At 44.0% G+C, this 72,089-nt stretch overlaps 1 protein-coding gene and 1 long non-coding RNA gene across 2 annotated transcripts; both read left to right on the forward strand.

Moving 5' to 3' along the window:
- The first annotated feature begins 10,877 nt into the window (after positions 1 to 10,877).
- Positions 10,878 to 30,605, forward strand: LOC309838890. Its single transcript, XR_014298410.1, has 3 exons — positions 10,878 to 10,998; positions 18,197 to 18,375; positions 30,357 to 30,605. It is a non-coding gene; the product is annotated as an uncharacterized lncRNA (long non-coding RNA).
- Positions 18,508 to 20,531, forward strand: LOC309838853 (small ribosomal subunit protein eS7-like; the record flags this gene model as incomplete). Its single annotated transcript, XM_082680244.1, has 2 exons — positions 18,508 to 18,517; positions 19,777 to 20,531. 2 exons carry the CDS (start codon positions 18,508 to 18,510, stop codon positions 20,529 to 20,531), a joined length of 765 nt encoding a protein of 254 aa, XP_082536370.1.
- Positions 30,606 to 72,089: the final 41,484 nt, after the last annotated feature.

Consider the following 72,089-nt stretch of genomic DNA (forward strand, 5'->3'; position numbering starts at 1 on the left):
ACATTCGTATGTTGAAATTCTAACCCCTAAAGCTGATAGTATTAGTAGGTGGGGTTTAGTAGGAGGTGATTAGGTCCTGAGGGTGGAGCCCTCATGAATGGGATTAGTGCCCTTATAAGAGACCCCAGGGAGCTCCCTTGCTCCTTCTGCCATGTGAAGACACAGCAGGAAGTCTGTGACCTGGAAGAGGGCCCTCACCCGACATGCTGGCACCGTGACCTTGGACTTCCAGCCTCCAGAACTGTGAGCAAGAAATTTCTGCCATTTATAGGCCACCCAGTGTGTGGTATTTTGTTATAGCCACCCGAACGGACTAAGACAAAGAGTGCACTTTAATAGGGTCCTTCAGGATGGATGCTGCCCCATTCTTGCCACTGCTGACATGAAGACAAAGTTGAGCTAGGGTAGTCAGGTCTCCTTCTCTGAATTGGCTGAGCTGGAGTCGATTAGCTTAATGACAGACAAGGCAGGAAGGATTCAGGAGGAAGGATGGGAAAGAGAGAAAAGAACAAGGTCTCCAAGACTCATGGGGTGCCACCAACAGTACTTCTCACTCCATTTGCTCCACAGAGATTGGTTTGTCTTGGGGCTTCTCCCAAGGGTCAGATCTCGTTCAAGACTTCCCTGGATAACAGGAACTTGGTGGAGCTCCAGAACCCATAGGCAACCTCCAACATGGCCATGTGAAGTCAGGGGCCATTTTGGTACTGAATGGTGGTTACAAATTCAAACTCAAGACACCTCCATTACTAGCTGTGGGATCTCAGGCAAGTCACATCATCTTTTTGTGCCTCATTTTTCTGGGCACAAATAGTATGTGCTTGCCAGGATTCTGAAGGAAGAGGTTGGTAGAGTGAAGCACTTAGAACAGAGCTTGGTCTGCAGCAAGAACCCAACAAATGTCTGCCACTCTTGTTACTGTGATGTAGCAAAATCAGCGTACCCCAGAACTTACTAGATTTCTGGTTTCTCTTCAATGCAGATCCAATTCACTCTTGGGTCCAATTTAACTTACAGGTTACACATAAGACTTGATTTCCAAATTAAAGGGTTTTAGCCAAAAGACCACATTTATTGGCAGGTGTTGAATGTAGATTAGCTGAAGCTCACACAGAAACACAACACACGAAATCTCATATATATGTATATACCTGTATCATATACCTATTTCGTAGATACAAATAACATCTATGTAGATATGCACACACGTAATCTCTGGGACTGTGGGTCTAATCTGCTCACACTCCCTATGGGTATTTTTCTTGGGCTGTTCCTTGGGCTCTTTCTTGGGTTGTCTGAGCTGAACCGAGGCGTCCCTTCATCACTGATGTTTTCCTGAGCGTCAGCCAGGGCTGGCCCTGGGTACAACTGAGAGGCCAGGTTTGCTTACACAGAGCTGCTCTGCTCTGGCGCCCACCTTCCCAGGCCCACCCAGGATCTATGACCCCAGAACCCCCAGGACACTGGCGGTGGCAGCCTCCCAGCATCAAGTAATCAGCAGGCTCGCAGTGAATCGGGGAGTAAGGGCCAGCCCAGCGGGGAGATCCGTGGCTTGAGGCCATGGTGGGGGGTGGCCAGGGAGAGAGCCAGAGCAGAAGGGGGTGGACCTCAGCGCTAGGATATGTCTCACCAGGTCTTGGGCAATGGAAAAGCGTTTTGTATACAAAGAGGACCACCCAAATGTTAAGGGGCGTTATTATATAACTGTTACAACTTTTCATTCTAAGCCACTTGTTCAGTATCTATGCAGCGGGCAACACAGCAGAGAAAGCCCAAGAGCTCTGGGTGTGCACTGCCTCTGTGGCTGACACGTGTGTGGCCTCAGGCAAGTACCACTGTCCCCTCTTCAGACCTGACTTGCCCCTCTGTGAGGTCCCAGGAGAACAGGGTCTTTGAGAAACAGACAGTGACGACGTAAAATGCCTGGCCTATAGCAGACAGAGTGGGAAGGACTATTCTAGACAAGATCCCCAAGGAATTAACCTCTGAGAATTGACGTTTAAGCAAAGATCTTAAATGTCAATTCGGTCCCCTCTGGTGAAGAGAGAAGGTACTTTTCTCCACATAGCAATGGAACTTCCTAAAACTGGAAAACAAAACTGGCCCCAGGAAGGGCTTCAGTAGTGAATTATTTTCACAGCATCTTTTCTCTCCTTAAAGACCATGCAGAGTGGGACTATCTATTGTGGCGTGGTTCAGACTTCAGCAGGAGTTGCTCACAAAAAGTGGGGTTTGGGGATGTTTTCCATACATGGGGCGCTTTTGTTGACGGTCCTGTCTCCGTGGACTGTGCTTGGCAGGGGGCTTCAGGTGTGTCTTGAAAGGGCAGAAGGAACTTGCCAGCGAAGCCCAGGGCCCCAGGAGCCTCAGCGCCGGGCTTTGTGTGTCAGCTGGAACGCTTCCTGCGGCGATCAGTGACCACAGAAGACAACCCCACCGGCCAGGGAATGCGGAGGGGTGTCCAGGTACCGTGGGAGCACGGCGCTCAAGCCCACTGGGGACACACATGGCTTCTCACGTGTCCCCTTGCCTGGGCTGCTCCTAAGCCTCCAGCGGGGCTTGGTCTGGGAGCTGAGAAGCTCTGTTTGCGAAATCACCTGCACCCTAGAGGCCCGGGCAGGCGTTTGTCGAACGTGGGGATGGGAGTTTGAGGAGATGGCATGGATTTGTTATTCCACGATCCATCTGATTGGCTTCCCTCTACGCCCTGACCTCATTCCCTCCTGCTTCAGTTGCACTAATGACGCCACCTCATGGACAGACCTACTCACTGCAGGTGACGTGGATTTTTTTTTTTTTCCCCCGTCAGTACTGTTCTCTGGGAAAATAAACTCTTCACCTGACATCCACTGCAACCTTCTAGGCCTGTGGGGATGCGAGAGAAGCTGAGGGCTCCACGAGCTTCACCGCCAGAATTTCTGTGTTGGCTGGACACTTCCGGTGGCCATCAGTGACCACAGAAGACAACCCAGGAAAGAGCCCAAGGAACAGCCCAAGAAAAATATCCATAGGGAGTGTGAGCAGATTAGACCCACGCTCCCAGAGATTATGTGTGTGTGTATCTACATAGATGTTATTTATATCTACGAAATATGTATGAGATGAGATACAGGTATATATTTACATGAGCCTTTTTGTGTTGTGTTTATGTGTGTATGAGCTTCAGCTAATCTATATTCAACACATCTATTTTCACTTACTTAAAATGTTTAAATAAAGATTTAAATAAAGATTTATTTCTTTGAGTATATAAGGTAAATATTATATATTGATTTCTGGACCATTGCTAGGTCAACCTGGAGATGCTCTTGTATGCCTTTTCCTGTCTTCTCAGATTTCTTCTCTGGCTCCAATGTATTTTTTTTTTAAGATTTTTTTTTTTTAATGAGGACCATTTTTGAAGTCTTCATTGAATTTGTTACAATATTGCCTCTGTTTTATGTTTTGGTTTTTTGGCCGCGAGGCACGTGAGATCTTAGCTCCCTGACCAGGGATCGAGGCACGTGGGATCTTAGCTCCCCGACCAGGGATGGAACCCGCACCCCCTGCATTGGAAGGCGAAGTCTTAACCACTGGACCGCCAGGGAAGTCCCATGGTGTACCTTTTAAATTGATAAAAATTTCTCAGCTTCTGGGCCTCAGAACACATATCAGTAAAGAAGGCTAGTGGTGGGCATCAATAAGAGGTCTAGGACACCTTGCCCAAGCTGGGCGCCTATAGGTGTTTAATAAACGGCGTGAGTGGAGGTGTGGCTGGTGGGTGGTGAGGCTGTGACTGTTCCTGTGGCGCTGTGGACTCAGAGAGGTCGATGTGCCCAAGGTCAAGGACATTCGGGAAGACTCCACATTCCTGTCGGCAGGAGCAGCCTGGTTAGTATCTCTGCTCTTCGGTGCCGCAGTTAGTTGAATGAGTTAACTAATCAGAGCCTGGGAGCTTGATTTCTGAGCATCTCTACTGCTGATGATTCTTTGGCATCGTGAAAACACACAGAAGATGGAGAGGAGGGCTTCCCTGGTGGCGCAGTGGTTGGGAGTCCGCCTGCCGATGCAGGGGACACGGGTTCGTGCCCCGGTCCGGGAGGATCCCACAGGCCGTGGAGCGGCTGGGCCCGTGAGCCATGGCCGCTGAGCCTGTGTGTCCGGAGCCTGTGCTCCGCAACGGGAGAGGCCGCAACAGTGAGAGGCCCGCGTACCGCAAAAAAAAAAAAGATGGAGAGGAAAGCCACCTCTGATGTCTGGTTATTTCTCAAAGAACTGAGTGAAACTGGAGGTGGTGAGCCTCAGCGTTTCTGGATGTCTCCAGAATTCTCCCCCTTGCACGGGTCCCTTGTACTTGGGATAGTTTGCAGACACCTTAGTATTTTTATTCTGAGAGTGAAGACAGTGATAAGGACTCTCATTTCCTTCTCTCTCCTCTCCCAGTCTGCACCAGTGAGCTCTGGGAAGAGCTTCGAGAGTAGGATAGAGCAAAAGAAATTTCGTTCAGTTTGCAGTCCTCTCGATCTGGTTAGATGGTGAGAAGTTACCAGGCCAAACACCTTGTACAACATCCCAGCCAGCCCAGGGTAGCACGATTCGGTGTCCTGTGTCTAGAACGCGCAGGACCAAAGATGTAGGTGAACTTGCCTAACTAAGGCCATGAGTTGACCGTGACTTGGTGTCCTCATCTGTCAAGTGAAGAGGTTGACCTCAGTGATCCTGACATTCCTTTTCAGGGTCAGCATTCTCTAATCCTCAACTTAAAAACTATAAAGAGTTTGAATTAACTTTGACAGTCCTTGTAGGGTTGTTAAAACAATGACACAGAGAATGCAAAACAGCAGAAAATCAAGCAAATATTTATGTTTCATTCAGAAATTCGGATGGACCACGTGTTATATCAAAATACTGATTGGCAGAGAACTAAGTGAGTCTGGGGAGATGAATAATTAATGTTAATAGTAGTTTGCGTTCTATGACCCCTAATGGTGGTCAGCTGAGAGAGGACGGAGTATGTGCCCCAGAGATACGCAACCATTCACTGGTCTGACAATTGTCTATTGAGGGTCTGCACCCAGCCCTCACCCTGGGAGAGCAGATGCATTCTGCTCATGGGGACATCTTAAAATGCAGATTTTGATTCAGTAGGTCTGGAGTGGAGCCCAAGAGTCTGCATTTCTAAAAGGCTCCCAGGTATGTGTGTGCAGTAAAACAGGTGTTCTATAAGGTTTTCTGCTGGTTGTTGAATGAGGGGTCCAGATTCTACATGCAGTAGAGTTCAAAGGATGGGGACAGTCCAAATGTTAGAAAGGAAGGCATAGCTTTCTTAGAAGAGGAGGGTCCAACAGTCTGAGACTAGAATGCTGCTGTGGTTAAAATGCTTGTGGATAACTGAGAATTAACTGTTTAGGGAAAGGGAGGGAGAGTGAAGTATTTCTACAGGCGGCAGGACCCGAGCGTTATGAGGTCTGCGGTGCTATTAAAATGCAGTGGTGCTTCTGAAACACAGAGGCCCTCATCTTGAGGCTCTGGCCTTTCTGTCCTTCGAATTGAGGTTTGCCTTTGACTTAATGGAACAATTTTCTGCTGGAGCCACAACAGCCATTTCATTCCAAGATGGATTGCAATGCGAACCCATCTTTTTCCATTTCATGTCCCAAACCGCAGCACAATTAGTTTCTAAATAAATGTCAACGGCTGCTGGAGGAGGCTCTGACTGGAAGGCTGGAATAACTGTGGGCAACCACAGAGTGTGCTGGCATTGGCTATTCCCCTGTAAGGGCTGGGAGGTTCCGATGCACCCATCACGCTTAAACACCCTGGGTTTCCTGAGAGGCATCCACCCTGATGAGACCCTATTGAACATTTCTGAGGCAATGTAGTTTTGGAGACAGTAAGATGGAGTTTGGAAAGTCAACATATGTTTTAAGGTAAACACAGATCACGTCAGCCAAAAACAGTTGTGCCTGCTTCCGGGAGCTCATGATCCTTTGTCTTGACAGACTCCAATCGCATGTAGAGACGAATCCCCACCAAGCCGCACGCTTTGATGGGAGTGAGGACAGATGTTATGGGTTGAATCGTGTCCCTACCCTTCCAGATTCATACACTGAAGTCCTAACCCCCAGTATCTCAGAATATGACCTTGTTTAGAAATAGGGTCATTGCAGAAGTAATAAGATGGGATCCTAGTGGAGGAGGGTGGACCCCTAATCTAATATGACTGGTATCCTTAAAAAGGGGGAAATTTGGAGACAGACATGCACACAGGGTGAATGTCACGTGAAGATGAAGGTGGAGACTGGGATGATGCTTCTACAAGCCAAGGAACGCCAAGGATGCCAGGCGAACACCAGAAGCTGGGGTGGAGGCACGAGCAGATGCTCCCTCGCAGCCCTCAGCAGGACACAAGCCTGCCCTCACCTTGGCCTCAGACTTCTAGTCTCTAGAACTGTGAGACAATATGTTTCTGTTGTTTAAGCTGCTCGGTTTGTGGCACCCTGTCACAGCAGCCTTAGGATCCTAATACAACAGACTGCTAATGGCATCCATAAAATTAAATAGTCATGTGTATGGTTTTGGGAAAAAATTGTTTCATCTCTGTAAAATGAGGAAGTTGGAGCAAGTGGCTAATGAAATCCCTTGCGTTCTGTGAAGGTGAAGCATTCTGTGATTCTCTGAGATTCTGCTCTATGGATCAACCTAGGACCATCTTGTGGGTAGCACCTGGAAGTGAGGGTTGAGAAACAACGTTCGCATCCACAGGAGGCTGAGGACAGGTGAAGGAGATGGAGCTCAAACAACCAGATAACCAGGCAGAACCTTAACCCTGTGGCACCTCAGATGCTAAACAGAGACGGGACCCTGCCCGGGAAAGCGGGGCCCTGGGAGCAGAGGGCAATCCCCACAGAAAGCTAGGACGACCCTGGTGGGGCTGGCAGTGGCCCCGGGCCCCGGGTGGTCTGGAAGCAGCAGTTAGGAGTCAGGCTGAGACCGCTGGCCTGAGTTTCTGTCCCCCTGAGTGAACAGTTAGCAAAGGACAGGAAGGACCAATTCACAAACCAAGGTAGGCAACCTCATGACTGTTGGGGAATACTTGTTGAAGGAGACCCTTGGTAAGTTGGCAGGTAGGAACCCAGAGTCATCGTAACTCGGGTATGAAAGGAAATGTGACCTCACGTTGTGGTCACCGGCAGGTGGCGTGTAGGCATTTGGGTGATGTGTCCTGTGAACAGCACAGAGCAGGGGCCGTTCCGTGCTCCTCATTACTGATTTCCCTAGTCAGTGCCCTGCACATTGTAAACCATCAATTTGTTGCATGAAAGAAGGACAATGAAGTAGGAATTTGTTCCAGGAATATGGGAAACAATTAGCCAGCTTAGTAATTAGGACCATGTTACCCTTGTAGACCTGACTTTAATTAGCTGTTTATTTGAATTAAGTAATTAATTGTTACATTGATTGTATTATTTAGTGCCTGTTGGTGAAGGATAATGTGTATGACCACAAAGGTTAGCTTAGCAATTTGAGAATGAGTGGGAGAAGCAGAGTTAAACTTTTCCATGTTATCAGTCCCCAGATATCAGCCAGCTCTCTGAAATGTGCAAAGCGCTGTACTGGGTGCTTGTAATCAAGGTGCAGGGTCACGTATAAAGTGGCCAATGATTATTCCTCAAAATAGAACAGTAAGCAGAATCCCATGTTCACTGCACAGCCTCTCCTTCTCTTGTCTGTTTTTGTACGCGGGCTTTTCCTCTTCCAGAAATGCCGCAGCTTACAAAATCATCCTTCGAGGCTTATCTTTCCAATGACTTTATCCACTGTTGCCTCCAGATCTGCTGAATGGGAATATCCCCTCCTTTGCGTAGCCATCACTCATCACCAGTGTCCTGCAGAGCTCATACTCTACCTTGTGTTCAGTTGACAGCTGTTTGTCTCATTCCTGTCACTAACTTATATGTTCCCTGATGTGAGTTGAATAGTGTCCCCTCCCAAATCCATGTCCATCTGGAACCTCAGAATGTGACCTGATGTGCAGATAAGGTCTTTGCAGATGTAGTTAGTTAAGGATCTTGAGATGAGATCATCCTCGATTTAAGGGAAGGCCCTACATCCAATGACCGGTGTCTTTATAAGAGAAAGGAGAGGGAGGTTTGGACACAGATGCAGAGCAAGTACAGCCATGGGAAGACGGAGGCAGAGATCAGCCACAAGCCAAGGAAAGCCAGGAGCCACCAGAAGCTGAAGTGCTCAGAGGCAAGGAAGGCTCCTCCCCCCTCCCCTTGGGCTTTTGGAGGGAAAATGGCCCTGCTGACACCTTAATTCCAGATTGCTGGCCTCCAGCACTGTGCGAGAATAAATTTCTATTATTTAAGCCACCGAGTTTGTGGTAATTTGTTATGGCAGCCCTAGGGAGTTAATACACCTGAGTATAATGTATGATTTTCCTTTGTATCTTCTCAAACTTGCTCATAAGCATTTGTGAAAATACTACATTTGCAAGTCATTCATCTCAGCTTTTATTGTTTTAAGCCATTGTGACTAAAGAAGCTCTTGTTAAAAAAAAAGAAGAAAAGGAAAGAAAAGAAAATCAAGGACCAAGCAATGTCCAATGACATTAACTAGTTATGTTTCCCTTGATATGCGTCCTGGGAGGTGCCGTGCCTCTGGCGTGCAAGATTGCTTGGATCTGGGTGAGAGCAGAAGGCCTGCTTAGTGCAGATATCTATCTGAATGAGGCCCTGGCTGCTAGAGGGAGCCCCATCCTCGTAGTGAGAGAGGCCTGCAGGAGAATCTAGATCCACTCTCTGTGGTCAGAGTGACGCAGAGAGACTCCAGTTTCTGGATGCCTCGCTGGCTCCTCGAAGGGCATGTGAACAAGGCGGGCTTTCCCCAGTAGCCACAGGAGGTACACTCAGGAATTTGGAGCCAAGGATGACCTTATGTCCAGGCAGAATGGACTTTGTCATCGTTTGAGTGTATGCACTTAAGAGGTTTCCCCAGAGGGCACAGAATCGACTCCCCCACCCAGCTGTTTCTAGTGCATCAGCACTTTTGGTAGATCTGCTCAGAAACACACTAGTTTTCCAACGGCTGTTGATTTATCAAATAGAACTTACAATAGCTAACATATACTGAATGCCCCTCATGCCAAGATTATACTCAGCACCTTACACATATTTGATCATTAGATTCTCATGGCAACACTACAAAGTAGGAATTTAAAGCCCCCTTTTACAGAGGAGGAAACTTGAGCCTAGAGGTAAAATAACTCAAGCAAGGTCACACAAGGAGTCAGCTGTGCCTGCCCTCAAGCCCGGTCGGTCATTCTGCCTCCAAAGCCCAGGCTGTTAGTCCAAGCTACGACTGCTGTTCGAAGGATCTTTCTGCCTCAGGAAGGTAGGGGCACTCATGCGGGCCTGGGTCACAGGAGAGAAAGGGAAGACAAAGCAGAGAGCAGCTGCTGAAACCAGCTTCAAGATTTCTTCCACATCTGGTGCCCCCAGGGACACGCAAGGGCTGCTTAAGCAGGGTCATTTAGAAGTTCCAGAGTAGCTGACTGCGTTAGCTGAGCAAGCCCCCAGGCACATGTAACCTTTCTTCCTGCCCTGAGAACGCTTTACACACCCTCTGAGATTTCTGCCCTGGAACCAGAATGTGACTCCACCTACTTCACTTTGCTGAGCCTTTCCTAGGTGTCTTGGTCAACCAAGAGGATGAGGTTTTGCACCCCGGGGGCTAAATTCTCACTGGAGGGGTACGTGAGAATCCATGTCGGTGAGAACATAGGGAGGCCAGATGCACCCTTCCAGAGCCTCCTGCTTCTGTGTGGTTCCTTCTGATTTAAATGTCCTGTCCTTGTCAGGCTCTTTCCCTCTCGTAACTATTAGTGTGACGGGCATCACATTATTATCCTATTATTAGTCACACACCATGGGCAAATCACTATTTCAATCGGTATTGATTATAAATTATTACGTCAACTGCTCTACAATTCTATAGTAATGTTCATCCTCAGGTACCTCAAAAATAGGAAAAACAAAAGCCCAGCAAGATTTCAGCCCAGAACCTGCCAGCACAGGGCTATTCCTTTGACATCTTGCTTCAGTGTCATTTCCTGGCGTCGCAAGTTATTTAATGCTTACACGGTGATACCTGATCTTTCTTTCTATTGTCCCCCAGTGGCCACCGGAGCGCTCTCATTCAAACACAAGCTCATGTGAAACCAAAGAGAAGGCAGTTACACTGCAGGGCACCACACAGCTGTGCTTTTAATATTTGCCCAAATGACTTCCTAGGGTAACAGCAATCACCAAAGCTCTCTGTTTTGAGTAAGCAAACTCCATTTTAATCACAGATGGCACTGAGCATTGTGGCCCTGTAAGCCATTCTAGAGTGGCATTGAAGCGTCCCTTCTCAGCCTGGGCATCCCAGTATGGGAATGTGCACTCACCCACTTGGATTACTGGTGTTTCATTGGCAAGGCCTAGGCAGTTGTTCCCAGGGTGGGCTGGGAATGCAGCCATGCTGCCATTTACAAAGCAGACCTCAGCTCTCAAGGCAGATAGTAAATGTACTGCTTCCTGCAAAACTGGATTCCATAGCTGGATCTGTGTCTATCGCCTACTGCCACTCTGTCCTCAGTCTGGAGGGTAGCAGTTTGCTCCATCATGGGCATTACCAGGTATTTGGTGGTCCTTATTTAAAAAAGACTGTGCTTTGGGGTTTGAGAGGAGAGCAGGAATAGTCTATCCCTTTAAAAAAAAAAAAAAAAAAAAACCTCAGACACCTGGCTCTGTAGCATGTATCCATATCGATGTGTGGAGTGTGGCTGGTTGCATCTCCACCCATACATCTCCTCTTGACTTCTTACAGTGGAGCAATTCACGAGAAAGGAAGAGACTGACGAACCAGCTCTCCTATACCAAGTTCCTGTGACATCTTGAGTGTCTACTGCCCGAAAGCGAAGACTTGTTAAGGGCGAAAAGGACAAGCATGGGTGAAGGAAGCGGACCCCAGGTGAGTAGGGCAATGATTCTAAAGCCCAGCCCTGTCCATGCTATCTGGGGGGTGGGGGTGGGGATTGGCCCTTGGTTGCAGTAGCGGATGGAAGTCCAAGGGGACTGCCCTACGTGTGGTGCACACTCAAGGGAGCATGTGGCTTGGTGAGTCAGCCAGTGCCTCCAGCTCCTCCAGGGGCCGTATCATAAGTGGCACGCCTCACTGGGTGGTAAGATGCATGCTAACTGATGGAATCACCACCCAGAGTTGTTAAAAGACCAAGATGTCAAGCTGTTAGTGGCCACATTCCCACTGTCCAATCCAATTAAAATTAGCCTTTATTCTCATACATGGAAACTCAAGAGTGTCCACAGGCGTAGTTCTCATCGTATGACTTAGACACGCAGCGGTCTCTGGGTTCTCCAGCTGACCACAGACTGATTCTCGGAGGGCAGTGAGACTGGCTCATCATTCTGCATCTTCAAAAGCTTTCGTACTCTACGATTATCCTCGTGGACATGTACATCTGACTTGACATAGGTCATCTTAAAAACAAAAACAAACAAACGTTCCCTTGACCCACCTTCCGGCCCAACCACGGCCCATCTCTCTGCTTCTCCTTAGAGTAAAGCTCCTCAAACGTCATGGGTTATCACTGTCTCTAATTTTCTCACCCTCCATTCTCTCCCAACCAGCTTCTTCATTCCCAACTCTCTCAGAGGGGAACCGCTGACCTCCACTTACTTAATCCAGAGGCCAGTTCTCTGCTCCTTCTTACAAAACTTCCCACCAGCTATTGTCACAATTGACCCCCTCCCTCCTTCTTAAAACTTTTTCTTCTCCAGGGTCCCAGGATACCATGTTTTCTAGGTTTTCATCCTACCTACCATACTGTTGCTTTTTTCCATTCTCTTCTGCCTGACATCTTAATGTTAGATTCCCCTGGCGTTGAACCTTCAGAGTTTTCTCTTCTCTTCCCTTTGTTCCTCTCCTCTCCACTCTTTCTCCAGGTAATCTCTTTCAGTCTCATACCATCTATATATTCATGACGTTCAACTCTATCTTTCCAGAGTCCTCATCTTTCCCCTAAGGAAGCTGCCTCTATGACATCTCTGCTTGGATGTCTAATAGACACCTCAAATCCAATGTCTTCGCATCCCTCTTTGGAGGGATCTCCCCCAAGATTCTGTTGTGAGGCAAAGGACTCCTTCATCTCCCCAGTTCTCAGATCCAAAAGCTAAGAATCGTTTATCTTTGACTCCATTTTTTCAGTTATATCCCACGTTGAATGCCATAGTCCTATTTGCTCTAACTTCAGAATATGTCCCACAATCTAATTACATCTCACCACATCCAAATCATTATCTCCTCCTAGACCGCCGCAAGAACTCCTCTCTCTGGGTGTCCACACTTCCCCTACTGTACTGCATTCTCTACCTAATGGGCAAAATAACTTCTTAAGAGTGTAAATCTGCATATTGCTCTCTTGCTTAAATCCTGCTAATGGTGTCTAATCATATTACAGAATAAAATTTAAGCCACTTGCCATATATGTAATCTGACCCCTGTCTACATGATCTGACCCCATCCTCCTTGCCTCCATTCTCGGCTTTCTCTCTAAGCTCATTACACTGGCCTTCATTCTAGACCTCAGGCAGCCCTGACTTGCGCCTGTCTCAGGGTCTTTGCACTTGCTGTTCCTTCTGCCTGGAATGCTTTCCCCCCAGACCGTGGCATAATTAACTCTGCGTGGTTCAAGTCTCAGCTTTATCGTCACCTCGTAAGAGAGGATGTCCCCCACCTCGGCTTAAAGCAGCTCCCAAACCTCATCATTCTCTATCTCATTACACTCTTTTCCTGCACGTTGATGAACACTCTCTTCTTGAAATTGTCTTTTTATTTGTTTACACTTATCTTTGTCTCCCCACGCTAGAGCATGTAACAGCCCTCTTGTCTGTCTCGTTCACCGCTATTTCCCTAACTTACACTAAAGCCTAGCCCATATCCTATGCTCAATAAATACTTGTGTGAGGAAATGCTCCCATTATGATAAATTCTCTACTGTGTTTCTGTTGCTGGTATGAAGCACAAGGCTTCTAAATCTGGCAGCACAGAAGAATTACCTAGACATGCTTTTCATAATTCATACTCTTGGGCCCCATCCCAGGATCTATTGACGTGCCGTTGAAAGTGTCCTGATCTTTCCATTCACTCTGACGAAACGTCTTGAATTGGCAAAGACGAAGAGCAGGGGGTTAAGATTCAGGCCAATGGAATTTGGGTTAAGCGGCCCCGCGAGTCCTTTAGCTTGCAGTTGGTTCTGGGGCTGGAGAGAGATGAGAAGCTGGACTCCGTGGCGTGGGCCCGGCTGGCTGTTGAGAGCCACGGTCCGGTTTGGGAGCTGAGTGATTCTGTGAATTCCCAGGGCACCTATTCGCTCAAGGAAAACTCCTTACCTCACTATGTCCTTCAGCACCATGATCTAGAACTCTGCTATTCAATACAGTAGCCATGATTTAAATTTGAATGAATTAAAATTAAGGTATTTGAATCAAATTTACTAAAATTAAAATAGAATAAAATGAAAAATTCCATTCTTCAGTCTCACTGGCCACATTTTAAGAACTCACTCACCATATGGGCGAGAGGCTACAGTATCTGACAGTGCATTTCTGTCAGTGTAGAAAGTTCCGTTGGACAGTGCTGGTCTGGAAAATGGGCTCCTGGGACATTGAGGGCATCCACCTGCTGTTGTGATTGCTTTAAATGCCAGCCCTGTCAGTCCTACATGGAACTAAGCTCTACCCTGGTTAAGCAATGGGTCTCTTGAGGCCTGGGAATTTCAGTTGAGCAGGTGAGAAGCTGATGAAAGCAACTTGTAAAAACATGTGCCAGGGCTTCCCTGGTGGCGCAGTGGTTGGGGGTCCGCCTGCCGATGCAGGGGACGCGGGTTTGTGCCCCAGTCTGGGAGGATCCCACATGCCGCGGAGCCGCTGGGCCCGTGAGCCATGGCCGCTGAGCCTGCATGTCCGGAGCCTGTGCTCCGCAACGGGAGAGGCCACAACAGTGAGAGGCCCGCGTACCGCAAAAAATAAAAAAAAAACAAACATGTGCCAGCAGACTTGCCCACTCACAGAGGAGATGCACATTTTCACAGAAATACACTTTTGTTGCTTCCAAGGACATGGCGACAGCACATCTCTGGGACAGGCAGGGCACTTTCCTTAGCTTGTTCTCCTTGAACTCTGAGTCCAAGGTCACTCATGGGAATATCACTGGGATTTGTTAGATAACTGTTTCTTAGGCTTACATGTTTTATCCCCAGTGAGAGGATCAGTCAGTCTAAGGCAGGGGAAATGAGTTGCGCTCTTATCTTCTCCCTGGCATTTCACATAGAAATGGCAAACACTCGCACTATAATGAGCTCGGCACATGCCTCTTTTTGTTTGCTCATGAGGTTCTCAAGGGCAAGGATTATATCTTATTCCCTTCACTGCAGCAGCTGGTACTATGCATGATGCATAATTGTTCCTATACAAATTGGATGGATAGGTGGATGGATGGACAGGTGAATAGGTGGATGGATGGATGGATGGATAGATGGAGGGACTCAGAGCCACACTGATGGAAGATTCCACATTTCCATGATATTACCATTTCTAGCAACACATCATTTCTCATCTCAGGACTTCGGAGGAATTCAGCATTATTCTCTCTTCTGAAGATGAGGAGACATAATCTTACAAGTCAACAGTGAGTAGATGAGTGAGGAAAAGCTTTTCCAGTGTCATCAGAGCATCCTCATGGGACTTTATGGAAAAAGCCATTTCCTCTCTCTCTCTCTCTCTCTGGTAGAAAGCCCAGCTAGAGAAAGAACAAATTTAGCTCAAAAAGAAACATGGTAATAGGGAACTTTCATAAGAAATTGCATATGTGCCTTGTGAAACATTCAGGTTCCCAGAGCATTTTGGGTTACTCTTTTAAGAACCCAATACTGAGTGCTTATTATAGACTTTTGAATCCTCTATCCCCACATCGTGTCATCGTGTCTCAGAGAAAAAGGAGGACGAGCTTGCGCATTGCGCAGCAGGGAGCTACATGAGATCACAAAACCAGGCATAGGCCAGCTCTGAGCCACCTGGCAAAGGAGGCAAGTTTGTCAGGGGCACATTCCTTATCTCCTTTTTGTTGTTCATGACCGTGAGCCTGTGACACCAGTGAGAAACCCAGTAATGCTTATGTAAGACAACATGAGCAGACTGGTCCCCACTTCTAACATACTTTTTCGTGTTAAATGATCAGTTCTATAAGTATCGCTTGCTTTTCTTTTTGTCATTCTTTTCTGACTATAAAAATAATCCACATTCATTATAGGAATATAGAAAGGTATAAAGAAGACTAAAAATTCTTGCAACCCTGCTATCCTGAGTTTCTGTTGCATATATTTTAGTGTATTTCCTCCTTATCCTTTACCTGTGCATATATGATATAAATATGTTATATCTTTTTTAAAGTAATTAGAATCATGTTCACACTTCATTACTTGATCTTTATATTTGACAATGCATTACTATTATTATTATTATTTTTTTTGTGTGTGGTACGCTGGTCTCTCACTGCTGTGGCCTCTCCCGTTGCGGAGCACAGGCTCCGGACGCGCAGGCTCAGCGGCCATGGCTCACGGGCCCAGCCGCTCCGCGGCATGTGGGATCTCCCCGGCCCGGGGCACGAACCCGTGTCCCCTGCATCGCAGGCGGACCCCGAACCACTGCGCCACCAGGGAAGCCCTCTGAAGCTTTTGGAAAGCTGCGTCCTTGTCTGTTTTTTCAGCTGAATCATGCTTATGGACCTGCTGTCTTTGTGAAGTTTGTGATCTGTGCTGATGAGCTCATATTTTTCGAAAGTTTTATCTATGGCAATTCTTTGAGGCAAATCTGAGAGGACTTGCTTTTCCATGAGCCTAGGACTACTTCCAACCCAGCAGCACTCTATATGAATTCTGTACTTCAGTGTTTTGGGACTACCCAGATAGTGTGGATTGAAGTTGGAAAATTATACAATAGCCTTGTGTTTATGTATAACCAAGGCAGAGAGTTTGTTCCTTTACCCAAGTACTTCCTCAGGTTGGAGGAAGGCAGTTTGCCTTGATGTCTGCGTGGTAGTGGGGAGGGACAGCATATATCCAATTCATGTCAACACCGAAAATATAACCTATTGGGTTTCTTCACTGTGTGAAGATCTTCTGCCAGGTCCTGTGCTTTGTGAGGTCCCAAGCCTTTTTCTTTGTTTTTTTTGGCTGCGCCGCCAAGCGGCTTGTAGGATCTCAGTTTCCAGACCAGGGATCAAATCCGTGCCCCCTGAAGTGGAGGCTCTGAGTTCTAACCGCTGGACCACCAGGGGATTCCTGGAGGCTTTTTCCTCATGTGGCCCGACCACTGGAGTTTGACAGACACCCTCAGGATGAAAGTCAGCTTTAGGGTTCCAAAGATAGTTCTAGAACGAGAGGTCATTTTTAGCCCAGAGCCTCTGTCGGTTCTCCAGAAGGGTTAGGCTGGCCTGTGGTGCGAAACATTCAATGCTGCCGTCACCTCTATTCTGCTACTCTCCTGACCAGCTCAGTGAGTCTTGCCTCTTATGAGAGCTGGGTCCAGAGGAAAGCATCTTCTAGAAGCCAGCTCTAGATGGCCCAGCCTTTTGTGCCAAGTCCTTATCCATGCACGACTGTCCTGTGCTTCAGCTCTGCCCCCCCCACAATCACAGAGTGCCTCAGCCATGGATTCCCACCACCATCTCTCTGGTCACTTCTTCTCCATTTCCCACCCACTCCTTTGAAAAAATAAGTAGAAGAGTCATCTGTCTTGGAAGATAACTTGGTGACACTCTCCTCTTTCAGAAAGGGCTAGGAAGAGAGGCTAAATTCAAAGATTCTACATCCCCCAAAACTGTATGGAGACAGGGCATCTGCCACGTCCCCTCAGGGAGAGCCTGCCAACTCTTATTGCAGGAGGATTTTTTTTTTTTTTAATTTTAAAAGCCTGAGCCAGTGTATGGAGTGGGTATCTGGCTTGAAGCCATTCTGAAGCATCGTAACACAAGGCAGGTGGCTGAAAAGTGCCTACACACTCACCTGGCACTGCCTTTGGTTTCTCCAAGAGCGGCGCTGGACTTGGTCTCCAAGCTCAGGGCATCCAGCACAGGATGAGGGAGGCCAGGAACACAGAGCAGAAGTCTGCCTGAGAGACACTGTACTCCATCTGACAATTTTCCGGTTGTATGTAAAACCTGCAGTGTGATTTATGATTAGCTTCTTTCTTATGAAAAACATATTTTATTCCTTAAGAAGAAAGCATTTTATTAAATAGGTAGTGGGGTAATATCTATAAACTTCTTCCACATCTTAATGCATTTGTTTTTCATCCTTACTGTTGGTCAGACTTCCATAACCACCTTTCACTCAGGGATCAAGAAAGGGCATTGCTATTACACTAGAGGAAATAATTCATGAATTTTTAAGTGTGTATGACTTATTAATTTGTTTCCTAAATACTGAAATACCATTTTTTTAATGATTAGGTTTTGAATCTCTTTCTTTGGGGTTGGTCTTGTCCAGGGGAGCCATAGGAACTGTGTGACCCTAGGACTGAGGGTCCCTCTTACTGGGTATCACTGTGGACCAATTTGTGCAGGTTGAAGAAAAAAAAAGTTCTGACACTGGGCTTATTGACACGCCTTCTGACCTTCCTCATTAGCTGTTGTTGCCAGGCTCTCCCCTACCCCAGCAGACAGCCTCGGGCAGTAACAAGAGAAGCTAAGCACATTTTCAAATTCAAAGTCAGGTCTGCAAAGAGCGGGGAGTTTGGGCTTTCTCCTTGGACAAGGGCGGGACTCAGCCCTCTCACGTTGTTACCAGCCCTGCCTCGTGTTTTCAGCAGGATAAATCAGGCCAATAAACTCTGCTGCTTGATGGAAGGTAAAAGGCATAAAGGTGAATATTATTTAGGAGACGAAAGATCAGTTAGTGCTTGGGAAATGCTTAAGTCAAGAGAATTCTTTTTCTATTCCTGAAGGTGGGTCACTTGGAAATTAAGCTTGACTATGAGTCCCATAGGTCTAAAAAACGTTACAAGTATTGGTCAACGAATTAACTGCTGACATATTTGACAAAAGATGGTGGAATAAAATGCTATCTGTCTCTTTCTCTTCCTGGAACATACAGGAAATAATATCTACTATCCCCAAACCATTCTGAAGAATATTTGGCACTAATTGAACTAGAGTAGCAGGAGCAAGGGGTGCCAGCAACAGCCCAGCGCCTGACACGCGACAAACGTTGACTGAATGGATACTGAAGCATCCCCTCTTTAGATCCAAAGCAGGATGCTAACATCTCTGAAAGTAAGTGAAAGAATACTATAAAACCCAACCTGGGGTGCTATACTTGGAACAATTAAGTTTAAATTCCTGGAGAGGACACAGGAGAAAGAAGGGCCGTTTCTGTAGTGGGATTCTAAAGTTTGTCATTTCAGAATGGCGGGGGGTGTGTGGATGGCATAGGATGGAACCCTAGAACCAGCCCTCTGTGTGTTCTAAGACCCCCACTCCCCCAGCCTTTGTCACTGCAAAGGAGAGGAAAGCCCCAAACTTAAAGTAGGTAGATATTCAGAGCAGAGAGCCCAGCCCACTTAAGCAGAAAACCTAGATAATAATAATTATGAATAAATTTAAAAGCTGTGCTTCATAACCTAAGAATATGATTAAAGCAATGCTCAGAGGAAAATTGTTAGGTTTAAGCACTTAACATTAATAAATAAAAAATAATCAAAATAATGCATTGATTATTCAACTCAAGAAGTCTGAAAAAGAACCCAAGCTAATTACAGAAAGCAAAAGGAAGACATTATGTTGAGAGTTGAAATGAATAAATTTTAGAAAATAGATATTTGGCAGAAAAAAAATGAATCCAAAGTCTAATGGTTTTAAATGAAAGAGATAAACCATTAATATCCCACCCGCCAAAAACTGAGGACAAAATACAAGTCCATAAAATTAGAAAGGAGAATGGGGAAATAACACAAAGATGGATGCATTTTTTTTTTTTTTTTTTTGCGGTACGCGGGCCTCTCACTGTTGTGGCCTCTCCCGTTGCGGAGCACAGGCTCCGGACGCGCAGGCTCAGCGGCCATGGCTCACGGGCCCAGCCGCTCCGCGGCATGTGAGATCTTCGCAGACCAGGGCATGAAACCATGTCCCCTGCATCGGCAGGCGGACTCTCAACCACTGCGCCACCAGGGAAGCCCTGAAATTTTGAAAAAACTTTATGCTCAATTCTAAGCAAACACATGGGAAAACCTAAGGAATTACCATATATGATGTTGGGAAGTTGTCTAGATGGCAGACCCAGATAATTTCACAAATGAATTATTTTAAATCTTTAAGAAATAGGTCGCTCTAACAGTTTAAGAACCTTTCTAGAGTAAGGAAAATAAATGCTTCCAACCTCGTCTTACACAGCCAGCATAACGCTGATGCCAGAATTTGACACTGATGGCATATCATGCACACACAGCACTCACAAGCAGAAGGCCAGGTTTGCTAATAAATCTAACGCAAAAATCTTAAATAAAATATTGATACATTAGTTAGCATTTTCTTTTTTGCAGCTGACACACTTTCTAATAGCTCCTTGACCAGAGAGGAAAATATAGCTCTATTAGAAAAGAAAAGAATTTAAATATTTCAATGCTGCAGAAGGGCACTGTGGGAAAACTGACTTTTGATCATGACCTTTGACTCCAGGGTCGGTGTTAGAACCAACAGAGGAAAGAACATTAAATCAGAATCGAGAGCTGGCCTGCGGGTCGAGGTTGCTCACAAACACAGACTTTCACCCTGCTTTCTCCAGTCAGAAATTTCTTTTGATTTTGCTGTGCTTGAGCGTGGTTGCATGGGCGCTTAGGGTTGCTGATGTTAGCAAGGCCACGTTCAGTTCCAGTGCGAAGATCATGAAGCCCAACAGCGAGAAGCTGGACGAGTATGAGTTGGGCATCTCCCAGGCCCTCCTGCAGTTGGAGATGAACCCGGACCTCAAGGCCCAGCTGTGGGAGCTGAACATCACGGCTGCCAAGGAAATTGCAGTTGGTGGTGGTCGGAGAGCTATCATAATCTTTGTTCCCGTTCCGCAACGGAAATCTTTCCAGAAACTCCAGGTCCAGCTAGTGCGTGAGTTGGAGAAGAAGTTCAGCAGGAAGCATGTTGTCTTTATTGCTCAGAGGAGAATTCTGCCTAAGCCAACTCGAAAAAGCCATACGAAAAATAAGCAAAAGCATCCCAGGAGCCGCATTCTGACTGCCGTGCACGACGCCATCCTGGAGGACTTGGCTTTCCCTAGTGAGACTGTGGGCAAGAGAGTGGATGGCAGCCGACTCATGAAGGTTCATTTGGATAAAGCACAGCAGAACGGTGTGGAACACGAGGTTGAAACATTTTCTGGTGTCTATAAGAAGCTCACCGGCAAGGACGATAATTTTGAATTCCTAGAGTTTCAGTTGTAAACAAAAATGACTAAATAAAATATTATTCACAATAAAAAAAAAAGTTTCTTTTGAAAAAAGTGAATGTTCTGGGCTTCCCTGATGGTGCAGTGGCTAAGAATCCGTCTGCCAATGCAGGGGACACGTGTTCGAGCCCTGGTCCGGGAAGATCCCACGTGCCGCAGGGCAAGTAAGCCCGTGCGCCACAACTACTGAGCCTGTGAGCCACAACTACTGAGCCCACGTGCCACAACTACTGAGCCTGCCCGCCTAGAGCCCATGCTCTGCAACAAGAGAAGCCGGCGCACCGCAACGAAGAGTAGCCCCCGCTCGCCGCAACTAGAGAAAGCCCACGCGCAGCAATGAAAACCCAACCCAACCAAAAATAAATAAATAAAATTAATTAATTAAAAAAAAAGTGAATGTTCTGTTTAGGTAAGTTCTTCAGAAAGGAAGATGTGAGCCTGTGACTACCATTCCTCTTCCTGTTCAGTGAGACGGGCAGCCTGGTGGGTGAGAGAAACAGGGTGAGGAGCGGGAGGGAGATGGGCCATTCTTCAGAAGAATAAAAATGGAGTTTGTAGAGGGGAAGTAAAGGCGACAGCAAAGAGACGGGCTGTGACATCCTTGGAGTGGCGTCGACGAGCGACATCAGCCATAAAGAAAGGCCGTCACGGCTGGTCGTTGCTGACAAGACCCTCAGTAGTAAGAGATTAGGGCCGAAGTCCTTTAGCCGGCTCCGTGGAAGCTTAGCCGACTGCGCTCTGTTTAATCCTCTCAGGCAAACAAGCCCTTCTCACCAGGCCTTGGACGGCAGCTGGTGCCAATTCTGGCCTGAAGAGCCGGCCAGCTTTGGAAATTAGACCATTCTTCTGCGAGCCCTGGGGGGAAGTTCATGAGTCAGTTTCTGAAGTGTGGAAAGCCAGTCTGCTAATGGCACAAGGCTTCAGGATAATGCAGCCAAGCACAGAGTGGTAATAACAATCTCCAAGGTAATATTCACTGTGGAGCCAGGAAAGAAGAAGGCTGCAACCCAGCCTTGCCTCTGACACTCCAGGCTGGCCAGGCCCCTGAGGGGACATGGAGAGAAGTGGTTCTAGCACAGGACCTGTGGGATCGGAGATTGAAACTGGCCTTTTGAAAACTAAAACTAGAGCTACCATATGATCCAGCAATCCCATTCCTGGGCATAAGTCGGGAGAAAACCACAATTCGAAAAGATACATGCACCCCAATGTTCATTGCAGCACCATTTACAAGAGCCAGGACATGGAAGAAACCTAAATGTCCATCAACAGAGGAATGGATAAAGAAGATGTGATACATATATACAATGGAATATTACTCAGCCATAAAAAAGGATGAAATAATGCCCTTTGCAGCACCATGGATGGACCTAGAGATTGTCATACTGAGTGAAGTAAGTCAGACAGAGAAAGACAAATATATGATATCACATGTGGAATCTAAAAAAAGGCGACAAATGAATTTATCTACAAAACAGAAATAGAGTTTCAGATATAGAAAATAAATTTATGGTTACCGTGGGGGGGTGGTAAGAGAGGGGGAATAAATTGGAAGATTGGGATTGACATATACACACTACTGTATAAAAAATAGGTAACTAATAAGGACCTACTCTATAGCACAGGGAACTCTAGTCAATACTCTGTATTGGCCTGTATGGGAAAAGAATCTAAAACAGAGTGGATATATCTATATGTATCACAGTTTCACTTTGCTTTACACCTGAAACTAACACAACATTGTATATCAGCTATACCCCAATAGAAATTAAAAAGGAAAGAAAGAAACTGGCCTTTTGAGGGAACAGCACCAGAAGCTAGAAACCCCCAGAAACACTTGAAACATTTTCCCAGAGGGATGCCCATCCCAGCCCCCCGAGCCACAGCAGGCTGCTGCTGATGGAAGCATTCCAAGAATGGGTAGGAAGTGAGTCTGGCTCTGAGACAGGACTTTCAGTTGATGGAGTCCTATATATGAAGATCTTCTTCTAAAGTCATTTCTTAAAATTTGTCCCTTAAAAAGAGGGGACAAAGGTTAGCTTTTAATCGGGTTAAGGTCTCAAAGTCTGGATCAGTCTATTTTGTGTAGGTATGTGTTTATCATCCAGAGTACTTAAGGGTCTTTGTTTTGGATTTGCCACCAGGAAAGGTATAAAGCAGTGCTCCCCCAAGTAAATATAAGGCCTCAAATGGAGTTCTACAGTTTTGAGTAACCATATTAGGGAGTTAGAGGCTGTGAACGTTGGGTGATAACGGTATGTCATTGTAGGTTCATCAGTTGTAATAAATGTTTTGTCCAGCTGCGGGGTGTTGACAGTGGGGAAGTTCCAGGTGTGGGACAGAGAGGGTAGACGGGAACTCTCTCTACTTTCTGCTCAGCTTTGCTGTGACGCTAAATCTGCTCTAAAAAATAAAGTCTATTTTTTTAAATAAAAGGAAATAGAAGAAATTAATTTTTTTGTGTGTGGTACACGGGCCTCACACTGTTGTGGCCTCTCCCGTTGCGGTGCACAGGCTCCGGACGCACAGGCTCAGCGGCCGTGGCTCACGGGCCCAGCTGCTCCGCGGCATGCGGGATCTTCCCGGACCGGGGCACGAACCCGCGTCCCCTGCATCGGCAGGCGGACTCTCAACCACTGCGCCACCAGGGAAGCCCAAAATTAATTTTAATAATATATTTTATGTAACCAAATTATTATCACTTCAACAGATAATTAAAAGCATAATAATGAGCTCATTTACCTTCTCTTTTCATGTTAAGACTTGGAATTCAGCTCATCTCAATTCAGAGTAGCCACTTTGAAGTGCTCAGTAGTCACATGGGGGCTGGTGGCTGCCGTATTAGACAATGAACGTAAAGCGTTCTATCACATGGTCCCTGGGAGCTTATAAACACGCACCCTTATCCTGTATTCAGTGCAGTGCAGCAGGGGAGGATGGGAGATTTACCTGTTCAGACCCCACTGGAAAGAGATGGGAACTTCGCTAGAGTTTGGCGCCAGCTACTAGTACTGGGTGGGTTTTACAAAGCTCTCGCCTCCTTTCAGGTTCTGGTTAACGAACAACTTGGCTACCCAGCCAGACAGTTCAGAACTAATCCCTGACGGCTGACAAAACAGATCCCACAGGACCAACTGGGCCAACCCAAATTCACATAGCTCCTCTTAGAGCATTTGCAAGGTCTCCATTCAGCCCAGGTTTAGAGGGATGACACGAGGTGGGGGCAGAATGAAACTGACCCTCGGGATGATCCCTGTGGATGTCCTTAGCTTAAGGATTCAGGTGACTGCTTAGCCAGGACCAAGGCCAGTAGCAGGACTGGTTCAGACATACCACTCTTGCCACTCCTGGAGGGAAGTTTGGCCTAAACGTCCACAGTTTAGGGGTGCAGTTCTTAAAGCGCCTCCACCCTTCACACGCAGCTAGCGCCTCACCCCGCCACCCACTTCCCGGAGGCAGCTGCAGCCGGCACACCTCAGCCCGCACTGGCTCGGATGCCTGCTGTGTATATTCATCTAGCTCTGGCCTCCCACTCATCCCCCAGACCTCTGACCCCCAGGCTCTAATCCCTGGCTTAAAATCCACATCTAGATCCCTTCAGAGATTCCTGTCTGGTTCCCTGACCTTTAACTTCTTGCTCAACTCTGCCTTCCTGATCCTGCAGTCTCTTAAGTGTGGGCAGAAGTTCTTCTCTGCCACAGGGACCCTGGGGAGCCCTCACCAGCCAGGCTGGCCCAGGCTTTTCCTGCCTCCCCTCCCCACTCATTGGCATTAGAGAGCCATTTGGGTGCAGTGAAGTCCAAGGCTAACCCCTGCCGCCAAGGTCCCGGGAAGCCCCTGATAGAAGGGCCAAGCGGGGGTCTCACAGCCCGGCCCTCGTCAAGGCCTCTCCGCTCCCACCATCTGCCCCACCTCTGTGTCGGAGCTACTGTGCTCATTTCAGAATGCTCAACTTCTACATCGGCAAAGCCTCAAAATTCAGCGCCTAGAACATGTTGATCTTAACTTCCATTCTTTCTTGCTTTCAGTATTGACACTGCACAAACCCATGCAACACAAGAATTCTTCTCTCTGTGGGAGCTGAATACTACATCAGATCGCTATGTGATGACTTCTTTTGCAACTTTGGGTCTCTTTGGAGGTGAGGGCTTGAGAGAGACTCAATACATGCACAGGCATGAATGGGATTGTTCAGATAAACCTGTACTTTCCATAATTTCTATGAAGATTTCCAGAGCATACACTTCAGGGGAGGGTAAGGAGCTCTACTATCACCTGCATTCCCTAAAAATCCCCTGGTTTTGGTCGCCGTTTTTGCTCAGCCCCAAGTAAAGAAATATTTAAAAATAGAAACCCTGAGACATTTCCGTTGTTCTGAACCAGATGATCACCGACGCTGAAATGTTCCAGCTTTCCACTAGGGGGAGACTCTAACGCAGTCCAGGTGCCCGGAGGAGCTGTCGTGGAAGGTACTGAACTGGTGGCGCAGTGGTTAAGAGTCCGCCTGCCAATTTAGAGGACACAGGTTCGAGCCCTGCTCCGGGAAGATCCCACATGCCTCGGAGCAGCTAAGCCCGTGTGCCACAACTACTGAAGTCCACGTGCCTAGAGCCCGTGGTCTGCAACAAGAGAAGCCACTGCAGTGAGAAGCCCACTCTAGAAGAGTAGCCCCCGCTCACCGCAACTAGAGAAAGCCTGTGTGCAGCAACAAAGACCCCGCGCAGGCAAAAATAATAAATAAATTTATAAGAAAAGAAATGGGATTATTGGGTGTGTGTCTTCTAACTGGAAACACAACTCTTTTCTGTATATTGGCTTTGATATGACTTTGTGGTTAGATTTAATTTGGGTGCTGTCAGAGTGGATGTCCAGCCCCTATTTTTTTTGTAATTTAAAAAGGTTAAACACTTTCTCTGCAGCCCAGGGCTTTTTCCCCCCTCACTCTCTATTACCAAATAATACATATAATTGTCCCTTCTCTCTGGCTGAGCTGGTATACACATAGTCAAACAAGTGGGTGGGCCCGTTCCTCTTAGTGTCGGACAACTCAGTGTCAACCTCACACGAGCCCAGTGTCCTCCAGGCCTCTCTGGAAACTGTGACCTTCTCATTCAGTCTGACCAGCCATGTACTGTGAAGGCTACTCAATGCCAAGTCTACTCAGTACATTTATCACTTTGCCGGTATTAAAAATGCTTAAGAAGAAATGGGGTCATCCTTGCATTTTGAATTTTTTCTTTTCTTTTTACTTACTGTTTGAAAACCAGTGAGTAAAATGTATTTGCTTCTAGGGCAGTGACGTGGAGATGCTCTATTCTGATGGTAGGAGGTGCTGGGGTGGTGGGAAGAGCATCACTCTGGAGCCAGAAGATGTGTTTGAATCCCTGCAAAGCCTTACTTAGTGGTCCAAGGTTCTCGGTCTAACATAACCTCTCAGGCTTCAATTTCCATCAATTAAATAAGGATAATAATGCTCACGTCCTAGGATGTTTAGGAGGATGGAGAAAGATACGCAGGTGAAGAGGCACAGCAGAGCAACCAGCACATAGTAGGTGCTCAGCCCATTACTTCTCCCCTTTGGTCATGAAGTCTCTTTGCTAACTCATCAGTTTTAAAGACTCTCACGCTCTAATGTCATTTTTCCTCATATTATTGAACGGCCTGTTGTCTTTTTTTTTTTTTTTTTTTTGTGGTCCGTGGGCCTCTCACTGTTGTGGCCTCTCCCATTGCGGAGCACAGGCTCCGGACGCGCAGGCTCAGCGGCCATGGCTCACGGGCCCAGCCGCTCCGCGGCATGTGGGATCCTCCCGGACCGGGGCACGAACCCGTGTACCCTGCATCAGCAGGCGGACTCTAGGCCTGTTGTCTTGATCCATGTGAGAGAAGGATGTTCTTGGGCAAATCAGAAAGAGAAAGCCGTTTGTTAGGAACAGAGAACAGGATGTTTTTGTAATCAAAATGGATTAAAACTTCTTCCCAAACCAGGTGGCCAACGGCCCGCTGCCTCTGCCAGAGGCCCAGGTGCATTTCTGCCCGTCTCTTGCTCGCCTAGGTGTGCTCCAGAGCCTAGGGCCACCCCACCAGGAGGCCCTTCATCCTCTCCTGATTTAGGATCTTCAGCTTCACCCCAAAATGACAGACGTCACAGTGCTTTGGTAGATGGTATTAAATTGAGGCTCTGCTTCCACAGAACTGAATTTTAATCTTAAACATTTCTTTGGAAACTCCCGAGATTTGATAACGGACTCAGTGAGCATCTGCATCCAACATTTCTCCACCCTCGGGGGCCTGGTTTACTGGTACCTGGTTGCAAAATCCCAACAACAACATAGCTTTAAGTTCAAGATTTATTTCCCTCTGCCTTCTTGGCTTCCCAGTTGGTACAGGACATGCATTCCAAAGGAAACACAATGCCAAGCGTGGTTAGGCTGCCTATGGCTTGATTGCCTCGGTTCAGCTACGTTTTCGATAAGTAGGCTTTTGCGGGCTGGCCTGGGGACTTTGCCATTATGTATCACTTTCTGGCTGTGGGAGGTGAGGCCCAAATTCTAAATGGCTGGCTTACCAACATACTTTCAGAATTTACATTGGGAGAAGCCAGTTCTTTTGTGAATGGCTGGAACTGGAAGCATGATTCAGATTAAAGAAGGGAATTTCTGAATGACAAGAGGGCCCATAGGAAATCTGTTTGCAAGAGAGGCTGACGTGCCTTAGGAAGGCAAGCGGGGCACACTTAGGTCCTTAGAGCAAGAGTCAAGGTCAGAGAGCCTGGTGACTCTGAGTAGAGAACACTGTCCTTCAGGCCAGCCCATGGACCAATGCCCATGCCTCAGAGCAAAGAGTCAAAAAATAGCCTATAATCGTTTCAAAATCAAAAGTTGTTTTTAAAAAAGGATTTAGAATATCCAAGGAAGGGTTTTCACCATGAGACCCTGTGTTCCTGCGGCATTGGGTAGGATTAGCGTTCTGTAGCACACACGCTGGGAGATGCACGTCAAAGAAACTGGATTCTGGACCAACTATCTTTTTCCCCATTGTCCTGACATCCCAGTCCCAGACCTGACCTGCCCGGCTTTGCCTCCATCTGTGGCCAAGCTTGCCCTGAAGTCGTATCTCACAGAGTTGGTTGTATTTGAGAAGGTTTTCTAGAAAAGTTATGTCTTGGTTTATTTCTAATTTTTGCTTTTCTTAGCCTGTCCTGTCAAACTTCTGTCAGTCTGTGACAAGTGCCACGCCTCATCCACAGCACCTAATGGGATGTGACACAGGCGGCAGGTCAGGATAGTGATAACCAAGAGTCTGGAGGAAACAGATTCATTGTTGTAATAATAACTGAATACTCTCAAAAGGTATCATGACATGAACAGAATAGATGTGGAAGAAAGAAGTAATTGTTTCTGGTGCAGCTGACCTGCAGTGTGTGCACACTTGGGTTGATATTTGTATCTCTACTGACGCACAGCCTAGATCAATGGTTCTTAAATTTCAGTGGCCATAAGAATCACCAGTTACATTAGCATCTAGGAGAAGGGCCTCATCAGGTGATACTGAGGTAGGAGATTCTAGGAGCACACTTTCTACTATGATATCACTTTTTAAAAAATCATGTTAGTTGAGAGTCTTGTTACTTGCAATTCATATTACATGAAATATTTAAAACAGATAACCTCTACCCACTCACACTAGCTCATACATTTATCAAATGATTTTTTAATTCCCTTGCACATCATTCAGAAACAAACCAGTGTAGGGGTATGTGTGTGTGTGTGTATGTATTGAAAAATAAAGGGTAATAATCATTTCCAACTTGTTGGAACCTCAACATAATTTGTGATATTCCTAGGGCTCTGGGAAACCGGTTTTTGTTTTGTTTATTTTGCATAGTCATAGTCAAGGAATCACGAGAGAGAATGTGAATATTACTTTTATGAGCCCTGTAAAAGCCTCTATGAGTGCTTTGAAAAGCTTTTTTTTTTTTAATTGACCAAAAAGAAATCCTAACAAATGAATCTGATAGACCTGGGAGCTTGTTTGCTATTGGATATTCTGGCGGATCTTCAGAAGCCCCAGCTGGAGCCATAACCCAAGGACAAAACAGTTTTAGGAAAATAGAGTAAGACTCAGTGATTCGAGGGTATATAACAGATATAGTCTCAGTAATACACAATCCCGGACGTAACCCAGATGCCTTGCTGTGAGTTTCTTTGACTGGACAGTGGTAATCCACATCACTCTGGTGTCTCCCAAAACTATTGTAAGCAACATGGCAGACTCTAATAAAAAGTATCAAAGGATTTTATAGCCCTTCCAGCCACCCTTCCCCAACAAGGAGGTTTCTACGTTTCTCTGAGTCCTGTGATTTTGTTGTACTGATGTAGTTTAGTGATCTCCAAAGTGGGGTGTCCAGGATTGACCCACTGGGTATAGAAGAAAATGTTGGAGCTTTTCATATCAGTTTTATCTAAAAATAAAGAAGTTTAGCATAACTAACACTAATACGTATGTTGGAGCTTGGTATCCTCACAGGCAGTATGTCCCAAATGCAATCATGGGACCCCTGTAGTATTCCCAGGATCTTAAGAAAAGAGTAGAGACTCTGATCAAGGAGGTTGCTGAGAGCCCCTCATTCAGCAGTCAGCTGTCGGTCATTGGAAGATACTGCAGTGGACACGTTCCTGGCTCTTACGGATCATGTTATTCAGATTTCACTAAACTAATCCTCACAGAATGAACATGTGGCTTAGAACAATTTCTACGAGGAATTGCCTATGCCTTTACTACAGAAAACCCAGAAAATGTCCAAATAACCTAAATAATCAGTTGATGATAAGAATAATTCAAACACAAGAGAATGCCAAGAAAATGAAAAAGCTGATATTTTTTCTACTCCCCAAGTGGACTCTTCATCTGCCCACATCATGGGATATTTTAAACATAGGAGATAACCTATTGGATTTGGAAAGAAGTTGACCAATCTGTGAGAAAGTGCTTTTTGAAGAGTTGCATGCTATGAAAAGAGCAATTTGAAAGTGGATATTTGGAAACATTTCTATGTTTATGTGATTTTTTTTTACATGAAAAAAATCTCTGTGTCACTTATAAAAACTCTCATATCAGTACACTTAAAGAAAGTATCAAAAATCTATTGAAAATTCTTCCAAAATGAGTTTTGGTGAGTTTTGACCCTGTTTATTAACTGTACAAAAGTGAAAATCATTAGTTAGGAAAAATAACTGAGTGATGTCAGGGAAGGTGAAATGTACTAGCAGAATTTAAACAAAAACCTTTGCATAATCAATAGGATGAAATGAAAATGTGCATCTAAAGGGACACTTCTTCCATCTGGTTCTGTGCATCTTTGCAAGGGAGCTTCTTCAGCTGTAATGAGCAATAAACCCAAGCATCAAAGAAAAGGAAGGAAGGGAGGAAGGAAGGATGAAAGGAAGGAAGGGGAGTAAACCCATAACCTGAATTTAGAACCACTGTATCACAAGTATTAAACCAATGCATTCTAATACAACAAAGTGTATTCAATCATACTACTCTCACTAAAAATTATTAATAGCTTTCATAGTGAGAGCAAAGTTTTAACTTAATAAATAACAAATTACTTTAAAATATATATATATATATAGAGAGAGAGAGAGAGGTACAAATATGAACTGTCTCAAACTTTAAAATTTTCCTATATGTACATTTTATAATGAATAAAATATATACATTGATAGTACCTGAATATTTTAAATCTCTCTCTCTCTCTCTCTCTCTCTCTGTGTGTGTGTGTGTGTGTGTCTGTCTCTCCCTCTCATTTTTTTTACAGCTCGGATAAACAGTCAAAAAAGTTTGAAGACCACTGATTTAAATAGGAGTGAAAATGACATCTGGAAACATCCAAGAGAGGTGGAATTAATTTGGTTGATAATGTCGGCCTGAGAGCAGTGGCTAGGAGAGGGATCCACGGGGGTGAGTTGCTGGGAATGGGGAGGAGAGGCAGACTGGACTTGTTCTTTGTCAGTTTGTCTGTGTGTCAGGCTGTGTCAGAGAGATGAAGAAGAGAAGGAAAGCACTGCTGTGGGGAGAACTTTCTACTGTGTTGCTCTGTGACATTCAGTGTATTGTACTTTCCGCTTTGATGCCTTTTCAAGAGCCTTAAACAAAGGTCTGAATGACTTTTCCATGCTTTTAGGATAACTGACTTGTGATCTGTTTGCGACACTGAGCCGAGATCGTCATGATGAGACCTAGCTGTCTATGGACAATAGAGGCATCACCCATGTCTTTACCATAGAAAACTCTGGTCCCCAAATCCCAGATAGTCAAAGAGTATGGCTCACCAGACTGATCACAAGAACAAATCCTTTAGTTCCGACATTGCCAACCTAGTGAATATGTGCACATATAGAAATACAAATTTATCAAAATAAAATGTTTAACTTGCTCCACATAAAAATAATTTGGGAAAGAAATGATACTTCAGAGGTGCATGGGGTCAGACTGTGAGGGTAAAATGCAAGAATCCGAACTGAGAATGCACTTGCCGTTTGAGACTTAGAAATGGGCAAAGGGAAATCCATGGCTCCCTTAAAAGCAAGCGTGATACGCAAACAGAAAAGCATGGGGTGCCTGTTGACCTGTCACCTCACTAGAGTCCCCAGACCCCTTCCGACAACTGGGACCATGCAAGTGATGAGACCACATCCAGCTCCCTACGGAAATCACACGGACCTTTCCACTACAAACCCAAAGACATACAGACTTCTAGAAAGAGCAGAAGTGTGTAAGGAGCTCTTCAAGATAGGCAGAAAGGTGAGCGCATACGGAGGCCAAGGTGAGGCATGTAATAAGGAATCCGGGATGTGATATTTTAAGGTGATAGAACTGAGATGCCAAGATTCTTAAGCCTTTGGAGAAGTTTCCCAAGGCTGAGTATAGGAATCCTAAGGAAATAGAGAAAGACGCTATGAACCATATACAAATCAACACGTGTACATGAGGAGTGGATGTGAGCAATAGCGTAGAAATCATGACATTGAGAAACACTTCTAATCATAAATGCTTTGAAAATAAAATCGCCCCTTTAGGTATTACAGCTTCTACGACTATGCAGAACAATGCAGGGTGCTGGATGCTTTCGATATGACGATTCTATTAGGTCAAGCTGCCACAACGAAGCTCCACCAGCTGGGTGGCTTCAACAACAGCAATTTATGTTCTCGAAGTTCTGGCGGCTAGAAGTTCGATCTTGAGGTGTCCATAGGGTTGGTTCCTTCTGAGGGCTGTGAGGTGTTAAAAAACAAAATCTACTAGTAAATTTTAAAGATCTTATCGGCTTTATTCAACAACTCGTGAATTGGGCAGCACCCAATCTAGCAGATAGAAAGGAGCTCCAAGGAGCTGTGCAACATGATACAAGCGGAAGGGAAAAGGTACAAGGAAGTTGTACTAGGCAAAATGGCAGGCTGGTTATTGCAAGGCTACTTTCCTTTAGGGGACAGTGGGGTCTCCCAGGCAGGTCACCTAACTAGTGCTGATCAAGTGATTCCTCGTTGACTGGTTTAAGATTCCATTTCTGGGACAGCTAAAACCGTTAACTAAGTTAAGTCTTGGTTTGGTGATGTAGGGATTAGCATAAGCGACTCCATATTGGGTGTGTTGTCTTGTTTTCAACACAGGGAAAGAGCTGTTCCATGTTTCTTTCCCAGCTTCTGATGGTTTGTTGGCAATCTTTGCTGTTCCTTGTAACTGGATGACTTCTCCCTGTGTCTTCACATCATTTTCCCTCTCTGTGTCTGTCTCTGTGTCCAAATTTCCTCTCTTTATAAGCACACTAGTCACATTGGATTAGGGGCCCATTCTATTCCAGTATGACCTCATCTTAACTAATTACATTTGTAATGACCTTATTTCCAAATAAAGTCACATTTTGAGATACTGGAGGTTAGGACTTCCACATATGAATTTGGGAGGGACACAGTTCAATCCATACCAACCATGATTATGTAAAAACACTGTGGTTTGGGTCAAGGGCTGGAACTTGCCAAGCTTGCAGTTCTGCATGACTATCACGCATCACATCTGCCCTCAATTGCCCCATTTGCAGCCTCCATCCTGTACCCAGTGTGTGGTACCCCAGAGATAGAAACTACCCCAACCAGAAATATTTTGAGGCAAGGATCAGTTCTATAATTTACATTCCTGTCCCTGTTGCTAGCCATGCCTTCCCACGGCTGTTTGCTCCTTTCCATATGTCATACCCTTTGCTCTTCTAAAGCTGCAGATAAAAGATTTCAGACCAGGCAACATTTCAGGGTGTCTCTACCATCTGTGAAATCTCTTCCCAAATGAACAGTGAAAGGAAACACTTTAAAGGTCTTATTTCAAACAACTTTTCATTCTGAACATACTGAAAGTGGGATTTAAAAAAAAAATCCTTGCCCTTTACTTGCTTTCATTTTCAATATGAATAAAGAATTTGTCCTTACCTCAGGGCAGGATGCTTTCCTTCAGAATACAGCGGCTAGAAATACAACACTTAGATAGTCACAAACCCTTAGTGTAGCTGATAAACAGAAAGTATTCACGACCTGTGAGGATAAAAACCTTCCACAGCCATCAGGTGTTGCTTTTGGTATTTCTGTGGCCATTATTCATGGTGTGAATAATGAGGAGGGCCTTGGAAACAGCCAGCAGGCTCCAGGAGCGAGGGGAGGAGGTGAGGTGGGTGACTCAGCTGCCATAGGTAATTTCCAGCTAGAAATTACAAGTAGAAAATCTGAATTGAACTGAAGTTTCTCAACCGAAAAACATCTTCCTGGAATATTAAAATAACCCAATCTGAACCCAATACAGAAAACTATAAGTCTCTGGATTGGCGGAAGACACTTTATTTATTTATTTGATGTGGACCATTTTTAAAGTCTTCACTGAATTTGTTACAGTATTGCTTCTGTTTTATGTTTTGGTATTTTGGCCCTGAGGCATGTGGGATCTTAGTTCCCCGACCAGGGATCAAACCCGCACCCCCTGCATTGGAAGTCAAGTCTTAACCACTGGACTGCCAGGGAAGTCCCAGAAGATACCTTAAAAATGTGTTTATGTCTGCAATTTTAAGGGGCTCTCTGAGAAGAAAGAATGAGTAATGGTTACAGGGTACGACCTTTGTCAAAGATAGAAGCCACATCTGTGTGTGATCATTTGACAGGGGACCTTTTGAGCCTCTTCCAACCATGGGTAGTAAACAGGGGACCTTTTGAGCCTCTTCCAACCTTGTGATTCTATTAGTCTTTGAACTCTGTGTGGTGAAGACATTCATAAGCCCAAATAGGGCAGAGTGAAGTGAGTTTGGGCCACAAATCCAAAAACCTTTACCTATTCCAGCTCTGAACTAAAGTATTCAGTCCTGGAAGTGAGAGAAAAAGGGGGAGCCGGCAACAGCATTCCAAGAAATGTATTGAGTACCTACACTCAATGATAATCATTATCATTTCCATAGGAAATGAAGGACAGTCTACCCCAGAGACAAACTCTTAGGTCCATCTTTTGGTGGATAAAAGGCATTCAAGCCATTCCAATACTTACGTGTTTAAGTCTCAGGAATTAGGGAAGCTCCATTTGCTCTCAAATGCACCAGAATTAGGTTGAGCACAAGCATCTGCATGGTTCCTACAACAAGAGGCAGCTTTGGGCACTGCTCCCAGGATAAGTCAACGCTACAGCAGGGCCAGAAGGTCACTGAGCCAGCTGATGTTTGTTAATTACCCCCTCCCTGTGATAATCCGTGGATAAGCCCAACCCACTGCCTTAAAATAAAATGTGGTAAAATATACACCATAAAATGTACCCCCCAGATTTTAACTATTTTAAGTGCATAATTCAGTGGCATTAAGTACATTCAACGATACTGTGCGCCCATCACCACTACCCACATCCAAAACTTTGTCATCATCCCAAATAGAAACTCTCCACTTCCTCTTTAATCCGAAAGAAATAAATGTGAAAATTGTCTTCTCTCTCCTCTTCGACTCCAAGCACTGCTTCAGTCTTGCAGTGCCTTCTATGGAGAAACAGCAATGCTGAGAATAGGCCGTGACCACCATAACTGCACAACTGTCCTCGCTAAGATTCCATGACCTGCATGGGACTGGAGACTGGACTGCACCACGCTGATGGAGAGAACACACTCAGACCCTCCACCAGTATTTTTCCAGGAAAACTGCGTCCCCCACATGGTCTGCTCGTTATGTGCTGAGATAAGCACTCAATTAATTTTAAAAATGCCATAAACTCGATAATCAGAAAATGAAGTGGACCAGTCTGCTTTCACTCTTAGGGGTTAATGACAAAGGACACACGATAAACAAATAGTGTTAAGGCTGAACAATGACTGTTTTCTCTTGGTCTTCTGTCTGGACTGGGCTCGTAAAGCTTCAGTAGTTTTGTTTATTTAGGAGGTAGCAGTAAATCTCTGGAATTAGAACGGCCAGAGGGCCAGGGCATAGAGCTGCCCAGCCTTGCTTTCCTCTACTCCTCAAGCTGCTCCACCCCAATCACTGGGAACGGCTAACACCAGTTCTGCCCCTGGGGTGAGGAAAGGCTACGGGCAACAGAGCTGCTTGGAGTCATTCAGGTCTCCTTCTAGAATACAGGATCAGCTTTGATGAGATAGCAGTTCTATCTGTGCCACCACCTCCTGGGATCTTCTCCCCTTCAGGTACTCAAGGCCACCTGATAACACGTGCATATTTTGTCTTTGGTGGCTTCTCTGCTGTGATAATATTCTAAGTCTGTTTCTTTCATCTCTAGGAGATAAATTGAGTGGCTGGGGCTTGTGAGTTACAGCCCTCATTACGAATGGCAAAACTCTAAAAGAACCATTAGCTAAAACCCCAAAACTTACCTGTTGGCCAATTACTAGGTGCTTCCTCTCCCAGAGGAAGAGCATCAGAAGACCAGAACTTGGGGCTGACGATGGTAAGAACCAGCAGAGGCAGTAAGCTGGGAGCTTGAGACCATGGAACCAGACACTGGACTCAATACTCTGAATAATAGAATACCATAAGTGGAAACAACTGTAAGGATTTTTTTAGACCAGTGAGCCTCAAGCAATTCATACTGGTTAAAATATAGATCCCAAGGCTCTTTCCTAACCTATTCATTCAGAGTTTCTTGGAGGTGGCATCCAGAAATCTGTATCTTTTAACAGTGTGCCAGGTTATTCTGGTGTTGTGTCAATTCTAGGAAACAGTGGTCGCATTGATCAAACCTCCCTCAGACGATGCATCTGGAAGACCCATGAGACAATCCCCTCTTTGTTCTGGACTTGCACTCCTGTGAATGCAGCCTGAGATGGCATTGAATCATAGTGGAGAATCATTACTGAGCTTAGGGTCAGCGAATATTCTCAAGTCCTCTACCCCTGAATCACCATCATATTTATTCTTGAATCTCGAAAGGCACAAGGCAAGGATGAGATGTGACAAATTGGAAGCATAATTTAAGCCTAGTTAGTTTACTCTGCCCTTCTTTCCTATGTCCATCTTTCATTGTTAAAATTGATGGTTTCCATCCTGTCATGGGTATCAAATTATAACACAAATAGGAACTAGACCTCATTCTATAGCATGGTTCACATTTCAATTCAATTCCACAGATATTTAATGAGCAAATAACTCAGCAAAGTATTAAAGTGCTAGGCAGTTCATATATAAATCTATACCTCAGATACAAGATAGAATTGATATATGCCCCAAGAGAGATGCAAAATGTTATGCATGTTCAAAAAAGGCAAAGATCACATCTCGTTGAGAATGGGCTGAAGACACAGAGGGCCCTTCTGGGGAGACGTCCTATCTGAGCTGGAGCTTAAAGTACCGTCTGCATAGATGTGCTAAGGAAGGCCTGTCATACATAGAAAACCTTGTGAGTCAGCAATGGATGTAGAAGACGTGTGTGTCGAGGGTGGGAGTGATCATAGAATAGTCAACTTTAAGGCTAAAAGAAAGTGGGTTAGGCTAGTGCATGGAGGGCCTTTGCACTAAAGAATTTGGATTTCATTTTCCAAAAGTGGGGAGTCAAGGAGTGGCCATAGGGGGCAGAGTGAAGCCAGGTCAGATTGGAGTCAAGGGTTCCTGTCAAGAGGTAAGAGGTACTAAAATGTTTACAAGTCCAAAAATTTGGAAACAACCTGTATTAGTCTCCTATGGCTGCTGTAACAAATTACCACAAATTTCATGGCTTAAAAAAACATACATTTATTCTCTTTGAGTTCTGGAGGTTAGACATCCAAAAACCTGTTTCTCTAGGCCAAGATCAGGGCGGCTCTAGAGGAGAACTTGTTTGCTTGCCTCCTCCAGCTTCCAGAGCTGCATTCCTTGCATTTCTTGGCTCTCGGCTTCTTCTGAAACAAGCATGTGACATTTTTGTAATTAAAATAAAGACAGGAGGAGCGAACGAGGGCCAGAAATAGTGCAGTGAAGATGAAAAGGGAAGAACTGATGCAGAGATGAAGTCTCTAAGATTCACCAACCCATCAGATCTCAGAGGCAGTGGAGGAAAGACCGCTCTCAGGCAGTAAGCCTGGGTGACAGAATGGCTAGGCTGCCAGCAGACATCTGTGCAGGAGGAGATAGTTTGGGGAAGAGGAGGCATCTTTCAGATGTGTTTGTCCTTTGGGTCTCATTGTAAATCTACAAAATCAGACTTTTTACTGGAGGGGTCTGGCTACTAGTATTTTCAAAAGTGTTGCATGTGGATCATAGCATCCTAGACCTAGAGCAGTGGCTCTAAAAGTGTGGTGCTGGAACCAGCATCACCTACATCACCTGCGAACTTGTTAGAAATGCGAAGTCTCAGGCTTCCGCCCAGACCTGCAGGATCAGAAACTCTAGGGTTGGGGCCCCGGGATCTGAGACGGAACGAGCCCTCCAGAGGATTCTGATGCATGCTCAGCTGGAAAAACCACTGACCTAGAGAGCTTCCGAGGATCAGATGACACAGATAATTTCAGTCTAAATCTTGCATGGGCAATTTTATTCCGTCTCTCCTGTGGACCCAATAAAAAATAAAACCCTGTGGTCAATCCTGAGACCTTGCTCTCCACTGAGACTGACTGGGTAACTCATGCACACTGTCCCCAAGCCAAAAGTCAGGATGGTAACCCTTTCCACTATTAACTGCAAAAAACCCAGCTTTCCAGAAGAAAACTATCCACTGTCTTCATGGGACCTCCTCATCGTAGAAGCTGCTTGGGCACTCTGTTATTCACTAGACAGGTAAAAGTACTTTCAGACTTATCTGATCTGAGTCTTATAGACTCTTTAAAGCTCATAGACTCATGTTATGGGACAGAGCATCTAGTCTAATCCCATTTTACCAATTAAGAAATGGAGGGGCCCAGAGCTCGTTGGTAACTTTGTATGGTAACAGAGATCATAACACAGTTCGTGACCAACCTGGACTCAGACTTTCAGACACATTTCAGTGACCCACATTGCTTCAGCTTGGAAGGAACAGGTGCCTCATCTTCTAACCCTAAGACGCTGCAAGCCCAGTGTAGCTGCCAGGGCCATCCATCCATGTTCAGGGAATTCAGGGTCTCCAGGAACGGTGTGGATTTGGATTCCTATTGGCACAGAGGAGGCAAATAAAGGGAACAAGGAGAAATGTTTTTTCTAGGCGTGCTACATTAATAACAGCTCTTGCTAAAGAGGTTCCCCCATGTACCAGGTAGATCTTTACCTCAAAACAACTTTGTAAAATGGGCACAACTATCCCAATTTTACCCATGAGGAAATGAGGCACAGAGAGGCTAAGTACATGATCAAGTCCAAACAGTGGACAATGAGTGGAGGTAGGATTAAAACCTCAACTCTGAATCCTGGGCTTTTCCCCATGTAGCCATACTGCTTTCTGGTGAGTTGCTTTTGAACTGGGGGTGTGATTTCTTTCAGTCTCTAAATCAGTGAATCCTAACCCCGACTGCAGGTTAAAATCGTGGGGAACTTTAAAAAGTACTAATAGCTGGGCTTCCCTGGTGGAGCAGTGGTTGAGAGTCCGCCTGCTGATGCAGGGGACGCAGGTTCGTGCCCTGGTCCGGGAAGATCCCACATGCCGTGGAGCGGCTGGGCGCGTGAGCCATGGCCGCTGAGCCTGCGCGTCAGGAGCCTGTGCTCCGCAACGGGAGAGGCCGCAACAGTGAGAGGCCTGCGTACAGCAAAAAAAAAAGTACTAATAGCTGCTGCCCTTCCTCCCACTCCCATTAAAACAGAACCTCTGGGTTCTGATACCAAAATACCAGGATTATTGATATTCTTTTTTAAAGCTCCCCAGATAATGCTAATTGCTGATGGGATGCAAACCACTTTTCTAAATGTTTAATTTGCTTCAAAATAATTTAGCTAACCAGGAATAGACACCCGTTCTTTAGGCAAGTGGTGGATAGTTAATTAATTAATTACTCAAACTGATGATTGAATTATATTTAGAAGTTAGATAAAGAAAGGAAATGGGGGAAAGGAGAGTTGAGTTTTTATTAAATAGTTTATTTGTGGGCAGGGCAGGCATGCAGGACTGTTGCTTGGATGTCAGAAATAACAGCTCATCTCGGGGACCCCCACTGGTACCCCCGGCCCCCAAGATTCCCTGGAACACAGTGTTATCCTGGTGTTTGAAAATGTATATGTGTTTAAAAGTAATTAAAGCAAACTGGAAGTTAATTATTCTGAACACTTTACCAAGAGAAAGTCCTTTTTAAATTTAACAAGTTTTCTATTTAAAGCATTTTGGGTCATGTTCCTAGGTTAAATGTAGAAGACAGTAATCTCATGGTAATTCCTTGGGTCTTATCCAACAGAATTTTTAATTAATAGCATATTCACTAAGGTTAAAAATAGATCTTGAACAGAGGTCTTTCTTTAAGGAAATCTATACCTCCCACTCTTTAATTTAAGCTTTCTGGTAGGAGCCATGCTCCCAGAAATTCTAGTCCTTTTGATTTTTTAAAAGCTTATATCCCCTGAGACTCGGAGTAACCAACCTTCTATTTTTGAGTGTGAATACTCAGGCAATGACGAATCCCGGAAAGCCTCCACCTGTAGCCATCAATGCCTCCCTCACCTCCTTCTTCACATGGACAAGGCATCAACCCGGATGGCAAACCCAACCACTAACTGCATCCCCAGAAAACTTCCATCTGCTTTTAAACTCTTTTAAAACTGAACCCAAAACTGGTTTATAGACTACATATTTACTTTTATTTTCTCGCCTGAAAATTTTCATACCTTATTTACTTATACATTTATTTAATCTTGAAACTTCAGGAATAGAATTTCTTATGATTGGAGTAAATTTTTTATCAATAAAGACCTCTACAAGTTTCTGGAGCATTCCTCCACCTCTCCAGGTCAGATGAAAACATCCAAAATTCTGCAATTTAGAGAGAAAGGTGCTGGGAAAAAATCTTTGCAATAGACTTAAGTTAGTAGGATTTCTTAGCCTGGAGGAAACTGGCTTCAGGGTAACCCATTAATTGTCCAAATGTATACAAAGATGGCTCTGCCATCCTTGCATGGTAGAAGGGGTAACCAGCTATTTCGCACATTCACTGAGAAAAGAACAAAGGAAGCCTAGTCAGGCTGCCAGAGGAGGGATTTCGAGGGATCGTAAGAGGAAGACTTTTGCACTGAAAGAGCAAGGACTCTTTTTAAAGCCTTAAAGAAAAAGCAACATACTCCCTTGTATTGACTGGGGTTTAGCTATTCTTGAAGGGAGGAGAATTCATTGAGAACTTTTCACTGAACTGTAACAGAAATCCAACAACTAGCTCCTTTCTAAAACACGAAATTATCGGTTCACGTAAATACAAGTCCAAGGGGTGGGCTCCAGGCATTGCCGGATTCAGGGGTTTGAACAATAAGGTGGGCACTCTGTCTCTTTCCGTCTCCCACTCTGCTTGGCTTTATGCGCTGAAAGAATTTCTTCTTGTGACAGCCAGATTGCTGCAGGCAGCTTTGAGCTTATTCTGCCCTTAAAGCTCCTTTTCCAATATCTGTGTCAGTAAAGGATTCTGATTAGCCTTGACTCTGTCCCTAGGCCATTCACTGGTTCCAGAATAATTGAATCTGTCAGACTGGGTTGCGTGCCCATCCTCACGGCAGAGGCAGTGAGACCCCTCAGGTGGCAGAACCCACAGATCACATGGAGTGCAGGAAAGAGAGTTCTAGAAGACAAAGAGGCAAGACAGGCACAGAAATAACATGGTTACGGCAGAGATGATTCGGGAAGAATTCTTGTTTTCCTGCAATCACAGGATGACAACTGTGAACTGAGATTTTAACAGACTACCCTGATGTCCCAAACCCCAAAGCTAAACACTAATTTTTTTTTGGCTAAACTTTAAGCTTGGAGTATCTTTCATTGTTTTTGTATCTTGGTTTTGGCTTTTTTGAGGGGGAGGGGGTGGGTGGAGGCAAAATAATAAGCTCCTGATGAACCAGTTAGAATAGGAAGCCCCGTAACTTCCCTTCATCTTTGGATCACTATTAACCAATCTGAATGTGATTTGGTTTGAGTTCATCGGCCATGACCTTCCACTGTCACCATGTCACAGGGGCCAGATAACTGCCCACCAATGGAACCCTGGCCCTCCTTCTCAGAGTCTAGACTGCAGACTTTCCCTAGCTCCAGAGTACAGGGAGTCCAAAGCGATTGATAGTGACCTTGCTCCCAGGGCACAGGGAAGACAATTGCTGACAGTACATTTGCCAAAGTCTGGGCTGTTTGGTCTTTATTAAAACCCTGTGAATCATTCAGGGTCCTGGGAGGATACAGAATTCACCTCAGGTGGCTTGAATGAAGGGATTTGATGAAGAACTCTCTACAGATGGATGAGCAGGATTAAGGAAACAAACCAGAGAACAAAGATATCCAGAGGGCTTCCCTGGTGGCGCAGTGGTTGGGAGTCCGCCTGCCGATGCAGGGGACGCGGGGTTCGTGCCCCGGTCTGGGAAGATCTCACATGCCGTGGAGCGGCTGGGCCCGTGAGCCATGGCCGCTGAGCCCGCGCGTCCTGTGCTCTGCAGTGGGAGAGGCCACAGCGGTGAGAGGCCCGCGTACCGCAAAAAAAAAAAAAAGATATCCAGAGACTAGCAGTGTTGGAAGCCATTATCACCCCTAAGGCAGAGAGACAAGGAGGAAATAGAGGTACCAGGGCTGGGTGAGAGCTAAAGGTAGAGACAGGACCACCTGGTAGGAACACAAGTCATGGAGGGGGTTAGCCATTTGCTGCCTCTCTGACACCCTGGCACTATCCCCCTGGACCAAATCCACTTGCAGCCAGTCAGCAAAGGGCCAGGAATTCAGTCCACAGGGATCGGTGTCCCAGGGCATAGAGTGGGGCAGAGAAGGGAGAGAATGGATTGGAAAAACTAGGTCTGGCTTCCCAACAAGGGAAGTGACACCTAAGAAAACTCAAGGAAGAGGAGGATGCGTTGGTCAAGTCTATCTCCTAAAAATCTAGAGAAAGTATAGCTCTAATCCCATGATGCAACGAGTCTCTCAATGGCCCTAAGGAATTTTGTTCTCAAAGCTTTGAGATTTGTTTCTTCCAAATTTTATCCCAGGTAGGCATGCAGTGACATCCATAATAGACTACTGCAACCATTACACCTGGGCTTCCCTGAGAATTAGTATTCAGGAACAAATTCAAATTAATTATCTGTCTACACAATGGCAGGATTAACCTTTAAAGTGGATGCAAAGACCGTGATTTACATAATCTATTTAATCATTTTTCAATAGAGTTAATATTCAGAATGCAAGTGGGGAGAAATAAATTACATCTTATAGCTTTTTGTGAACACCAGGTTCAGCTCACAAAGAATAAAATTAACATTATCTAAGGTATAGAACATATCAGGTGCCAGAGCAATAAATTAGATTACAGGGATCATTAGCAGCCCTTCCAGAATCTTCTTGTAATATGAATTCATCCAGAAAGTAAATAAACAGTGACACACAAAAGGAGCAGATGTTATTCATCACTTTCCTCTCGGATCCAAACAGAGATAGTCTGATCTGATAGGACCTTATGAGATATTTGACAGGTGTGTGTAATAAACATCGACAACACTTGCTTAAGGATCTATTGGAAATACATCTAAAATAGAAGGAACAGGCTGAAAATGAAGCAAAGAAAATTTAATTTGAATCTGGGTTCACTTCTTATCTGATCATTTTCTTCATTTAAGTTCCATTCTGGGCGGAACATTTGTGTTTTATTCTTTCTAAAGAAACAAAGGCCTGAGAACTGAGCACTGGAATGGTCTGTTCTCTGGTCCTAAGGAACCTGGTGCTTGAGAGCTATTCTTTGAGGAATCCAGAGAGTTCTTGGGGAAGGTGTTTAGGGAGAGATGCCTTATTTAAAGTGAACTTCCTGGGCTTCCCTGGTGGCGCAGTGGTTGAGCGTCCGCCTGCCGATGCAGGGGACACGGGTTCGTGCCCCGGTCCGGGAAGATCCCACATGCCGCGGAGCGGCTGGGCCCGTGAGCCATGGCCGCTGAGCCTGCGCGTCCGGAGCCTGTGCTCAGCAGCGGGAGAGGCCAACAGCGGTGAGAGGCCCGCGTACCGCAAAAAAAAAAAAAGTGAACTTCCTACAGAGAAAGACAAATACTGAATGATATCACTTATATGTGGAATCTAAAAAGTACAACAAACCAGTGAATATAACAAAAAAGAAGCAGACTCACAGACACAGAGAACAAACCAGTGGTTACCAGTTGGGGGGAGGGAGCAAGATGGGGGAGGGGAGTGGGAGGTACAATCTATTGGGTATAAGATAGGCTATAAGGATGTATTACACAATATGGGGAATAGAGCCAATCTTTTGTAATAACTGTAAATGGAAAGTAACCTTTATAAATTGTATTAAAAATTGTTTTAATCTTAAAAACAAAGTGAACTTCCTGAATCTAAAACTTCTAAAAATTTAAATTGCCCCAAGAGAATGAAACTGGAAGAAGAGTCATGGAAAAACAGAAACCGTGTCAATTTAAAAGGGACTTTACATAAAAAATTAATTTTCAATTCAAGTACTCACTGTGAATTTTGAGAGCACAGGAATAAAAGGAGAGTTCCAAATGGATCCAGGAGCTCTCCCTCTTGGTGGAATATGAGAGGTGGAATCAAGTATACACGAGAGGAAGCAGGGGCCTAGGGGCCAAAGAAGCAGGCTCCAGCCCAGCCTGTCACTAACTAGATGTAGAGCAAACTCACATTACTCCTCTGGCGTCCAGGATCCTCATCTGAAATATAAGACCCATGTCACATACTAGTAAGTGTGGGTATAGACTCAGTCCAGCCTGGGTTTGAGTTTAAGCCCTACTAGCTGCATAGCTCTGAGCAAGACATTTACATCTTCAGCCTCAGTTTCCTCATCTGCAAAATAGAGAGATTAGTAGAACCTACCTCATAGGATTATTGGGATGACTAAATAAAATAAACGTACAAAGCACTTAGCACACAGAGTCCGGCACCTAGTAAGAATGCGATAAAAACTGGTTCTTATTACGTATAATATAGCTCTAAAATCTCTCCAGCTGTATTATTCTATAATTCTAGTTTTATAGCACAAAGAGAGAAAACCCGTAGTTGAACAACATTACAAATGATGAGTCCGTAAGCTATGTCAATTCATGAAAACATACATATACCATCATCTTAAGTAGAAGAAGGAAGTTGTGACTAGTTGTCCCCAGTGTAGATTTGCTGGTAAAAAACAAGGGGAATATTGAGAAGCAATGGAAGGAAATCGTCATTGAAACAGATGAAATGTCATATTATCCTTTTTTTTTTTTTTTTTTTTTTGCGGTACGCGGGCCTCTCACTGTTGTGGCCTCTCCCATTGCGGAGCACAGGCTCTGGACGCGCAGGCTCAGCGGCCATGGCTCACGGGCCCAGCCGCTCTGCTGTATGTGGGATCTTCCCAGACCGGGGCACGAACCCGTGTCCCCTGCATCGACAGTCGGACTCTCAACCACTGCGCCACCAGGGAAGCCCCATATTATCCTTTTTTCCTAAAGTTGTTCAGGAATTCAGTACAAAGTTAATGAGGAGCTGAAACTCTATGAAAAGTGGTTTTGCTTGTCTTCTTCTTCTATGAAATTGTCCTAGATACGTAGAGATTACCATTTAGGGTTACAGTCAGTGATCGAGGGCCCTTGGATAACCATCCTGCCAAGGTGATGGATCTAGTTGTTTTGTGGCTCATCTGTAGCTTCTCACAAAAAGCTTTTCAAAAAAGAAAGATGGTCCAGTCTCTCTTAGTGAAGCTGGCTGAACATCTCTCCTCAGAAAACGTTCCTATTAGCTTTTCTCCAACTCAGCCTCCAGTCTAATCCATAAATTATGCAGGCACACTCTTCATCAAACTTGGACTTTTTACCTCTTGAACTGTAGTGGGAAGAGAGGATTTAATTAACTTTGGAGCATGAGAAATCACAAGCGAACTCCTGAATGTCTCTGGGTTACTTGGATAGTTATAAAAATAACAACAGCTCAATTATTGAGTGTTATCTAGATGCCAGATGCCATGCGAAGCACTTCACACATCATTTGATTCTTACAACAGCTCTATGAAGAAAGTAGTAATATCATCCCCAGTTTACAGATGAAGACATGGAGGCTTAGAAAATTTAAGTAACTCGTTCATGGTTACAGCGTTAGTAAACAACAGAGATAGGATTCGAATTGCCTTTGACGTGGTTCCAAAGCTCATGATCTGAACAGTGACTCCATAAGGGCTGTCTGCTAAGTGATTGCTCATCCTTAACAGTCTTTCCCAAATTACTGTGGTGTCTCTTCTTTAAGAATAAGACATCTTGGGCTTCCCTGGTGGCGCAGTGGTTGAGAGTCCGCCTGCCGATGCAGGGGACACGGGTTCATGCCCCGGTCCGAGAAGATCCCACATGCCACGGAGTGGCTGGGCCCGTGAGCCATGGCCGCTGAGCCTGCGAGTCCGGAGCCTGTGGCTCCGCAACGGGAGAGGCCACAACAGTGAGAGGCCAGCGTACCGCAAAAGAAAAAAAAAAAAAAAAAAGAATAAGACATCTTACTGTATGTGGCTTCAAGAGAGTTTTCCCCAGAGTGGGTGCCCAATTAGCCAATAGTTGGTCTGTTTTATGCCCAGCATTGTGCTAAGCTAAAAAAAAAGCCTTTGAACTTCCAGCCTAATCATTTTCTAAAGAAAATGTATTGGAGGAGAATTAATAGACAGATGAGATTGTAAAAAATTAAAAGTCCAGCTTTAAGAGACTCCTTCAAAAGTAAGCTAGAGGGCAAAAAAATTCTAAACCAGAATCTGTGTGTGTGTGTAGTTTTGTGTGTCTTTGTGTGTGTCTGCATAAGGGGAGTTGAAGAGAAATGTTGTCCATTTATTCCACAAAATGCCAACAGAAAAGATGAACAAGATCAAGGCAAGAGAAAACTACAGCTATTTATTCCCCCAAAGAAGAGGATTCAAAGCGATTCATCGGCTGGACATTAGCAATCCTCCCAAACATTTATACATGAATTCTTGAAGACAAGAAAAGGACAGATCAATCAGCAGCCCAGCATTTGAAACTATCACACTATCCACTTCTGTAATAAGACATCGACTGTGGATACGGGGTAACTCACCTCCCCTCCACTTGGCTTCCTCATCTTTCACCTCCAAGTATGAAAATACAGCTGGGAATCAGCCACATCAAGGCAACTGTACTACACATGGGTTCCTTCCATTAATAAGCAGGAAACAAAATGGAAAAAGCCCACTTTTAAATCAACATAGTCATCCGTAAAGAGAGAGCTCCATCTCTTCCTGTATATGGATACAGCACCCCTCAGAGAAAGGCAAGGGCTGATTTCTCTTTCTCTTTTCAAGGGTTAATTCTCCTGTTGTCATTCACAGAATAGAACATAATATCAAATTGGAGGAAAGATCCTTTTGTTTCTCTATGTCAGTAACAGATGTTTCTTTCAGATCAGGGAGCTGCAGGGAGGAAGAAATTTCCTCTCATGCAAACTTAAAATGAGCTGGCCAACTCTGCAGAGTTATGTCTCTGCCAGGTTCTTTGGGAAGATTCCTGACCTTAAGATCAGCTCTGTTGGAGCCAAAAAAAGTATTCCTTTTCTTTATAGGAAGCAACTTATTCACATCGATTTGGAACACACCAGTTCTTGGGCTAAAAGTCCTGTCTCCCACAGCACCATGTGAGGCCATGGAGTTTGGCTCTATGATCCTGAACTCTGAAGATGTGCAGACCTGAATTCAAGCCCTCAATTTCTTCTCAGCATCAAGATATACTGTGATTCGGGGAGAGAGAATAGAGGTGTCAAGTCCAGAACTATTGTTTACAGGATAAATTATAGATCTTTGGGAACTATTGTCAAGGTTTGAGGGAAGAGAAGAGGATGCTCACATCAATCTTTTAAAGCCTTTATTATATATTTGGGAGAGAGAAATTCACCAAGTTTTTCTGAAATTTGGTTTCTTCTTTTGTAAAATGGAAATAACCTCTTCTGCTTACTGTGTAAGAACAATCTACTACCAGAGTTTCTTGTGCACAAGGACAGTGTCCTCTAAAACTTTGCTCTCCAATTTTTGAGCAGTGCCTGGCATAGAGAAAATGCAGAAAAATGTCATCGTTGAGTGAATGAGTAAATGAAAGAATGAGCACATCAATGGATTGACAGTAATAAAATATGAAAATGTATGAAGTCCTCTACACTAGTTGTAAGCACTCTTCTCCAAATGAAATAAACTACTGGCTCTTCCTTTGGCGTAGTTCAAAGTCTCTAAAGCATCTCAACCTTTGATTTGGAGCTCTTTGAATTATCGGTCTTTTAAATTCTGTTTTATCTGTGGCAAGCCAATGTGAATACAAACATGGCTTTTCCTCTAAAGACTGTGTGATTCATCAGATAGCCTTCACCTGAGCTCTGTCTAATCTCCTGACTGGTCTCCAGGTAGCCAGAGGTGTTTTCATTTGTGACAGCTCAGTGGGAGGTTTTAGGAAGTCACTTCCTCCCCTAAGCTGCATTTCTAGAAAGCAATTCCCCTCCAAATATGATTGGGAAATGGTGCTTTTAGTGGAAAATATTAATGAAATTTGAGGTCCTAGTCTCAGGTGTGGTTTCCCCACAAGGCAGGCAGCAGGATCCGCCGGGTTCCTCACATTCAAGACATGCCAGCTGGGTTCATGCTCTTTGTCACATCCCTAGAGGATGTGTTAGCCATCAACCTGTTCTGACAATGGTCCAGGCCCACGCGAGGCTCTGCGGGTAAACCCAGGTATGTTGCATCCACCTTTTCCAGAGAGACAGATCTGAAAGCATAAAAGCTATCCAGTAATCCAAGCCAGCCCATCTTAAGGGCCACCTGAGTGAGCTAGAGTCACCAAAACCAAGAGAGCCTTAGGGCCAGAGTCTTCAGGAAGATTTCATGGAGAAGGTGGGCCTTGAATCAGGAAGACTCCGCAGCTGCACTGACCTGGCACGGAGCCAGCAGGACTCTGCATGGGTCCTGGGAAAAGTCAGCAGGCCGCCGGGACTCTGGCGTTTCCTTTCTTGACAACATTTTCTCCCTCATACGGTCCTTGGAAGGACCAAATTAAATAGTGGATGTGAAAGTTACTTGAAAATTCTAAACTACTACTATCATTGTTATTTAGGAGAAATATGGCCTGAAAAGCACGTCAGGCACAGATCAGGAAGGACATTAAACGTTTGGCTAAGGAGCCGTGTTGGTTAAAATTGAACTTCATAAGCAAGAAAGGGCAACAAAAAACCCTGGGCAGGCCCTTGGGCTCCTCTCTCCCTGCAGCAACCTCCTTCTCTCCCCTCACAGGGTACCACCCACTGCAGCACAAACCTCTGTCACAAACTTAGTGGGAAATGAAAGCTTATCTCTAAGAGTGTTGAGGAAGTGTTAACTCACCCATTTCAGCTCTACCTTCTCCCCTACACAAAGCTAAAAATGAGCAAATCAATTAACGTGGGCTATTTTAGAATTTCGGCAAACTTTGAATGTTCGAGGCAGCGCTGCCTAGCAACAGGAGAGGATGTAGGGATCACCTGGGCTCTGACGCTCTGATTCGGAATGTCCCACGGGCTAGCTGCTTAACTGTGGCTTAACTTTCCTTGTCTGAACCCCATTTTCCTCCTCTGTGAAGTGGGTGGTGTGTGTGTGTGTGGGGGGTCTTCCACGTTCCCTAAGGACTTGTCAAATCTTCTTTGAGATGTTTCTGTACCTGAGGACAGGGGAGGGGAGAAGCTCCAGGGAGGGTGCTAGGGGCTCTAGGCAAAGCAGGTGAACCATGTGGAGGATACACCGTCAACCACATATCCTGTCCAGAGCCACGCTGACATGGTCTGTTCTTCCAACAGACACTGCGAATGTGCCCAGTAGGTCTGTGGATGAGTGACACAGAGCTTCTGACATCACAAAGCTCACAATCTAGTGGCAAAAAAATCAGACAAATAAACACACCATTACTCGGAAGCATGGTAAGTGTCAGGATGCAGCAGTGTTGGGAACTATGGGAGACAGAGGAGGGACCACTGCACCAGACTGATTTTCCAATATTCTTGTCCTGTGCTCCCTGCCATGCTTTCTCGGTCTGTTTCATGAATAGCTTCACCAATCAAGAAGACTTGGATACATTTAATCTATTTTTTAAGAATTACAACGATATTAAGTATATCAAATATGCCCGCCGATCAGGTTTGGATCCTCCCCCATCCTCCATGGTGAATCGTAAATTACCCAAGGGCCTTTTCCTGTGCCATCATCCCATGATTCCCTATCGTGGTCTATGCTGGCTGTTTCTGTATGGCATTTTTTGAACTCACTTCGAGAAGCATGCCCTTCCTTTTCCTTGCTCTGTACCTGCCACTTGGCTGTGTTACGCCTTTCACTGGGTGTTCGAATTTTGTTGGGCAAATTCCCTATATCCTAGGGCAGATACCAGGATACAGACTCAGCACTGACAGAGAAACAAATTATTAACCACCTGCTTGTATTTAATCAGGAGAGTTCATGCCCAAAGCCAATGAGAGTCAATGGGGTCGTGATTAGTGGTATTTAGCAAACATGTACAAGTTTCCACTAGAAAAATTCATGCTTTATTTCTTTTTTCCTAAAATGGCCTTTCTAAACCCTAGAGGGTTTGATATCCAAGAATCTTGTGACCACACACATGATCTCCATCCTTACCCTTCCCCCGTTTCAGAGATCCATCTCCCGCCCTACCACCCGCTTTGCCTCTGCCCCTGTGGACTGAAGATCCCAGTGTCGCCCTTCTGCCCAGTCCTCCAACCCCTTGATCACTTCACTGGCCCCTCCCTGAGCCTTCTCCTGTTCCATTAGAGTTTTCTTGAAGTGCAGAGATGAGAATACGCATAGCATCCCTCAAGTAAAAGCAAGTGTTTGTTATTTGTTTCCAAAACTCTTCCTGGAGCCCCCAGTCTCATGCTGGCCATTGTGGCCACATCAACCCGTGTCAGCAGATAAGCCAAAAGATAACCTCTTGGCTTCCTTTCCTCCTCTATTCTCAGGGACAGACTCTCTCCAAGGCTGTCTGACCCCCACCCCCCCGCCAGACAATAGCAATTTCTCCTTGCTGTATGGCTGCTCTCTGCCCCAGGTAAGAATCGGTAAGAAGCAAAACCCATTTTGCAGCCAGAATTCTAATCCTGGGCTAAGCGTGTTCTCATCCCGCACGCATGCAGGGCACGGATTCTGACAAACAGATGACGCAGCCACAGTTGTGGAAACAGAGCTGTTCAGAATCTGCCAGCTTCCTCCTGGAGCGGTGGGAGAAGCTCTCCATCAATGCCAGTCCCTCTGATTACACCCCTAAAGCACAGCCGCGGTGTGCACTCTCCTTCCAAACAGTGTGAGCCTAAATCCATGTGAAATGAGCTGGACCGTGTTCATCAAAATAGCTTCAGCAGCGATGTGAGCCATTCCGTTTCTTATGTTTGGATACAGGGCTCTTGTCTGTTTTGACTAAAAATTCTAACCTAGGATTTACTTTTGTTCTCCTAGAGACACACACACACACGTGTGTGTGTGTGTGTGCGCGTGTGTGTGTGTGTGTACCCGCCTCCTCTTCCCCTCTCTGGTACTGTTTCCATATTTCTATTTTCTTCTCTTTTTATATATTTAAGTATCTCCTTTATTTCCTCCCTCCATCCTTCTCCTCCTCCTTCTTTCTTTCCTTCTCTCCTCTCTCTCTCCCTTCCTTCCTCTCTCCCTCCTTCTCTCTTTATCTCCCCTCTCCTCATTCCCTTCCTCCCCCTCTTTCTCTTCTCCCATCTTCTCCCCCCACAATTCTGCTAATTCTCCTAATGCCTTAAACTGCACAAGCCAGAGTTCAGCCCGCTCTCCTGAAATTGCAAACTGTTGCGTGGCTTTGTGACGGTAGTGTCATCTACTCCGTCCCTCTCACTATATCCCGGTGTCTAAAGATTTTCTTTAATATGTACTCGATAAGCACCAACATAAAAAATAAAGTAGAAAAAAGCCGTAAAAATCAGACTGTACTGAGCTTAACTTTTCTGCATTCATTAAAACTTGTTGATATCATGGATTCTATTAGGCTAATCCCAGCTACAGCGTGACATGATTTTTATTATGCCAGTGCAGAGCCCTGAAGTGCTTTCTAAAATATAAAAGATAAAATGAACAGGATGGGGGGGGTTGAAGGGGTATTATATTACACCTTGATTTTTAGAAAACTGGTAATTTGTCTATGGTATAATTTATATACTAACTTATAACCAACCAGAACATGTGATGGACCTAAACTCTTTCTTCCCTAATGGTGTCACATGGCAGAGAAGCACCATGGAAATAGCTATACAAATTCTTTGTGTAACATATTGGAAGATAATACAGAAATGTGTGTAAATGTCTCAGAGTATAATGGAGTATGATCCAGAAGTGTGTATAAATGTCAACAGACCTCGAATATCATTCATTCCTATCCTTGGGGTTCCAATGGCAATAGCAGCTGCTTCTGACAAATCCTGATTGTGACTCTGTCCCCGCTGACCCACACCTTTTGATGCCTTTGCTCTGGGAAGGTCACCCGCTCCTGTTGGCTTTATCTCCCTGGCCTCTCAGCCTTAGTGCTGTCAGGTCTCAGCCTCTGAGCTGCATGTGTTTGTCATTTCAGCTTCCCTGAGAGTAGGTGATGCCTAAACAACTCTGTCCTGCAGGCATTTGGAATGAAAACATATTTTGTACTTGTCCCAGCGGTCATGAGTTATAGAATCATAACTCTGAAAGGAACCTCAGAGTTGTCCAATCCAATCTCTCATTTGACTAACGAGTAGGGTGACTGGTTTGTCTGGACAGTTTCAATTTATGCCTCTTGTCCCGACATAGTTATTAATAGCTCCCTCTTTTACTCTCAGATGTATCCTGACGTGGACGATAAATTGTATGGTCTCCCTACTAACGTGAGAAGCAATGTAGCTGAGGCCAGAATCCACACCCAGGTATCCAGAGTTTTTTTTTTTTTTTAATAATTATTACTGTGCTGCCTCTTTCACCTTAGAGATATTCCTTTAGAGCAATGCTTCTTAATCAAAATCACCTGGAGAGCTCTTCCAAAACACAAATGCTTTAGCTCTAATAAACTCTCAGGGTAGGGGTTGGACATACATCTTATGGCAGAATTCCCATGGCAATCCTGATGTACATCTCTGATTCAGAGTCGCAGCTTAGAGAAAAGAGGTGGTTAAGAGAGATTGCTACACGCCCCCCCGAACCATGTGGCAAGATGTACTATTTCAGCACTAACAATTCACCAGACTCTAAGGCTTCATCACTGATCGCTCCAGTTTGTTTTTGTATATGCCGTGTGACTTTGAAATTAGGCTAAACAAGAAGCTAAAAAGCCCGAAGGTGACTTCTCTCTTGGGTCCAACTCTAGGAGACATACAGAAAGACTTCTTTGGTCCATAGAGGTTTCCTTCAGTTTGACTTTCTGCTTCGTATTGACCACGCCATGAAATCAGAGGTCAAAGAGCTAGACGAGGATAGATTTTCTTCACGCCATAACAGATGAACTTTATAGCTTAAGGGTGGCTATAAGCTAAAAAGCAATGCCAACCACCAGCAATGTGGAGCTGATGACCAAAGAAATTTAGTAAAAGACAGGAGTACTTCTCACATTTGGCCACGAAGAAAAGAAACCAGCAGAAATGACTCCATGCCAGCAAGGAGAAGTGAATCACAGCTGGAAACCTAAGTGAAGGAAGAGCAGTGATTAATCAGTGTTTGAAAGCCATCTGCTTTCTTTGGCTCTGGAATTCAGGCCAGCAGCACTGGCTACAGATGCTTGAAAGTGGGCTGGGTGCCAGAGAAGGGACAGTGTTTTCCTGTTCAGTGAAGGTATAAAGGTTCATCTTCTGCAAGACTGGATCTGTGAAAGGGCATGTTCATTTGGGGCAACACGGGTAGGTCCCACCCACCAGCCCATCTGGTTGACTTTTTTTTTTTTTTTTGGTTGACTTTCTTTTATTTCAAGTTTCTGTGTTATGATTTTTGTTTCACAGGTTGGAATCCTCTACCTGGACTTACTGTTATCTTTTTTCCCTTCCAAATCCCCAATTTAAAAAATAGAAAAGAAATTGAAAAAAGGTATTAACCTATGGGCAAAGAGAACGGAAATGGAAAAGGGGAAAACAAAAGCTAAAAGATTTCTATAAATTGGGGGGAAATAGGAAGCAGATGGGGTGCTTTGGACCAAATTGTGTTCCCTTAAAATTCATACGTTGAAGCATAACTCCCAATATATTGGCCATTTGGAAGTAATTAAGGTAAAATGAAGTCATAAGGGAGGGGCCCTGATCTGATAGGATTAGTTTCCTTATAAGAAGAGGGATCTCTTTCTCTCAGTGCATGCACACAAAGAGGTCATGTGAGCATACAGGGAGATGGCAGCTACATACAAGCCAGGAAGATCCTCACCAGAACTTGACCCTACTCGTACCTCCATCAGACCTCCAGGCTCCAGAACTGTGAGAAATAAATTTCTACTACTTAAGCCACTCAGTCTACGGTATTTTGTTATGGCAGCCCAAGCAGAGTAATCCATGAGAGATTGTTTAGCTTAGAAGACGAAAGTAGATCATAAAAAGCTGCTAGTGGAGTTGGTAATGGTGCAGGGTAGAAAACGGGTTAGTTATTTCAGAGGTCCACATTGAGCTGTTGAACCAACAGGAGCCACCCTACCTTGAAGAGCCAGGTAACCATCCCTCTGCTCATTCTCCTATGAGAAAAGGGAGGATTTTGATTTGTTTTCTGGAGCAACTGAACTGGAGATTGGGGACACAAGGCACAGATAAGGGCCAGGGAAGCTTGGTGCTACAAGCAGGGTGATTAAGGGCGTACATGGTGAACTGTGAAGCCCTTAGTCCTCTGCCTTGGTTTGCTCCTCAAATGCAGCAGTTTGGTATATCTCCCTCGCACTCCAGGGAGGAGAGGGGACGATTCTTCTTTGGAGAAATAAGTAGCCCCAGAGGAGTGATATCTACACAATAAATAGTAAGGGTCTAGCAATGGGAAACAATATTATCTGCATGCTCCCTGACACCCTACAAAGGACCTTACAACTGGACAAACTCTACCCACATGCACCGAGTTCATGAGAGGACAGCCAAGGATTAAGTGAGGGTAGAATAAATATACCTTCAAATACACAGAACTCAAAAAATTTATTTCCCATGCAGTGCGTCTCAAACTCCTGGAGCCTGTGCTTTGGCAAAATGAAGGCAAAACTCTACAAAGAGAAAGACTTGGAATTCAGAAAACAAGAATTACAACACAAAATAATGGTGAAGGGAATACCTAGGATGACAAAGAGTGGATCAAGCCTAGAATAGAACTAGATCAGATGGAGCAGAAAGATGGAGGGATATGAAAGGAACATGTCCATAAGGGAAAAAATGTAAATAATTTGATATATTTCAGTGTTTGGAAAAATAATTCCTAGGTGTTTGAAAGACGTTGAAGCATTAGGGGGAAAGGAGGGCTTAATACATATAAAACTGAAAAAGTAAACAAAATCAGGCAATTGTTAATTACAGGAAAAAGTGGTAATAGCTGGCTTTCAAGAGGTGCCCAGAGATCCCCAGTTACTGGTTTTCATGCCCCTTGTATAATCTCCCATGTTTAATAAGAATGATCATGTAACAACCAGGATTTTGTGGAAATGATGATATAAAAGAGATTGGAACTTTCAGCTTGGTCTCTTAAATCAGTTGCTCTGGAGGAAGCCAGCTTCCATGACGTGATGATACTTAAGCAGCCTTAGAACCAAGAGCCAGCCAAGAGCCAACATAACCTGCCAATCATGTGAGTTATCATGGAAGTGGATCCTCCAGCTCCAGTCGAGCCTTCAGATGATGTCAGTCCTCAGTCAGCACCTCCACTGCAAGCTCATGAGACATCCTGAGCCAAAACCACCTGCTTAAACTACTCCTGGATTCATGACCCAAAGGAACCAAGTAAGATAATAAATGTTTATTGTTGCCTTAAGTCACTAAGCTTTGGGATAAATCTGGGGTATGAAGGTCTTGGTACCTGGAAGTGGGTGCAGCTGTAACATAAACCTAAATCGAGGGTGTGGATCTAGACTTGATAGTGGGAAGAAGCTGGAAGGACCTTGAGGAGACAATTAGTGAAAGCCTAGAGGATATTAAAGATATTGTTAGTAGAAGCCTGATAGTTTTTGAGGAGGATGCTGGGGAAGGCCCAATAGAAAGTGAGAGAAATATTATTGGAAATTGGAGGAAAGGCGATACTTGTTATATGGGAGCTTAATGTTTAACGATGCTGTTTTGTGCAGCAACAAGGAAATTTTTATTTACAGAAAGAAAGACTCACACTATATCTCAAAGACTTTGAGTGACATTGCTGAAGGTATGGGCTGCAGTAAGCTATAGGCATGATAAAAGGAGAGGAAAATTCACCTGGAAGCTGAGGTGTAACCAGTTTCCAAAGCCTGGGGAGTGAGCCTGGGGGTCCTAGGGCAGAGGGTGCAGCTCCTGGGCTGCTGGTTGAGGGGAGCACACATATAAAAGGAGCTACCCCATGGTCACAGTCTCTTGCAGTTCCATGTTCTTGCCTGTTCATTATAATCCTAACCACCGTGACAACACACCAGTCAAAAAAGGAGCAAAACATGAAAAGATGCCCAGCATTGCAAAATATTAGAGAAATGCAAATTAAAACTACAATGAGGTACAACCTCACACCAATCAGGATTAGCCATCATTAAAAATCTACAAATAACAAATGCTGGAGAGGGTGTGGAGAAAAGGGAACCCTCCTACACTCTTGGTAAAAATGTAAACTGTCCAGCCACTATGGAGAACAGTGTGGAGGTTCCTCAAAAAACTAAAAATAGAGTTGCCATATGATCCAGCAATCTCACTCCTGGACATATATCCAGACAAAACTATAACTCAAAAAGATATGTGCACCCCTATGTTCATAGCAGCACTATTTACAATAGCCAAGACATGGAAACAACCTAAATGCCCATAGACAGATGAATGGATAAAGAAGATGTGGTACATATATACAATGGAATATTACTCAGCCACAAAAAAGAATGAAATAATGCCATTTACAACAACATGGATAGACCTAGAGATTATCATACTAAGTGAAATAAGTCAGAAAGAGAAAGACAAATACATATGACATCACTTATATGTGGAATCTAAAATATGACACAAATGAGCTTATCTATGAAATAGAAAAGACTCAGAGACATAGAGAACAGATTTGTAGTTGTCAAGGGGGAAAGAGAGTGGGGGAGGGATGGATTGGAAGTTTGGGATTAGCAGATGCAAACTATTATATATGGAATGGATAAACACAAGGTCCTACTGTATAGCACAGGGAACTATATTCAGTATCCTGTAATAAACCATAATGGAAAAGAATATGAAAAAGAATATATATATGTATAATTGAATCACTTTGCTATACAGCAGAAATTAACACAACATTGTAAATCAACTATATTTCAATAAAATAAATTTTAAAAAATAAAAAAATAAAAGGAGCAAAGGAAATGTGTTGGAAGACACTGCTTTTGGAGAACACGCTTAGTAAGATCACAGAGTTGTGAAACCTGGGTTCAAGCCCCCTCTGTCACTCATGAGCCCCGAGGCCCCGGTAGAGTCATTCAGTATCACTGTTCTTCTCTTTCATCGTCCGTAAAATAGGGACACTTCACACAGTGCCTTTTAAGCTATTAAGTGCTGTGCAACCAGGGGTCGCCCCCCACCAGCAACTTTGGCAACTGTACTTGCACCTCCTCCCAGCATGTTGACTAGAGAAAGATAGTGCAGCTTTCCTGACTATGAAGAAAAACAGTCCATTACTACCACGACCTAGAAAACCTTCTTAATAGTCAGAATTACCAGGAAAAATTATGGAGAACTGGGACACAAGCCCCTTTCCACAGTCAAGTGAGGCAAACATAACAGAGGGCTGAGTGAACTGACAAAGGAAGGCATTAGAGCCCAGACTGTCTTCATGTAACAAATTAAGTGCCTCGCCTCCCCTTCACTCACCTTCATCCCTTTTACAAATAGCATTGGGTGACACAGCCTTTAGCTTTACTTGCCTTAGATTCTTTCTGCTACACTTCCAGAGTGGAAGGCGTGGTTGCCTCCCCCGGCCCCTCCTTTTTTTGTGCAACATAAAATGATTAGAGGTTAAGCTTCTCATCTTTGGAAGCCCTTCACATTAAAGGACGAGGTGTCCTGAGATGCCCACATTGACTGGTGCACTTGTGAGCAGCCTGCCAGCACAGACATCTTTGTAGGCAGGTAGGGTAGGAAGATGCCAGCAGACATGGGACTCTGAAATGTCTGGTGTTTCCTGCGAGGTAGGGTGGCTCTAAGACTTTCTTTTTTTTGTTTGTTTTTTTTTTGCAGTACGCAGGCCTCTCACTGTCGTGGCCTCTCCCGTTGCGGAGCACAGGCTCCGGACGCGCAGGCTCAGCGGCCATGGCTCACGGGCCCAGCCACTCCGTGGCATGTGGGATCTTCCCGGACCGGGGCACGAACCCGTGTCCCCTGCATCGGCAGGCGGACTCTCAACCACTGCGCCACCAGGGAAGCCCAAGACTTTCTTGAATTTGTTTAGGGTTGAGATGCTTTCTCCATTCCTATAGCTAATGTTGGCATAGCTACCTCATAGCAGATGTCTAATGTTGCCTGCAATCATACTTTGGGGCAAAACTTGGTGGGAATCATTAAAGGTGCTTTAGCCATCTCATTGCCAAAACAAGGAGAGGACCATGCCAAGAGAACCCACAAATTAGCCTATTTGCATATGGGCACAAGATGCTAGCCTTCTAGTGCTTCTCAAATTTACCCTTGAAATCTTCCTACAGAGCATTTCTAAGCATGAAAGAACTGCAATGTGGTCCTTAGAGCTAGAAGGCCACCAGCAATTCTGCACCTGCTACTGTACACGGCCTGCATGTTTTACAGAACGGATGCCTTGTGATTTGTAGGGGGGGAAATCCCTCTCACTATGCCACAGAACACAGAGCCACATGTTAGAACTGTCAGCTGCTTTCAGGAAAGGTGGAAATCTGCATATTCTCACCCCACCTGTGCAATGATCCTGATTGTTTTAGAAGTTCTCTAGAAGACAAATCTAAGATCACAGCTCTGAACGGTATACTCATCTATACTACTCAATGAGGCAAGGAAGAAAATTAACTAAAACAAATACAATTTCTCAGGGATTGAAAACAACAACTACTACAGACTTAAGAGGTCATTGAATCACATCAGGTGAGCATTCTTTTTTGCAGCTTTCCTGTTGTTTCACAAAAGTATGACTTACAAATTCATCTATACATTACAGAAATACATTCGGTAATTACAAATTACAGAAGTATTTATACGGCAGAGAGTGGTCTTGGGTCTAAAAAGAGAGGGAATGATGGTGTTGTGGATAAAAACTATGTTTTCCTTAGTGATTCATCCATTTAAGCAATCAATATTTTAAGAGCCTGCTAGGTTCTGGGATGCAGAGATGGTTAAAGCCACATAAAATGGTACGGTCTCTGCTCTCTGGCTTACAGGAGAGAAAGGAGAAGAGGGAGATAGAAAGGCACGGAATAACAGAGAGACAGAAAGTGGAGGCAAACAGAAGATCAGAGACAGAGTAGATAGACATCTTTTGGCACCAAGCATAGACATGGGAGAGAGATATAAGCCACTGACTGCTTGCTGTGGGACACTGGTCAACTCATTCAATCTTTTTAGACTTATGTTTTCTCATTTGTTAAAAGCTATGTTTTTTAATGGACCAGAAGAATTATATGATTATATTAATTCTTTCAAGACACATGAAGAATTGATATGCACATAAGGGGAGTTTGTTTACTCAACAAATAAGAGCAGCTGCTGAGGCTGTATGCCATATATATCATGTACAATTGTAAGAAAAAAATCCCTACCATCTCTGATCTTACAGGGCTCACAATATCATGACAATCCTCAAACATGGGCCAGGATCACCTGTGGGACTTTTTGTAAGAAAACTTCAAATGCATAGTAGCATATAGTAATGCAATGTTCAGGTTCAAAGGGGACCCTGGAGTCTGACCTAAATCCTAATTCCAGCTCCACCACTTAACAGCCTTAAGACTTTGGGGCACTTACTTCTCAAAACCTTAGTTTCCTTATCTGTAAGCCTAGAGCTAATAATACTGATTTAGTAGGGCTGTTTGAGAATGAAATGAGATAACTCATGAGGAGGGCTTTCCACAGCTACTGGGACGTAGTAACCACTCAATAAATGAGAGCTCTTGCAATCAGCTTTTAAATTCCTCCCAATCCTGAAATTTCTTGATCTAGTCTATTTTAGTCTCCAAGGTCTAGGTAGGAACACCTTACAAAGAGAAGAGACAATAGCGCAGAGCCACCTGAGCTTCTGAGGAGGGCATGTTTGCCACATGTGTCTGGTGTGGACTTGAAGATTATTATTGTTCACTCCATTCAAACCCTGTACAGGAACTATGAGATACATAAATGCTTAAAATTCACATTTCTACATGTTGGTAGCTTATTTTCTTCTTAGTTGATTAGAGCAAGGGTATGCGTCAACAAGTAATGAGATTTGTTGTAATTGCTTTTATTCTATCCCTATCTGAGAAAATGTATACTTGGATCCCATTTCCTATTCTATGAACTCTAACAAGCCAACATTTAATTGACTTATCCTTCAAAAAGAACAGTTTTCTTTTTTTTTCCAGTTTTCTTTTCTGATATAGTATTTTACTTGAAAACTAAATCTGAATGACTCACTGTAACTAATAACATATTTTGGCTGAAATAAGAACTTCTAACCTAGAAAACACATGGGCAGGATATATCAAAGAGAAACAGTTTTTGGTGTGACTTTACCTAAAACAATAAATCCTAAACTGCTATTACAAATGTATACTATTTTCCTTTAAATTGTGAAATTAAAACAAATTTTCCCATGGATTTACTCAAAAAGATTTTCTTAAGCATAATCTGCTCAGACTAAAGGGATTTGTTTTTAAAGATTAACTTTTAAGGTGCTCTTGAGATTTGCATAAATCTTCTTTAATCATAAATTCCTGTTCAGCTATTCTGCTCCCCTCTATAATATTTGGAGCCATTCCCCTCTTTAATACCTTTTGTCTTTTCAGTCATTTTTTTAAAATTAATTAATTTTTTATTTTTGGCTGTGTTGGGTCTTCATTTCTGTGAGAGGGCTTTCTCTAGTTGCGGCAAGCGGGGGCCACTCTTCATCGCGGTGCGCGGGTCTCTCACTATCACGGCCTCTCTTGTTGCGGAGCACAGGCTCCAGACGCGCAGGCTCAGTAGTTGTGGCTCATGGGCCTAGTTGCTCCGCGGCATGTGAGATCTTCCCAGACCGGGGCTTGAACCCGTGTCCCCTGCATTGGCAGGCAGATTCTCAACCACTGTGCCACCAGGGAAGCCCTTTTCAGTCATTTTTACAGAGGATTAAGTAATAAAACCACAAAGAACTTATTCCATTGAAATTTCCCTGAAATATTTGCCATTCTCATAACAGATTGTTTTATGAGTATATTATATCCACTTGCATGAAACAGCAAGACAGATTTTCCTTCAAAAAGAAAATAGGTTGCATGCATCTTTAACTTTTGCAATTCAATTAGAACAAGCAATAACATGCTTTCAAAATACCAGATGGATAGCCCAGTGTGCCGCTTATTTCATATTGATTATGTAATTGTGCCTAATATATGGACTTATATTGATGTGTCTATCCATTCAATATGCATTGATACCTACCTGTGCCAAGCTCGGTGCTCGTCCTAAAGAGCTCAGACAAGGTTAGGAGGACACTGTCTCTGCCCCAAAGAGCTCACAGTTGGTCAAGGAGATAGAAGAGGCTTCAGAAGAGGGGACGCCACTTGAGCTGAGCCTTAAAGGAAAAGTAGAAGGTTGCCAGGTAGAGGAGTGATGAAATGCTATTCCAAGCAGTGGAACAGTCTTTTCAAAGATTCTAAGGTGCAAAATTGCATGAGAGTTTCAGGAAATGATGAAGTCAGTACATATAACAAGAGGGCAGTTGTCTGTCTTTGAACAAAGGTGTGATTTTACTTGCAAATTGGTAAAAGCATTGATTGCAGATGCACGTTTCCTAATCCTATATTGTGGGCCACTTGATCCCCGATCTCCCGGACCTTCAGCACCGGGTGGCTTGCTCCGATCACCATCCACTAGACTCCCTGGGGTCACCTTCTTCCCAAAGTTTCCCATACACATAAATATCGTGCCCACTCTAGGCAGTGAGAGCAGGGTAACTCAATGATGAACGGCACGTACTCTGAAGTCAGTTCTGCCACTTCCTGTGTGACCTCTAGCAATTGACAACCTCTTTTGCCTCAATTTCCTCACTTGTAAAACAAAGATGAAAAGGCACCAACCTCATAAAGTCACTGCAAGGATTAAATGTGGTAAGGTATATCATGATTTACATAAGTGCTTGGCACATAGCAAATTTTAGCTCTTGTTTATTAATAATACTTCCCCCAAATTCCTCACTGTCTGTAAAAAATAAGATTCTATAATAACTGTTCCCTTTTCGGCTTCATCTACGCTTAAGGAAGGTCAAAGTCTTGTGGTATCTGCTGCTTTCAGCCTAATGAGGAACCTCCGTGTCCGGGGAGGTCAAGTTCCCCGTTCCTCTACCCACCCCCATTATTATCTGTATTATGATCTGACATTTGCTGAAATTGACACAATAACGTTTTTCATCTAATCATGCGACATAAAGAAAACTCAAATAACAATATCATCTTGAGTCTCTCTTCTTTGATCTCTTCCCACAGGTTCTGTGCAGGCTTCCCTGGGTTTGTGGCTCCCCCAGCAGGTGAACTTTGCTCCATACACAGGGCCACATCCCCTTCTCATACACTGGTTTCCTTTGAAAAAGGCATATTTATCCCATCCCCATACTAAAATTCTGAGTTCCATCACATAGGTCGAGGCAATCAGCTCCTGAGATTATATTTTTATGTTCTAGCCACTTAATTCCAAGGCTCTGCATGGTGGCACAAAGATTTCAAAAGCTCTGAGTACTGTTTCTGCCTCTCCCCAGCCCCCCACTTCAGTATTTCTCCCTGTGAATTTCCTGACCAAGTCCCTTATTCCTCTGTAGCTGGGAACTTTATCTCCTCCTGCTGTATATTCAATTCAAACTCTTCTTTAACTGGCAATTCTCCAGGCAAATAGGCTCTCCCCATTCCTCATGAGGTACAACGCATGTCTACCCAAAGGATCACTAACATAGATCGAACTATGCTTTATAAATCACACTTTGATTTTGCACAACCTTTGTAGAGCTGACCACCTTCTCACCTCTAAAATCCCAATAGGAAAATATTACCTGTATTTCCAAGTCCTTTCCTGTTTTATCACTATAACAATAATAATGGTAACAGGTAACATATATTGGCCCCCGCTTTATGTCAACAACTAAAATAAGCATTTAATGAACATCAGTTCACATGATATTAATGAGTCCTGTGAGATAGGCAAAATTATTGGTCTCATTTTACAAATATAGGAAACAATGCTTGCAGGTTAAGTAATTTACCTGAGATCACACAGGTGGGAAGTGTTAGAACAAGGATTCAAGCCCCAAACTTTCTTAACACAAGACCTATGCTATTAACCATTAGATTCTACTGTCTTTCCTAAAGATAGCTCAAAATATAAAGTTTTCTTATATATTCTGCATCTTATGTGTAGTAGATTAAATGATTATCCCCATTTCCACCTCTCCCAATATCTACACTCTTGCCATGGCCTCACAATGGTTCAGCATGTTCCTGCTGCCCCTTGATTTGGGGTTTAGCCCAGGAAATGTGGGCAGAAGTGAGAAGCTTGGGCCTTGTATTCCCGGGGCTGCCGTAACAAATTACTACAAACGTGGTGGCTCAAAATTTAAAGAATAGAAATGTATTCCCTCACAGTCCTGGAGGCCCGAAGTCCAAAATCAAGGTGTGGGCAGGGCTGGTTCCTTCTTGGCAGCTCAAAGAGAGAATGTGTTCCATGCTTCTGTCTGAGCTTCCGGAGGTTGCTGGCAATCCTTGGAGTTCCTTGGTTGTGTCAATGTAACTCCAATCTCTGCCTCCATTGTCACATGCCCTTCTCCTTGTGTGTCTGTGTCCAAATTTCTCTCATCTTATAAGGATGCCAGTCATTGGATTAGAGCCACCCTAACCCAGTTTGACCTCATCTTAACTTGATTACATCTGCAAAGACCTTACTTCCAAATAAGGGCATATTCACAGGTAGCAGGGGGTAGATTAGGACTTCAACATATCTTTTGGGGGCACAAGTCAACCCACAGTAGCCTTAAAAAGCACTTGGTTTTTCTGCTTGGTACCTAGTACTACTGCCTTCACCCTGGGCCTAAATGAAGATCTACAGAGTAAGAGCTGCCCCAGCCAGACGGATCCACTGTTCAAAGCAGAGCTGCTGGGCTGAGTCCAGACTAGGTGAGCCACCCCCCGTCTGACCCCCAAACCATGAGAAAATATGATTGTCACTGTAATCCACAGTGTTTTCAGGTGGTTTGTTATACAGCATTTTTGTGGCAACATCTAATCAGTGCAATAGGTCTCCTACCCACTAAAAATAACTGATTAAAAGATACCATGTGAGGGAAAAACCCATCTGCAATAGCAACAAAAGCCATAAAACACCTCAGTATACCACTCCTCAGCAGATATTGCGCATGTGAACTTAAATTTTGTATTATTCATGGAAGACTATTTTCTAATTAAAAAATTATTGGGGACCCCACTGGAGATTCATTCAAGAAACAATGTGAACCTATCTGTGGATAGTAACGAGGGATGAGGGGGAGAAAAAAAAGGAGCTAAAGACATTAAAAGAAAATATCCCTGCCCTCAAGTTGCTCACGATTACATGAGTGTACAAACTTCTGTAGGTGAATGGGGTAAACAATATGCCATTATAACTATGTCCAGCTATTTATTTCTTGCCCCTCAAAGGCATTTCTGAAAAAGAACAGCAGCTGCAAAGGAGCCTAACCATTTCGCCAGGAAGAAAAGCACGCAGAGCTGCCCGTAATAGCCAGACATATTTCTAGGCTTTTCTTTTCTATGGGCCACAGGAGTTCAAGCTGCCCATTATGCTTTCCAGCTAAAGTCACTCTCAGACTTTCTCATCTCATTCAGCCCTTTCCTCCTGTCACATGTTTCTCAGTCCTGACCATACCCAAGCATCTCCAAGGAAGATTCTTTTCATGCTGCTAATTAGAGTTGATGTATTCATGGAGCTCTGTTTTCCCATCAGATCATCCCGTCTGAGGCCAACTTTCCTTTTGAAGTCTGGAGACTCTGAAGCTTGGAGGAGCTGAAGAGCTCTCAGAGAACAGAGCCTCCAGGAATAAAACTTTAGAAAGATCTTAAGATCATTAGCACTCTTTTTCTTCCCTGCTCAAAGAGTATCTCTTTGGAAAATCTTCGGTGGTGAAAGTCATTAAGGATCACATATAAAACCCTAATTAATCAAAGTGTGAATCCAATTTTTGACGAGCTGTTTTCATCTCCATTAGATTTGGGGTTTGTAGAAATCTGGACTACTTTAGCACATAACAAAAGGTGGTTGCCCTACAACGTTGAAGTCTAAGTCACTCGAGCTATCTTCTCATTGCATCAAATTCCTGGTGACCTCGCATGAGTCATTGTTCAACACTGAGGATTTCTAATTCAGTCAACAAAGAGCAACGGAATGTTCACCTTTTGCCACCAATTCCTCAGTTTGAAAATGACATTTACCTGCAGTATTCAGTATTCAATCTGTTCTCTTAAATGAGCTAGAAAAGTTACCTTATACCAGGCACAATCTTCCTGTTTCTCTGGCAGACAGCTGTCTAGGAAATGCACTCTGTACTGTTGTTTATTACTTGAGAATCTGCTGCTGTAGAAGCACAGGCACATTTACAACACCACAGAGGGATGGATGGAAATGAAGCAGGGCATAGAAATGAACTGTATGGTTTTAGGTTATTTATTAAGGCTCTCTAAGCATCAGTGTCTTCATCTGTATAATGAAGATAATAATTTTCCTGCCCATCTTACAGGATGATTATGAGAATCAGTTCATCAATGTATAAGCAGTACCTACAATATCCAACACTGTGATAGCTATTTCTGAAAACATAAAGGTATTACTTCTTGACTCCATGGTTTTTTAATGGAAAACTAAAGGAATTTATGTAAATGGTTAACAGTCCTACAAATACAAGGTAGTAGCAGAGGTCATGGTAGTCAACTCAGAAAGTCAATATTGGAAGAGAAGTTAGAGTCTAGCCCTCTCATTTTAAACAAACTGAGTTCCAGAGGGTAAAGGACTTATGCAAGGATGTACAACTAGTAGAATCAAATATTTGTTGTTAAAATATCCCAATTTTTAAGCAGATTCCTGGAAATTCAGTATGAGCTAGTCTAGTCTGCTAAAATTTAAACAGTTCTATGGGGAGAGCTGAGGACATTTAGAGAAACCATTTAGCTTCGTTGGACACCGCAGCTAAAAGGACAGGCTCAGGAGTCAGACTGATGGGTATTGGATTCTGGCTCTGCCACTTATTAACTAGTGACCTTGGGCAAGTTACTTAGCTTTTCTGTCTAATTTCTTCATCTGTAACATGAAGATAATAATAGTACCCAACTCCACAGGATCGTTGTGGAGAGTCAGTGAATGAATATATAACGGGCTTAGAACAGAGTCTGGCCAATGACAAGCCTCAGTAACTGTTATCTATTAATGTATTTAAGTCAAGTAGAGGCTCACATGGGTCATTCTGTTGGGAAGAGAGGTGCCTATGGAAGGGATGATTGGGGAAGACAGTCACATCAGACCAAAGGGCAGCGCCCAAAGCAGTGAATGCCCTGAACGCCACTTTCCCGGCAAACCAACCCAGAGCTGTTACCTTTAGGCTATTTCCTTCCTTTCATTAAAGTGTCAGTTAACATCCTGAGCATTTCGAATATTATGCACGAGGGCTGAGGCAGAGCATGAGCCCGTAATTCTAGAACTGTAGCACGGCTCTTTCATCAACTCGGCTCCCAGCAGCAGCTCACTCTGGGTTCAATTCGGGCAGCAGAGAAGAGGCAGCCCGCGTTCTGGCATAAAAGCATTGATCACCCATCATTAACAATTCATTAGCCTCCTCTGCCCGGCTGGAACTGGCCTAGATGTTGACAGGCAAAGCCTGGAGGGGTTGTTTGGTCTACACACTGATCACACGTGATTATATAAGGCTTCCTAACCGCAGCAGCGCGCGACAGGCACTGCAGACCCTAGGTTAGGGTCACTCTGGGACAACTGACCATTTTCCAGCCTCACTAGGTGACGGGGCTGTAAGCTAGTCAGTGAAATCGGCACAGCTGGAGAATGAACGTGTCGGCCCAGAGGTGTGGCCAGCTCGGGACAAAGCAGTGTCCATGGCTAGAGGGAGTTGGGAGCGCCCAGGTTGGTGCTGGAGCAGTGAGCTGCCACGAGAATTCAGTCGTCTGATCCCCTCTAGGTAAATCCCTTTGATAGACAGCGAAGCATCCGGCTTCCTTTAACCTTCCAATCAGACAGCCACCTCCCTCTTCCTCGGATTGCAGGCTGCCTGTCTACTGATGATAATTTGACTTCCCACGTAGACTTCACGGCAGGGAGAGAATGTCCTTGAAACAGAGTATGAGTCTGATCTCCTGGCTGATTCCACTTGTCGTTGTAAATTAATAAAATGGTGTTTTGATTTACACATCTGTCTCTTGTGAACTTGGTTAGTATGACTGAGGGCCCAGTAAACTGATCTTACCTCAGTGTGCTGACAAAACCAATTTTCTCAGTTTTTGCACCTGAAAAACAAAGGGCCAGACCCTGGACTGTGTGGTTAAATCACCAAGGTAAATTCCTCTTTGAAGTATCTGGCAGCGGGACAGCCAGCCTTCCCTCTATTGCTTATTAAACACATTTATCTCCTGGACTTTAATCTTTCAAGGTGAACGCTCCACGTTCAAGGCCCACTCAAATGATTGATTCCATGGTGGTAAACACAGGAAATGGGAAGTTCGCCCCTGCCCTGAGCTACCCACCAACGTTTTGATAAATCTACAAAAGCACCTAATCACAACATAATTCTAACGAGCATGCGATTTTTAGTGTTTTACACATGTCCTCTATTCAAAACTATTAAGTTATTATTCATTTATAAGCCAAACTTTCCTAAGACTCCTCAGACAGTACAGATTAGGTTATGTTATCTTTAAACCCGTGGTGCTGGCTGGGTGGCCCTCAGCCCCTTCCCCCAAGTCCCCAGTCTGCTCTGGGAGTTGTCTGAGGGCATCTCACCTGTGCCCACAGCCCTCTCCTCCAGCCTCTTTTTGAATGTTGGCTGCCCACAGGTCGGTTTCAAGAGAGCCTGACCTTTGCCACCACCCCTGCTTTTGGTGTTGCAGTCATCCGAAGATTTCGTCTTCCAAGCATACTATTTCTGGGAGTCTGCAAAGATATTTTTTGAAGTCAAGCCCATCTACAGAAAGTATGCATTTTCCATCTTCCTCTTCAAGTCAGACAAGGCAGTCTTGCATCCCATCATCAGCCTCTGGTCTTGACACATCTGTACCTCTGTTCAAGGGAAGTTTGATCTTACAGCACATCTAAATGGCAGGAAAAGTCATGTATCTGAAGTATTCAGATCCCTGTTAACAGATCAACAACAGCTATATCAAAATGTCTCATATTTCCAATGGCCCAAACTGTTGGTACTCATGACCGTCAGATAGGAAGATACTGGAGGATACAAGCTCTTTCCTACAGGCAGCCCACCAGCTTGACAAGGAGCTGCAGAGACTTTAGGAGTAGAATGGCACCTCTCAAGCCCAGATCCTATACCTGTTCTATATCTTAGTCCATTAACAGCAGGGAAGGAACTTGAAAACTTATTAGAAAAGAAGGCAATCATGCAATAACAGTGGCAGACATTGTAGATCATCATCCAATTGCATTTTAGAAACTGGTGTGGTTTTTTAGGCATCTTGACTTGCCCAGTAATTACCTGGGTTGATTCTGTTTTCTGAGCATTGTAACAGATATTCAAAGATACTCCACCCCTATAGTCTGAAGATGGTAAATACATTTTAACACAAATGTTATGGGACGTTATGAAAACACATCAGGACGCAAAGCCTCCTTTGTACATCCCCACACCCCAAAGTATCCAATGGTCTCATTTTTGCAAAGAAGTGATAACTCATTTAACCAGGAGCTATTGAAAAGTACGGTGAAAAACATTAAAATGAAGATCTATGGACCAATGAATCAGATTTTAGAGACACTAAGTGTCCACATTTTGAAAGACAGCAGCGTTTACACTGAGAAATACTATTTCTCTCACTTGTCATATAAAGATGGCATATGATCGTCTCACACAAAACTGTGACAGATCACAAGTACAGTGGTGATGCATGGGTTGTGGAAAAACCTTTGGATGTGTGTGCATGTGTCCTTTTGATGTGTATTGTATAGTCAGTGTGTAAAATAGCACTTCTATAAAAAACACAAGGAAAAACTAAAGCCATAATAATAACAAACTGTCATGTATCCAAGAAAACAGCAACAAAAGACCTGGAGCAAAAACCATTAGTATGAAAAGCCACGTCAGTCTATGACAGAGAAAAGAGATGTCCCCCAAATTTAATAATGTATTTGAGCAACATAAACTTAAAAATGATATTTTATATATTTACATAAATGTATATGTATGTGTGTATATATGTACATATATAAAATGATATTTTATATATTTACATAAATGTATATGTATGTGTGTATATATATTTACATAAATGTATATGTATGTGTGTATATATATGTGTGTATATATGTGTGCATATATACACATATATATGTGTGTATATATGCATATATATACACATATATATATGCATATGCATATATATATATAAATATATAAATGTAGATATTTATAATCTTTCCAGGGATGGGATCCTGGGTGTAGTTTTGTACTAGCTGGTCCCTGTGTTTTCAGGAAAAAAGCAGTAGAGCATAAAGGGTAAGGTGTTCTGGGCACACACCTTACACACTTCAGTTCTCAGCTCTTCAATTCACTTAAGAGGAATGCTTCTATATGAGATGCTCAGAAGAGGCAAATCCACTGAGACTGAAAGTATATTAGTGGTTGCCAGGGTGACAAGGGAATGGGGGTGACTGCTCATGGGTATGGGATTTCTTGAGATGATGAAAATGTTCTAAAATTGCATAGTCATTATGGCTGCATATCCTTATGAATATCTACCCAAACCACTAAATTGTATACTTTAAAAGGGTGAGTCTAGTATGTGGATTATATCTTAAGAAAGCTATTATTAAAGAAATAGGTTAGGAAATAAAAAAGAGGAACACTTCATCTTCCTGAGCCTCAGCTTCCCCAGCTGTGAAATGGGATGATGATGATAGCTGACTATGATGACGCCTGTAAAGTGCTGAGCACAGAGTCTGCTCCAGTCACTTCAGCAATGTCATCCTGTCCTTGCCTTCCTCTGCCAGTGGCTGGTACTCAGGCCTCTCCCCTGATGGAGGAGGGGAGTTGCCTCCCGTATAATTCGTACTATTATATAACTTCACTTGTATCTGTAACTTACGTTTCTGCCCTGTTGTAGCACTGATCCACCCTAGAGGTGCCCTTTCTATAGAGGAGGGAGAGAGAAAAGAAAACAGCAACATTTCCTGGGCTCTGGTGACAATTTTTCCACTTCCTAGGCTATGGAGCTATAGAGGGAGCTCCCAGGAAGGTTATTTAAACTCCAGGGCACATCGGTGTTGCTAGGTGCCTGTACCTGGTAGCACAGCTTGCTCCAAGATCAGTTCCCCCGTCAGACAGTATGATGAGAGTCCAACCCACATGCCTGATGCTGTTCTCTCTTACGGTACCTTTATTTAACCGCCTAATTCCACCCAGCAACCTGAATGGACTCACCAGCACCCCAATCCACTAAATGTGCATATATATGCCTAGATCCCCGTTTGGACAGATTTCAAGTTGTTGCTAGAGGGCTTCTTGCCACATATGGCGTGTGGCTGGTACTGCCCAGCTTTGTGCTCTGGAATAATTGAACCTGAATTTTAATCTAGCTGGGACCCCTGACTCTGCTCTGTTCTGCAGAAAATAGACCTTCTCTTTGTGAGAGATCCATAGAATGTTTACCAAATATTAATCATATGAAGATAATCTCAATAAATTCAAAGAATAGAAATTCAATACGCCACATTCTCTAGACATAATGCAATAGAACTAAAAGCAATTTATTTAAATTATAACCAAAAAACCCAAAAAACAAACCCCTAACCATTTGGAATTCTTTTAAGTCTTCTAATAACCGTTAGACCAAAGAGGAAATGAATAATACAAGGATATATCATTTAGAAAATAATGGAAATAATGAATACATATCAAATCATGAAATGAGGCCAAGCAGAATTGAGAAATAAATTTATAAACTTCAATTGTTTAAATAAAAATGAAAAACACATGCTAAGCTGTAAAGTTAAGATTTTTGAGGAAAGAAAAAAAAGGTCCCAAGGAAGGAAATAATCAAGTTAAGAGCAAAAAGAATACCATCTTCCGTATAATGAGTACCTACGATGTGTCAGGTTCTTTTATATACATTTTCTAATCCTTCCAAAATTAAAAATTGGGTACAGTCATCCCTTGGTATCCTCAGGGGATTGGTTCCAGGACATGGGTACCAAAATCCTCCAGTGCTCAAGTCCCTTATATAAAATGGCTCAGTATTTGCATATAACCTATACACACTCTCCCATATAATTTAAACCATTTCTATTTTACTTATAATACCTAACACAATATAAATGCTATGTAAATAGTTACTGGCACGCAGCAAATTCAAGTTTTGCTTTTTGGAATTTCTGGAATTCTTTTTAATATTTTTGATCTGAGGTTGGTTGAATCCACAGATGTGGAACCCACAGATGCAGAGGGCAGATTTTACTATTATTTCATTTTGCAAATGAGACTCCTGAGTATCAGAGAAGATGAGGAACTTGTTCAAGGCTTCACAGCTCTTAAGTTATGAAAGGAACTTGAGCTCAAGTCTGTCTGACTCCAAACATTGCCCTATTTCTACTATATTCCATCCACTGATATTTGCTCTTTCTAATATATCTCATTCATACAAACATACATTAAAAAATTGACCACATGCTGGGTCATTGAGAAGGATTATATTGGGTTGGCCAAAAAAGTTCATTTGGGTTTGTCCATAAGATGGTATGGAAAAACCTGAATGAACTTTTTAGCCAAATATAATGGATAAGCCTCAGAAAGACTTAATGAACAAAAAAGATAACAATAAACATTATATCAGTTGCAGAGATTTAAAAATAAAAGTTATATTCTATATAAATACATAATACTAGGCTTTCTATCAGATAGGCAAAAATTCAAAGTTTAACAATATATCCTTTTGGCAAAGACTGAGGAAGAAGGTGCTTACTCTTACTCTCTGTCTCTCTCTCTCTTACTCCTACATTGCTGGAAAAAATGCAAAATGGTAAACCAATGGAGGGAAATTTAGCAATACATACCAAAACTCCACATGCATTTACCTTTCAACCAGTCCAGCAATCTCACTTCTATAAACTTATCCTGAAGAGACACCACCAACAACACAAAAATACCCAAGCATAATGTTATTCATTGTAATTTCAAATTATTGGCAATTACCTAAATGCCCAAGCATAGAAAGTTGGTTAAATACTATGGAACATGCACAAAGAGGAGTACAATGCAGCTGGAAAAAAGAATAGGGAAGATCTTTATAAACTTACATGGAGTGATTTCCAGGATATATTGTTAAATGAAAAAAACAAAATG

This window comes from Grampus griseus, assembly GCF_964374135.1.
Source record: "Grampus griseus genome assembly, chromosome: 21".
NCBI lineage: Eukaryota > Metazoa > Chordata > Mammalia > Artiodactyla > Delphinidae > Grampus > Grampus griseus.